The sequence below is a fragment of the Physcomitrium patens genome, chromosome 9, assembly GCF_059467195.1.
Source record: "Physcomitrium patens ecotype Gransden chromosome 9, ASM5946719v1, whole genome shotgun sequence".
Classification (NCBI taxonomy): domain Eukaryota; kingdom Viridiplantae; phylum Streptophyta; class Bryopsida; order Funariales; family Funariaceae; genus Physcomitrium; species Physcomitrium patens.
In genome coordinates, this window is record NC_143418.1 from 17,995,626 (window position 1) to 18,067,714 (window position 72,089).

The 72,089-nt window shown below is 34.3% G+C and overlaps 4 protein-coding genes across 4 annotated transcripts; 2 read left to right on the forward strand and 2 right to left on the reverse strand.

Moving 5' to 3' along the window:
* Positions 1-237: 237 nt before the first annotated feature.
* LOC112286644 (H/ACA ribonucleoprotein complex subunit 2-like protein) lies at positions 238-2,017 on the reverse strand. Its single transcript, XM_024528726.3, has 4 exons — positions 1,801-2,017; positions 1,394-1,463; positions 1,093-1,198; positions 238-785 (listed from the first exon to the last, which is right to left on the reverse strand). The coding sequence occupies exons 1-4, from the start codon at positions 1,931-1,933 to the stop codon at positions 621-623; spliced, it is 474 nt and encodes a 157-aa protein (XP_024384494.1). The 5' UTR covers positions 1,934-2,017; the 3' UTR covers positions 238-620.
* A 935-nt stretch (positions 2,018-2,952) lies between these two features.
* On the reverse strand, positions 2,953-9,270 carry LOC112286643 (putative aconitate hydratase, cytoplasmic). Its single transcript, XM_024528725.3, has 19 exons — positions 9,226-9,270; positions 8,941-9,045; positions 8,529-8,689; positions 8,181-8,273; positions 7,489-7,674; positions 7,210-7,371; positions 6,902-7,046; positions 6,620-6,762; positions 6,401-6,457; positions 6,131-6,204; positions 5,881-5,956; positions 5,583-5,768; positions 5,329-5,396; positions 4,968-5,086; positions 4,605-4,726; positions 4,375-4,473; positions 3,744-4,223; positions 3,541-3,639; positions 2,953-3,383 (listed from the first exon to the last, which is right to left on the reverse strand). Exons 1-19 carry the CDS (start codon positions 9,239-9,241, stop codon positions 3,078-3,080), a joined length of 2,697 nt encoding a protein of 898 aa, XP_024384493.1. The 5' UTR covers positions 9,242-9,270; the 3' UTR covers positions 2,953-3,077.
* A 50,073-nt stretch (positions 9,271-59,343) lies between these two features.
* Positions 59,344-63,591, forward strand: LOC112286756 (uncharacterized). The gene is made up of 5 exons (XM_024528993.3): positions 59,344-59,762; positions 60,004-60,162; positions 60,410-60,503; positions 60,599-60,670; positions 60,851-63,591. Exons 1-5 carry the CDS (start codon positions 59,677-59,679, stop codon positions 60,980-60,982), a joined length of 543 nt encoding a protein of 180 aa, XP_024384761.1. The 5' UTR covers positions 59,344-59,676; the 3' UTR covers positions 60,983-63,591.
* Positions 62,665-63,591, forward strand: LOC112286755 (photosystem II repair protein PSB27-H1, chloroplastic). The gene has a single exon (XM_024528992.3). The coding sequence runs from the start codon at positions 62,665-62,667 to the stop codon at positions 63,226-63,228; it is 564 nt and encodes a 187-aa protein (XP_024384760.1). The 3' UTR covers positions 63,229-63,591.
* Positions 63,592-72,089: the final 8,498 nt, after the last annotated feature.

Here is a 72,089-nt window from a genome sequence, read left to right on the forward strand (position 1 = left end):
ACACGTTACACATTTTCTCATAGATTCCAAACATTGGCCCATGCAAGGCGAACTACATGCTTTACGAACCACTTCATCACGAATTAATATGAGCAAAGGTAACTTATGTTTGTAGTTTGACTGCCGTTGCATAGTTTCCAACAAACAGAAAAACACAGCACAAATTTATAAGGATAAATAAGTTCCTTAATTTCGGGAAGACGTACATCTAGAAATGCACAAATTAGTACACGGCAATTGAGGCATTACTGTAAAGTATCAATTTGGATTGAAAGTACAACCATGCGCAGCATTGAGAGCACCACGGCATATCATGTCAGTCTTTGTTTCTAATGAGGCCTTCTACCTGCTCACACTACTTACCAGTAGGGTCATTAACTAAGCACTGAAAATATCAACGTGAGAGTGTATAAAAAAGGAAAATGGCCAAAAAAAAAACTCTTAGTATGAAGGATGCTGCAGGATCAAAACTAAATACAACACCTTAACTTAAATGTACACAACCCACGAAAATAAGAGATTTCTGTTTGACAGTTCATCGGGCCAACCAAGAAGAATCTCTCTGGACAGCCACCTCTGATCAAGAAAGAGACAAATTGGCTACCTAATCTTCACCGCAATCATGCATAAATTGCCTGTGACAAAACTTTCACTTCCTTCACCACTTCATCAAGGCTGACCTTAAACTTCGCACTTTCTTCTTCACTCACTCCACCTCTGGGTGGGGCTGGTAGCACTAGCAGGCAACTGGTAGGCCTTTTCGTAGAACCTGCACCACCTAAATCCTGCAGGAGAAATGCTAGTAACGTGAACAACGTCCCAGAAAATTGAAGAAACAGAGAGGCACCAAAAAGATCATTGAGCAATATTGGTACACAAACAGACTCATCCGCATGAAGCAGCTAATGACAGTTCACAATCATTGACATGACGAATAAAAACTTTAACACTGAGACATGTATACTTCCACGAATGTTGGAAATAATCGTATGATGGTTGATTTTATCTTTGGTTTCCAGGCCTAGACTTATGATCCATAAACAACTACTTGAAAACAAAAATGCAAAATGTAAGGGTACAACAGACTCTCACCTCCTTGGAAGGAACATATATATAAGGGATGTTGGCATCCTCGCACAAAATGGGCACGTGAGTTATCACGTCAATGGGTGAGATGTCACCAGCAATGATGACCAGACTGCAAAAGAAATGTGGTCAGGATGTCGGAATTGATCAGCATTCAATTAATGCCAATAAAATTTTAAAAACATAGAAATAAAAGTTAAAGTACGCATTGAGAAAAAAATTAACACCAACCTCACGACCAGCATTCGAAGGCCATTTCTAATTAGGACAAAAAATTGGGCCCACACAGGCATGGGGAAGTGAGTACCCTTTCTGCCCTTTTCTGATTGCCTTAACAACCTCCTTGACTCCCCGTTTCAACTGTTTAGACGATGCAGCTGCACGGAACACGCACCAAACATCCCCGAATCATCAGTGGGCAGACATAATGACGTGCAGTGACAACGAGGAGGCCAGGTTCGCATTTCTAAGCAAGCAGTCAAACCCACTGAGAGTTTTCGAGCGAGCTTCCCGAAGGCAGACGAACATATCACGGAGCCGACACACTGACCCAGTCCTCAACTTTTAAAAAGCAATTTCCTCCAAACCGTTCGGACCACGCTACATCACTCCGGTGTGGAAGAGAGGGCAGAGCATTGCGCAGCGAAAAACCCACCTAGAAAAACACGAGCAGTGAAATACAAAGGAGTGAGAGGGAGAAGAGAACGAGAATACCTTTCTTGACAACCTTGAGGGTCTTCTTGGTGAGCTTCTTGCCGGCGAGGGGTTTAGCGATAGGGGACACAGCGAGACGTTTCCGCTGATCCTTCTCTCTCTGGATGCGGTCGTCTTCGCCATCACTAGCCATGGGGGTAGAAATGTGGGAGGAGAGGTGGAGAGTGAAGGTTTAGGGTTTCAGAAAAGGAAGGCACAAGCATGCGCGCTGCAGTCAGAGCAAGGGCATCACCTACAATCAGCCCCGCCTGGGTTTTTATATCCCCTCCCCTCAACTTCCCCCATGCTCACGGCCCCCCTCCTTCCTGCCTCCTCTTCCACGGCCACACGCTCCGCTCCTCTTCTCCTAACCCTAACTGCTGCGTCGCCGTCGTCGTTTCTGCCCTTACCACCGCGCTCTGCTGGGTCCAGCACGGGTCGGCTGTTTTCACCCGGCCCCTTGTATCCGAGAACGGGTTTGAAGGCCCCGCCCAGCTTAAATCATCCTTAGGATGAATCAAATTAAAAAAATACAATATGCACCCATTTATATGAAAAAAATTAACTCTATGAAAAAATTACACCTTGTACATGCATATTTTCTCTATGTAATTCATCATGCACACAACCCATGCATGATTATCTATACCCACTTCTTGACAACACACACCATTTCCACTGAAAACTTCGTGCAACAATCGCATTTGTGAATTGTCTTGGCCAATTCATAAAAACTTCATGTGCAAAGCTTGCTACAAACCCAAATTGTTTATCAAACCAAATTTATCACAACGTACTGTTTCTTGATAGAACAAATGACTTGACTGAATTGTTGTGTTCGTAGACGTAAACTCTTGAAATCACGCTAGAAAGTAGAATTTGTACACTTAAAATAACTGAAGTGAAACTCTATAATTGCCAGCGCAAGTTTTTGCATTTATTAGTACAATTTCAATCAAATTCGCATCCATAATTTTATTACATCAATGCATCGAATTTTCTCCACTGTGCAGCTTTTAGAACGTATTATTGATTTACTCAACAGAATCCTGTATTTCGAAGATCACAACGATTGCGGCAACAAAATTATTTCTTGGTTGAAAGCAACTTCAGACAATATCAAAATAAAATTCAATGTGCAACAAATCTACACTAAACGACGCAAGCAAATGCTTATTGGAAAATAGTCTTTACTTGTTTAAATGTGCAAAACAGCTGATTCAGACTGAAAACCCTTGTAGTGAAAGGCTTTTCCTACAAGATGAGAAGCCTATTAAATTCTACATCTAGATATTCATTTAATTATTTAGCAGCTGGCGCAACACATACTGCAGGATTCCCCCATGTTCAAAGTAGGTCAGCTCAACTTGGGTATCGAAGCGCAGCACACAAGTAAATTCTCTGTCGTCAGCCCTTACGGTAATGTCCATGCCAGGTTTGACATCCTTCAAATCAGGCATATCTATGGTGTACCTCTCAAAACCAGTCAAACCCAGAGAATCAGCATCCTCGCCGTTCCGGAAGCATAGAGGAATCAGCCCCATACCAACCAAGTTGCTACGATGAATGCGCTCAAAACTCTTCGCAATTACGGCTTTGACACCCTGCAAGTAAGAAAGCAAAAAGTGAACATTTATTTCATTCCGAAAGAATAAAAAAAGAGGGAGAAAATACGTAATGAACAATTAAGCCGTGAGCAAATTTATTTTCCTATCCTGACCAATGACACGATACACACTGCTGACATTCTTTATGCCTCACCTGCAGATAGGGACCCTTCGCAGCCCAGTCTCGAGAACTACCACTGCCGTACTCCGCTCCTGCGAGGATGATTGTATCGTGACCCTCTGCCTTGTATTTCTGCAATGCCGAATTTCCCACATTACCCGTCTTGTCCTCTGTCCATATAACGTATCGAAAATGAACACAACCGGGTGCACACAGGAGCACAGTTAGTCTCTTACCTGCGCAGCATCGTAAATGAACATTTTCTCCTGTGTTGGAACATGCAGAGTCTTTGGCCCAACTTCGCCTTTCAGGAATTTGTTGACAATCCGAATGTTGGCAAATGTCCCTCTACCCATTATTTCATCATTGCCACGTCTACTTCCATAAGAGTTAAAATCCCTTCGATCAACTCCACGTTCCATGAGGTACCTCGCAGCAGGACTGTCTTTGTTGATGTTACCAGCTGGAGAAATATGATCCGTGGTGATACTATCTCCGAAATTCAGAAGGCAGTATGCATCCTTGACACTCCGACCACCAGGTGGATCCTTCGTCATGGTCTTGAAAAATGGAGGATCGTGCACGTAAGTCGATTTTGGGTCCCATGCGTATTGAGATCCTGCAGGAGCCTCCAACTTGTTCCACATCGTATTGCCTTCTGTAATAGCTTTGTACGTTGATCGAAACATGTCCGGTAAGACGGCATTTGCGACAACCTGACCAGATGTTCGAATGTCAGTCCATGACAATATCGTAACACTACCAAAAATATTCAAAAGTGCAATCGAGATCCATGCACCAGATCCTATACGTAAAATAATCCTGATTGCAAAAACAACAGGATCGAGAAATTGTCTGTCAATTTACCTCCGCAACCTCATCGCTAGAGGGCCAGATATCTCTCAAAAAGACATTCTTCCCGTCCTTGCCCAATCCAATAGGCTCCGTTTCGAAATCAATGTTCACCTACAAGCCGAAACCCAACGACGAAAAAATAAATTTCCTTGATAACTTACCCAACGTTTCTGAAGTCTTTGATATATATAAATTGAGCTCTACTCAAAACCCAGCCAACAACACAGATTCTAAGCTCATACCGTTCCAGCAAATGCATAGGCCACAACCAAAGGTGGCGAGGCGAGGTAGTTGGCACGAGTCAAGGGATGAACACGCCCCTCAAAATTTCGGTTACCAGACAGCACAGCAGCAGCAACCACATCTGTACAACATACAGCACATCGTATCAACAATTACAACATCACGTAACTGAACATATATCCTTCAACTAGAAGAGGAATAATATTACCTTTCGTGACTTTCGAGTTCAACTAGAAGAGGAATAATATTGCTAGACTGAAACATAGGTATTTAAAACTAAGAACTTTGTTGATAGGTTACACAACTTACAGCGACAACTAGAAATAATCCCACAACAAAAGTGCGACAAATCAAAAGCATACCATTAGCTGCAATGGCTTCAGAAACATCTTCATGAAGATCGCCAGAGTTGCCAATGCAAGTCGTGCAACCATAACCCACCACACTAAAACCTTGCTGATCGAGATACTTGTTCAAGCCGCTGCCAGGTGACATAAAGACGAAATACACTGATCAGAGAAATAATGTGATGGCAGGTAATCGTAAACATGCGAGAGCAGTAGCACAAACCCACTCAAAACTAAAGACAAGGACAATGACAATGAAATGACACACAATAGCAACACGCACACACAAACACTAGATGATTCTAGTATATGTAACGAATTTTAGAAAACCTTGACGAGTCATTTATAACACGATATAAGCCTGGACTACTATTACCTTTCGTGAAGGTACTTCGTAACTACCCCCGAACCTGGTGCCAGACTGGTCTTAACCCATGGCTTGACCTGTCAAAAGGCAAACATAGAAGGGTCAGCCAATGAAACCATCTTGCAGCATGTAGACAGATTCTCTGAAAAAACATTTCAGAACCAACTAAGAATAATTAAAACCGCACAAGCCAAAGCAATCAGGCCAATTTGAAAACAGAATATGCTCTCACATTCATGAGAAAAATCAACGCAGCCACTGACCTCTAGTCCAAGTTCAGTCGCTTTCTTTGCAACGAGACCAGCACCAAGCATAACACTGGGGTTGGATGTATTGGTACAACTTGTGATGGCGGCAATGACCACGCTGCCGTGCCTCAACTCCGCAGGCTTCCCTTCATACGTGAATTTTACCACCTTGTCTTGTTGTTCTTTGGGAATAGCAAATCCCTTAACACAAAGAACGGACATGCTGAATCAGCTACTACTTACAAATTTTCCCCAAAGGATGTTGCTAGACTTACGGGTGTTAGCAAATTTAGACAAAGCATATGATATTTACCTTGAATCCAACCTTGTTGTCCAGACAGGCTTGCCAATCCTGTTTCATATCCTTCAGAGTGACGCGATCGTGCGGCCTGCAACACGAAACGGAATGATGGATTCCTTAATGATCATCATAGAAGCGTATACAATGAAGATAAACATGTTCCAGGTAGTACATGTTATAGAAGACAATGCAACCAGTTATTGATATAACATCATGTCAAAAGTAATCGTAACAAGAACACCCACAAATAGTTATCACACACCTTTTTGGGCCAGAAATACATGGCTCGACAGTGTCAAGATCTAACTCCAAGTGGCCTGAGTATGTGTTGTCTTTCTGAGGATGCGATGAGAAAAGAAGAAAGACGAGAGCAGTCAGCACCAAGTATGAGATTTAAAACAATATCGTTTTAGCATCGTTTTACGTAAACAGAGTAAATGCCATAGACAAAATTCCAGCTTACTTGTAGACTACAAACCCACACCATTATAAACCATACTAGTAAAAATATCATAAATTGAACAAAGCTGACCTTCTCATGGTCAACGAACAAGTTGTTCGCCCGCAGATAAGCTTCAATCTCTTCGACCTGGTGAATCAAATCGCGAGAAAACACACATGTGAGCTTACCCTTCGCTTCACAACAGCAAGAAATTGCACTGAAGATGAAAACAGATATTGTAATTAAGTCCATTTGTCCTTCCAGTAAGCTCAAATACACGTGGAATCGAACTTAAAGAAAATTTCTCACCCTCTCCTCATCTCGTCCGGTCATTCTTAAATAATCGAGTGTAACACGATCAACTGGAAAGAAACCCATGGTGGCACCGTACTCCGGAGACATGTTTGCGATCGTTGCCCTATCGGCCAGGGTTAGCTCTGACATCCCCTTCCCTAACCAAGCAGAAAAACAAACCTCAACATGTTGCACAAAATTCACGACCCAGATCATAAACTAAGAGGAGGGATAAAGCAAACCCGCAAACCAAGAAAATCTACAACGACGACCACGACGACGGCAGCAGATACATACCATAAAACTCCACAAACTTCCCAACCACGCCAAATTTCCTCAGCATTTGAGTTACAGTCAACACAAGATCGGTGGCTGTCACTCCAGTGCGTAGCTTGCCGTTCAGCTTGAATCCCACAACACCAGGCAGAACCATGCTCATGGGCTGCATCAGACGCACATTGCTTTAGTCAAATCCATCCCACATCATCCTTGCAAGCCGTTTCATCTCCCCACCGCTACTGCGATAAATCAATCCTCATAATAGCAGTCGCTATATACCCCAACTAGGCTTGGAAACCAACATGCCGGGCGTAGAACTCTCTAACCTGACCAAGCATGGCTGCTTCGGCTTCGATTCCCCCAACTCCCCAACCCGCTACACCGAGACCATCAATCATAGTGGTGTGCGAATCTGTCCCCACAAGAGTGTCGGGATAGAGGATGCCGTTGCTGTTAAATACAACTCGGGCCAGATACTCCAGGTTGACCTGTAAAACCCAAAACATTCGTCAAGTAAGCCTCACACACCACAGCACACGTTGCAGTCTTAAAACTTCTCAGGCTAGCAATATACAAACTTACAGACCTACAACTGACATACGAACCTGGTGCACGATCCCAGAGCCTGGAGGAACCACAAGCATGTTCTTGAAAGCTGTAGCTCCCCACTTCAGAAAACCAAACCGTTCCTTGTTGCGACTGAACTCCAACTCCATGTTAGCCTGAAGGGCGTTGGGAGAACGGGCAACATCAACCTGCACTGAATGATCGATGACAAGATCCACAGGTACCTGGTCCGATAAAGGGCACACCCAACTAATTACTTTATTGCAGATGATTGTGTTCGCGCCCATATACGTCCACTTTTTTATTTAAGGCAGCATGAGCTATACCCGACTTCCAAACAAGAACTCGATCAAGTAAACAATAAACACGACGACGCGCAGCAATGTAACACAAAAAACATGTAGCGTGAGTAAAGCACAGTAACTCTTGCACGCTAAAAGGTTATGACCCGACTTCCTAGTCGCTGCATCAAGCATAAGAAATATTTTCAAATCATTCTAAATTCATTTAACCACGCATTAAGAGAGGAAAAGACAAATATTACGTCGCCCTAATTACGTTCGAACGTATCTTTATGCGGGCGTCCAGAAGTGTAAATGAAAGAATGTGATACCACTTAGGAGAGAGAGAGAGAGAGAGAGAGAGAGAGAGAGATAAGAAATAACAAAAGTAAACAAATAAATAAATAAAATAGAGATACAGCTACTTAGACTAGAAAGTACGTATTTACCAGAGGATTGATCTTGTCAGGATCGCCACCTAAGCGCTCAATAGCATCACGCATAGCTGCAAGATCAACTACGGCGGGTACTCCAGTGAAGTCCTGAAATGAGGAATAAATCAGTCAATAGTGATCGTAGCACCAACTCTGTTGTTGTGATTAACTGGTTCATAAAATCCTACGAGCAAGAGAAGAAACCCGAGCCAAAAATCAAATCAAACTTAATAAAAGGCAAATAAACAAACAAACAAACAAACAAACAAACAAACAGAAAGCACTTTCAATACTCATTTCGGCGAATAAGTGAACGAGCAATGCGACGAAAAAGAAGCAGGTAAATATAGTGATTTGAGGAACCTGGAGAATAACTCGTGCAGGCTTGAACGGAATTTCGACTTGCTTAGGAGCAGTCACCTTCCAGTCCAAAATCTTCTCAACATCAGCTTCCAGAACCTGGAAATTATCGCAGTTGCGAATCGCCGATTCCAACAAATATCTAATAGAGTACGGCAGTTCATCTGCGCATACCGTGCAGGGTGAAGATTAGAGGTTTCGCGGTTTTATTTTAAGTCTTGCCCATTTTTAAAGCAATGCCTACGTGAAGCGACAAACTACCACCTCCCTGTAGAGTGAACTGTCTGCAGAAAATCCAGTCGAAATTAAGAGCGTGCTGCAGCAACCTCGCCCAATCCAATCCCATCCAATCAAAATCCCAGTCCTGCAGACTACGAGACTGAAGCCAGAGACCTGAATGGCGGATTACTCTTACCAACTCTAGGATCGTTCAGTTTAACAAGGCTGTAGTACTGGCCATAACTGCCTCCGGATGCCTTAGGCAGATCCGTCACCAGGTTCGAAAATGGGTTCTTGGATGCTGCATCAAAACAGAAAAATCAAAACGAAACAAAAATATCTAGTTAGATATTATGTATACTATGTACAGGAGAAAAAATAAATAAAAAGTACAGAGCGAATCGGTTCGGTAGGAGGCAAGAGAGAACCCATGAAGAGAGAGAGAGAGAAGGCGATGCAAGGGGAAGGGAGGAGGATGCACCTGGGGAGGAAGCCATGGTGGAGGGGAAGGGGAGAGGAGAGGGGGGGGGGGGAGAGAGAAGCAGAATGAGAATGGTGACGGAATGGAAGGAGGCAGGGCATAAGAATTTGAGTGAGGAGAGGAAATGCGGTAGGGACCGCGGTGGTGCATGCGAGGAAAGCGGGGGGGCAAAACGGCGTGGATGAGAGCCAGAATGGAGTAGCGGCAGCATAGGTAGGGCACCCTACTACCCCTACGCTCCCAGTGCAGACCATACCATACCCTACCAGACTCTACCCTAGCTTTGCCCTCTCGTGCCGTGCCCAGCACAGGCGAGATACATATGCGAGGCTGACTTGGCGGGCAACTACGTGATGCGAAGCACGCAATAGCATCGTCACAGAAGCAAAGCCCCAGAAGGCGACAACTCAGGCGGCCGATGGAGCTGCTGCATCAGAAGTCGAGGTGGACGAGGTGGGCTGCATCGCCCCCCATCCACCAACAGGCAGTGCAGTCCAGTGCAATGCCTCCATTGGTTGCTTGTCCCCCCCCCCCCCACGGACTCTCACTCTTTCCCTCCCTACCCCTTTGTCTTTCCTTCCTTCCTTCCTTCCTCCTCTCTTTCTCTTCTTCTTCACACAACCAGGCTAGCCTCGTCATCTTGATTGGGATAGAAATTGAACTTGACCAATTCCCATGTACATCTTGCGGTGGTAACCCTGCTGATAATGCTTCTTCTGCATCCCAACTGACTCCCTTTCTTTATTAAATATGTAAATTATATTGATCATATATATATATATATATATATACATATACACTTTTGTTACATCAATGCATCAATTATGTGCCCATCTCTTGCATAAAACAGCTTAAGGGATAAACTAAAGGATACAAAAAAACCATCTCTAGTTGGTTGCATATTTCATTGTTTTTTTCAAAAGTAAAGCTAAAGTGAAGCAATAACTCAACTTTTGATCAAAATCTATTTATTGTTGCTGCAAATTGCCAAGAGCAATACTATAAGATCATTAGTCATGTAATTATTTTGCAAATTAAACTTTTATACCTTTTTTGTAGCCATTAACATGGATTTCAATTAGTTTGTTATATATTAGCAAAAATATGTGTCATCTATTATATAAAATAGTTTAAACATAAGATAAAGAAATCAAAAAGTATTCCTATTAAATGAATAAGGGAATGGATAGATAATAATGTTGAAGATTGTGGTATCTAACAATAAGGATTTTTTCTATCTTTTTAAAAAATAACTCTTATTAATTTTGATTGATCTTTTAATTTGGAGCTTGATGTCACTCATAAATATGGAGATGATTCATTTTTTTTTATTTATATTCTCCCATTTTAAATATGTATATGTATATATAAATAAGTAGATTAATAAAAAAAATTAAAAGTTAATCAAAATAAAGGCTATTTATGATTTTTTTCTTATTATATCTTTAGACTTTATATGTTAGATTAAACTTTTATCTATAATCATATAAATATAGATACATAAAAATTAGTATTACTTTTTTATTTATTAAAAGTTTTTATTTCAAACTTATATCATTAACAATCTTCTTATTTTTTAATTTAAATTTTGGTTAATTTATTCTTTAAATTGTATAAAATGATTAATTACTAAAACTTATAGTTTGAAAAAAAATAGATAAATAGATTTCTTTAAATACTAATTTCTTACTTTTCTTATAAAAAAATATTACATAATCAATACAAAAAATTATTTGGAATGCATATGTTAAATATGAATAAATTTAAATTATGAATTTAAATTACAAGTCCATATCAAAACAAAAAGATATATATTACCTTATACAAGATTCTTTTGATGAATACAAGGTCTAAAATACTTCATCTAAAATATTGAGATAAGAAAATATACAAATTTTGGTGTAATATTATAAAATATATTTGTATTTAAAATTAATTAATTAATTAAAAACATATTTTTGTATGAACTATCAAAAAAGATGACACTATAGAAATAAATTATCTAAGAATTTTTTATAGGTCATAAAAGATTATCTATTCATAGAAGAATTTATCATCATCTATATATATATGAAAGATGTGAATTTTAAAGAAATGTAAGATAATCTTATGTCACTCAAAAAAAATTAAATAGTCACTCCAAGTTTATATAACATTAAATTAGAATTGCTATTGCAAAAAATAAAAAGATTGAAAAGTCTTGAAACAAGACTAAGGATTGAAAAGGTGTTAATATGAATGAAGAAGGCTTCATTCTCACCTCCATATATATTATGTAACTAAAAATTATATAGTGACATTTTGTAGGACCTCCTATACATGTCCAAATTATAAGACATATGTCTTAACTTACAAGGCAAGTTTTCTATGTATGTACCATGTTGCTAGCTTATTCTACAAGTTATCAATATGTGTGATGTGTGGCTAATTTTTTGACCAAGTTTCTAATCTATAAACAAGTATAAAGTCAAAGTTACATCTAGAAGCTTATCTAGAAGTTATTATAAAATTAATTTATTTTTTTAGCTATTTCTACTTTATCATATAGATACTTACTAGAATAAATATGTATATCTATAATATTATCTCCACTTCTAGAAATGAATTCCATGAAGAACACTCATCATATATTGAAAAAATCTAAGATGCTTCAAATTGTATTTATTACATACTTTAATATTTCTTCTATTTGAAGATGGTTGATAAGTTCTCTCAGCTATCGATAGTATCTCACATGAAGGCTAGAAGATCATCCTATTATATGATTATTGTTGATGCCTTCATAACACCTTTCAAATAAAACATTTGGAACATGGTTAGGAGTCATTTCTACCTTTAATAAAATCACCAAACATCAAGAGTTTCTTCCAAAGTTGTGATACCAAATACATTGTATCTTGCCATTTATTCCAAGAAGTACATGTCATTCTTAAGGATATTCATTTCAATTACATCGTCTTAAAGATTGTGGCAATCATAGTATCTTATCTAATAAGTCAACAAATAAAAGCTCTTAAATTAAATGTGTTAGTTATTAATTTTTTTTTTTTTTTTTTTTTTTTTTTCCTTCTTAGCACTACAAATACACAAAAATTAATAAGAAGGATAGGAGTTAGAATGCTATCTTTCATAGATCTTATTTCTTTTATAGCAAAAATTTACTATTATTCATCTTGATTTTGATAGATGTAGTTGATGAAAAGTGTTAATCTTCTTTACTATATTTATAAGATTCTTTAATGGCTTCTATATGCATTCACTAATATCATATCCACACCAATGAATAAGATATTATAATTTATTTCCACGTCTCTTAGAATCTAAGACTTCTTCCACTTCAAACTATTGATTATTATCCATTTCGATAAGTAGTAGTAATATTTGTCTTCTTCTTGAGATAGCTACTGTCTTATATAGCTTAGGAAGAGTCATGTCGAATACAAGATGGATCTTCTTAGACTCTAATAGATGTAATCTATAAGCAATAAGTTTGACTTGTTTACAAATAAAAAATGGTCCAAGCGTACAATAATCTAACTTATTACAAGAGCAACTAGACCTATTAATATGACAAAGTAGCCATATCTTGTTGCTAACATGGAATTGAGGTTGCTTCTTACGATAGACATCTGTGTTGGTATTTTGTTATTTTTGATCATCTTTTAATTATACCATCATTGTTGTATATAACTTAAATAAATGATTCATCAAATCTTCTACCGTAGGATTATTAAGTTTAAAAAAATTAAAATTATGAAATCATGGATGATAACCACAATTAATAAAAAAAGGTCTTTATTGCATAGAATAATGTATAATATTATTATAAGCAAATTTTATCAATGGCAATAAAGTTGTTCAATCATCTTATTAATAATTGATGGTACACCTTAAATACTGCTCAAAAATTTGATTTCATGCCTTGTTTGTCTATTAATTTGAGGATAAAATATAAAATAGTTCTATATCTATCTTTAGAATCTTAAAAGAAGTTTTTAAAATCTTGATACGAATTAAATTCTTTTATTTAATATAATATCTTTGAATAATCCATGATCACAATAAATGTGTCACGAACATACTCATATAAGCTAGTAGTTACATATACAAATAGGTGGAAGTAAGTAAAAGTAGGTAAAAGTAAGTTAATTCTATAGTATTTAATATAGAAGCTTCCTAGAAGCTTCATAGACGCTGCTTTGACTTCATAGGTGTCATTAATTGACTTTTTGGATTAGAAACGTGGTCAACAAGTTGGCCATGTACCACACATGTTGTTAGCTTGAAGATCAAGCTAACTATGTGGCCTACATATAGAAAAACTTGCCTTGTAAGTCAAGGCATGTGTCCTACAAAGTCAACACATATTGGAGGTTCTATAGAACATCGCCACGTAGCCCATAGTTAGATAATATATATAGAGACAAGAGTGAAGCCCTCTTCACTCTTGTCAACTCCTTTCTTGCTTCTAGTCTAGTTTCAAGGGTTTCTAGTTTTCTTGTCTTTTGGCAATAGCCATTCCAATTTCTCTTTCAATATACATACTTGTTTATTTATATTTTGTTAACTTTCTTTGAGTGAAGGCTCACTTGTCTGAATTTCTTTTTTATCAAATTCTTGTCCTTGACAGATTGACAAGAGTACACCTACAATATCAGAGCTTTGTCTAATCTTGATTAAGAGTGGATTTCTCCTTTTTCTTCATAAGATATAAGCATATTAGAAGTTGCGGATTACCCTCTTCTAAACTGATATTGTCCTTAGTATTTTCTTTGTTCTCAAGTCCTCTCTTCTATTTGTCTTGAGCGATATTAGACACCTTCTCTTTTCTAAGTGATATCATGGCAAAACTTGTTGAAATGAAGAGTGCAATGGCACAAATGTAAGAGCAATTGAGAGAGTTAATGCTTGTGATGGATCAACTCAATTTACCACCACAAAGAGTAACAAGATTGGCAGGAAGTGAAGATATAGAAATAGTTGGAGCTGCTTCAACATCTACACCAAATCATGTCCTTTCTCCTATGGTAGAACGCCCTTCCAGTGTTAGAGAACCAAGAATTATCCTACCCGAGAAGTTTGATGGCACCAGATTCAAGTTTTGAAGATTTATCAATCAAGTGCAACTTGTGATTGAATTTCAACCCCAAAGCTATCAAACTCTAGGATCGCAAGTTAGATCCATTGGTACGTTTCTTTTAGGTTCAGCACTATCATGGCTTTTATCTTTTCTTGAACGACGAGATTCAATATTAGATAATCTAGAGGCTTTTTTGGCAGAGTTTTGATCCATCTATGGAGAACATGATGCAATTTGTGTTGCAACCAATAAGATCCGTATTTTACGGCAAGGCAATCGATCAGTAACGTTGTACGCTTCACAATTTTGACAACTTGCAATTGATATCAAGTGGAATGATGCTGCACTTATTAGCCAATTTTTCTACGGATTACAATATGAGGTAAAAAAAATTAATGCTCAACTTATCTGATCCTCAAATATTGAGCCAAGTAATTGATTTTGCTGTGAAGTGCGATTATCGCCTTTTTGAATTCTGATATGAGAACCGTACAAGTGAACCTCAACGTTACTATAATTCAATGGCAACACCAACACCTCTTCAATACATACATTCGGAAGTAGAGGATATGCAAATTGATGCAGTACGTTTCAAACTTCTTACTAAGTAAGAAAAGACTCGTCATCGTCAAGAAGGATTATATTTATATTGTAGAGAACCAAAGCACAATGCTCAACATTGTCCAAAGAAATGACGCAACCACAAAATGAGGAGTATGGCTGTGAAAAAAGACAATATGTTGAAAAACGAGTTTGTCCAGCTACAATAGGGACCGTGCGGTTGAAACCTTGCACAACATCTAGTAAAGGTCCTATTCTCTCCTCAGAGCCGTCTCCTTGTTTTACATTAAATGTTATTTTAGGACCTAAATATTACAAAGCCTCTGTCTTGTTAGATTCAAGAGCCTCAGCGTGTTTCTTAGATGAAGAATTTATTAAAAGATATAGCATATCTTTAGTAAAGAAAACTAAACATATTCATGTAGAAGTCATAGATGGTCGTCCATTGTCTTCTGAAGATATTACTCACGAAACCCTTCCTATAGAAGTAATAATCAATGGTCATAATAGCTTTGTAGTATTTAATATCATTAGATCTCTCTCTAATCCAATCATTTTAGGTTTATCGTGGTTAGAAAAATACAACCCTCAAATAGATTGGATTTCCCGAACTCTTACTTTCCCTAAAAGTATAACTAACAGTGTAGTTAATCAAGTAGAGAGTCATAAGTCCAGTTCAATTAAATCCGTATTTATAGGTGCAAAAGCTTTCTTGCATGCTGCTATGAAAGAATCACCATATATTATTTATGCCACACCTGTTTCTACTGGTGGAAAGACTTCAAGTGGCATTCTAAGCTAATATCAAGAATTTCAAGATGTATTTGAAAAAAAGAATGCGGATACACTCCCGGAACATCGTCCCTATGATTGCTCAATTGACCTTCAAAAAAGAGCACAACCACCATTCGGACCAATCTACAGTTTATCACAAAACGAGTTGATTAAACTCAAGGAGTATATTGAAGAAAATCTAGCCAAGAATTTCATACGCTATTCTAAATCTCCGGTAGGAGCTCCAATTCTATTTGTGAAGAAAAAAGATAGATCATTGCGGATGTGTGTTGATTATCGAGGACTCAACAAGATTACTATCAAGAACAAGTATCCACTACCTTTAATATCTAGACTTCTTGATCAACTGAATCAAGCTAAGATCTATACAAAAATAGATCTTCGGGAGCATACAATCTAGGAGGCATCAAAAAAAGAGATGAATAGAAGACTGCATTTCGAACTAAGTATGGACATTTTGAATACAATATCATGCCATTTGGACTTACAAATGCACCAACAGCTTTTCAACATCTAATGAATGATGTTTTTCAAAAGTTTTTGGACGATTTTGTGGTCTATTATCTAGACGACATCTTGATCTATTCTAAGAATCTAGAAGAACATGAACTTCATGTTTGTCGTGTGTTACAAAAATTAAGAGACGTAGGACTCTATGCCAAGATAGAAAAGTGTGTATTCCATACTACTCAAGTCGATTTCTTAGGTTACATCATTTCAAATGATGGACTTATGATGGATCTTAAGAAAGTTTTAACTATTATAGATTGGAAGATCCCAAAAATAGTAAGAGATGTCCAATATTTTTTGGGATTTGCCAACTACTATCTAATCTTCATTAAGGACTTCTCTCGAGTTATAACTCTACTTACATGTTTGACTTATAAAGACAAACTCCAATGGAATCAAAAAGCGGAAGTTGCTTTTGAATCTTTGAAGACAATGTTTGTTTCTGCACCAATCTTGTATTGTGTTGATTTTTCCAAAGCATTCTTTATGGAAACACATGCATCAGACTTTGCTTTGGGTGCAATTTTATCACAAATGGGAACAGATGACTAACATCATCCAGTAGCCTTTCATTCAAGAAAATTCTCAGCAGCAGAAATCAATTATGAGATCCATGATAAAGAACTTCTTGCAATTGTGGATTCTTTTCAAGAATGGCATCATTATCTAAAAGGTGCTTCTAGTCCAATCATCGTGTATATGGATGACAAGAACCTCGAGTATTTTATGTCAACACATGTATTAAATCGTCGTTAAGCTCGTTGAAGCATGTCTTTATCAAGATTCGAGTTTATTATCACTTATCGGTCAGGAAAACAACAAGGTTTATTCGATGCCTTGTCTAGACGTTCTTATCTTGCACCAAAAGAAGAAGATGTAGCTTTTGAGCAACGAAGAACGGTTCTCTTGAAGCCAGAGCAATTTCATCTTCGAGCAACAAAATCAACATTGACTGTTGATTTAACTTTTCTTAAGCAAGTACAGTGAAGTATGTCTTCAGACCCTCTTATTCATGATATCAAGAATAATTCTTCTAAATCTCATGATCCCTCTAAATTTAAATTCAAGAACAACCTACTCTATTTTGAAGGATGCCTATATGTTCTAGAAGGAAAAGCACGTTTATGTATTCTTCAAGCTCGTCACGACTTCCCAACAGTAGGACATTTTGGATATAATAAGACTTTGGAGCTGATATCTAGGGATTTTCGGTGGCTTCAAATGTAGAAAGTAGCCAAAGATTTTGTACAATCATGTGATGTTTGTTCAAGATCAAAAATGCCTCATCATCGACCTTTTGGACTTCTTCAACCATTATCCATTCTAGAACAACCATGGTCTTTTATTTCTATGGACTTCATCATGAATCTTCCAATCTCAAGTTCTTATGACTCTATATTCGTGATAATAGATTGTTTTACCAAGATGGCACATTTTATACCATGTACAAAATCTATCACAGGTGAAGAAATAGCTAAGCTCTTTCTTGACAATATCTATTACTATCATGGATTATCCAAAGATATTATATCAGATAGTGGAACTCAATTTGTATCAAGATTTTGGCGGACTCTTTTCAAGATTCTAAAAGTGGATATAAAACTATCTTCGACATTCCATACTCAAATTGATGGACAAATGGAGCATGTTAATGAAGTTTTGGAGCAATATTTAAGATATACCATTAATTATCAACAAGATGATTGGACAACTCTTTTGCCATTGACAGAGTTTGCTTACAATAATACGGTACATTCTTCTACAAAACAAATACCTTTCTTTGCTAATTATGGTTATCATCCACGACTTGATACTTTTGACTTTTCAAAAGTTGATTATCCTGCTGCAAAAGATTTGGCGTTTCATTTATCAAAGCTACATGCAACGATAAAGGCGCAGTTAAAAGAGGCTCAAGAATAACAAAAGGTCAATGCGGATGTCTATCAAAAGGAACAACCACCATTCCTCTTGGGTGATAAGGTATGGCTAATTTGTCGCAATATCAAGACCACTCGTCCTTGTGACAAGTTGGACTATCAAAGACTTGGACCATTTTCTATTTCTGCACAAATCAATCCAGTTGCATATCGTTTACATCTATCGAAATCAATGAAAATCCATCCAATATTCCACATGTCTCTTCTTGAACCATACAAGACAGTGGACATACCAAAAAGAAGTCAAGCTCCACCTCCTCCTATAGAAGTGGACAATAATGAAGAGTTTGAAGTAGAAGAAGTCTTAGATTCAAGGCGGCACCGAAATAAATTAAAATATCTTGTTCATTGGTGTAGATATAATATTAGTGAATGCACATGAGAGCCAATAAAGAATCTTGCAAATACAGCAAAGGCGATGGAGGCTTTTCATCAACGACATCCATCAAAATGAAGATGAAAACCTTCTTTATAAAAGAAACAACATCTAGGCAAGATAACATTCTACTTTCAATCCTTATTCGTAGCTTTTTTGTAGTTGTGACGCTCAGGAGATGGAGAACCAACAACCAGCAGATCCGACTCAAGAGCCTTCATTTGTCGACCTGTTGGATGAGACATTACGATTGTCACAACCTTCAAGATGACATAATCGAGATGAAGATCTTCAAGAATGACATGTTCTTCTTCAAATAGATGGCGAGATACAATGCGTTTAGTATCACGATTTGGAAAGAGACTCCCGATGTTTGGTGATTTTGCTAGAGGTAGGAACAACTCCTGATGGTGTTCCAAATATTCTATTCAAAAGAAGTTATGAAGGCCTCAACAATGATCAGATAACTAGGTGGTCTTCCTGCCCTGGTATGGAATACTACCGATGGTTGAGAGGCCCTATCAATCATCTTCGAAGAGAACAAAGATCAGAATATGTGGCGAATAAAATTCATCGCATCATAGATTTCCTCAACATATGATGACCGCTCCTCGTGGAACTCATCCCTAGAAGGGGAGGTAATGTCATAGACATACTCATGTAAGCTAGTAATTACATATACAAATAGGTAGAAGTAAGTAAAAGTAGGTAAAAGTAAGTTAATTCTATAGTATTTAATATAGAAGCTTCCAGATTGCTTCATAGACGTTGCTTTGACTTCATAGGTATGTTTAATTGACTTTTTGGATTAGAAACGTGGTCAACAAGTTGGCCATGTACCACACATGTTATTAGCTTGAAGATCAAGCTAATTATGTGGCCCACACATAGAAAAACTTACCTTGTAAGTGAAGGCATGTGTTCTACAAAGTCAACACATATTGGAGGTCCTATAGAACGTCGCCACGTAGCCCATAGTTAGATAGTATATATAGAGACAAGAGTAAAGCCCTCTTCACTCTTGTCAACTCCTTTCTTGCTTCTAGTCTAGTTTCAAGGGTTTCTAGTTTTCTTGTCTTTTGGCAATAGCGATTCCAGTTTCTCTTTCAATATATATACTTGTTTATTTATATTTTGTTATTTTTCTTTAAGTGAAGGCTCACTTGAGTGAATTTCTTTTTTATCGAGTTCTTGTCCTTGACAAAATATTGTCAAAAAAAAAGTTTAGTTGTTTATATACCTAAAATATATTTCTTACATGATACAAAGTATATCATTTTGATAAAATAATCTATTATCATAAATATAAAATAATAAAATTATAAGACTAGAAGATCCATAAAAAAATCCATAGAAATAAAAAAACCATGGTTGTTTCAAAATAGATAATGGTTGAAGAAGTCTTTAGGATCAAAGATGAAGAGTTTTTGATCTTGAATAGATGTTATATAATTGTATAAAGTCTTTAACTACCTTTTATATTTGAAGTTACTAAAAATCATTAAATATTAACTATAAAATCTTATAATGTCTAGAATATCTGATTGTTAAAAAGTTGTGATGAGCTTAAAAAATAAGTACATATGTTTTGCCTTTGAAAATGTATAATCATCTTTCAAAATGAAGTAGTTTATTTTTGAACTTAAACTTAAAAATATTATGAAACTTAAAAGAATTATTTTCAATATTATGAATAAGAGGATCAAAGTACATACTTGATTGAATTTGTTTGACAAAAGTTGAATCAATAATTAATGTTGATTTTATTTCTTAAAGATGAAAATACTCTGACTTCAAGATAATTATCCTTTATTAATTAAAAATTACATTTCTTTCTTTTGGTAGAAGATAAAAACGTATAGAAAAAGAGTTTAATAAATCTTTTTGATTTTTAGGTTGAAAAATAATCTTGAAATCAAATCTTAATAAAGACATGCTCCAATGAGCTTGACAACAATTCAAAACATATGTCGATATAAAATACTCAAGGTTCTTATAATCAATACATACAATGATTAAACTAAAAGCACTTTTAAAATAATAATACCACTTTTAAAATGTATATACAATTACAAGAAGTTCTTTATTGTACATATTGTAGTTAATTTTGGTTGCTTAAATTTTCTTAGAATAAAAAGCTATTAGATGGAGCTTATTATTTAAATTCATTTATAAGAAAAGTGCACCTATAGCAAAGTTTGATGTTTTTTTTTGTATGAAGAATGCCTTCGAGATGTCAATATGATACATGATTGGTGTAGAAATAAATATTATCTTTAAGGCTTCAAAAGATGTTTTAGTTTCTTTGCTCTACTATACTCTGTCCTTGTAAGTTAAAATTGTAAGAAGAGCCACAACTTGAAATTTTTTTTGATAAAGATTTGGTAATAATTGTCAAATCTTAAAAAACATTGCACATCTATAAAAAAATTTGAAATTTTTTAACTTATAATAATTTGAATCTTCTTAGAATCTATCATAAGATCTTTGTTAGAAATAATATATTCTACGAAGTCAACTTGAATAGTGTGGAATACACACTTTTTAATCTAGTCATATAATCTTACATCTCTTAGTTTTTGTAATACACATTAAACATAAAATTTATGCTCTTCTATAATCTTAGAGTAAATTAAAATATCATCTAAATAGCAAATGATAAAATCTTCAAGAAATTATGAAAAATATCATTCATAAGATATTGAAAAAAGTTTATTGCATTTCAAGTCTAAAAAGCATGATACTATATTTAAAATTTCCATACCTAATTTAAAAAATAATCTTCTATTCATATCTTTCTTTGATGTGGACCTAATTTAATGCTCTTTATAGATCTATTTTTATATAGATCTTTTCTTGATTGATTTGCTCAATAAGATCTAAAATCAAAAGTAAAAAATTTCTTTTTTTGATAGTGATCTTATTAAGTCCTCAATAATTTATACACATATGCAATGATCCATCTTTTTTCTTTACAAATAAGATAGAAGTTTTTATTAAAGATTTTAAATAGAATATGAAATTTTTAGTAAAATTCTTATTAATGTATTCTTTTATTGTAGTCAACACATTCTATGATAAGCTATAAATTGGTCCAAATGATAATTGAGTTCTTTCTTGAAGTTAAGTTGAAAAATCACATGGTTGATGTTTTAGAAGGATATTTATATTTTTCATTTAAAAAAAATCTTAAAAATCTTTATACTAATTAAGAATACCACATAATATCTTTTTATCATTAAAAATAGACATAATGTATATGGCAAAAGATGATCTTTTTTTTAGATGCATACATAAAAGCTCTTAGACCTACTAGTAAAGGTTTGAATATATTAGACTTATTTATTTCTACTGGACTAATAAAATTTTGGATTAAACTACAAAAAAAATTAAGATTATAAGAAATCCAATCTATTTAAGGATTATATTTTTTTGACTACAATAATCCTAAAATAATTGAATTAATAGAAGATCTTATCACATTAAATATTATTATGCTATTATGAACTTTAATTGTTACATCTAAAAAAATACTTTCATAGATAATATTTTCAGAGGACAACAAATAACTATCTATGACTTCTACATGTATGGATTTAATATTCTTGATTAAAGAGCTATATATATATATATATATATATATATATATATAGACAAAGTTTTTTTCTATTAAACAAGTTGAAGCTTTTAAATCTAATTATGTAAAGACTTTGTGATTTTTAGATTATAAATACACATCTATCATAAAATTAGTTGAGAGTTTTGAAGAAAGATTAAAATCTTTACTAGGTATTTTATATAATTTTAGCTACATGATTTCTATTGTAGTTGGAAAAAATCATTTTTCAACATATTATCTTCATTGGCAACCATGCTCCTCACTTTGCGATTGTGCTACTTCTTTGAATAATGTTGAATAGTGTGCTTAGCTTCTCTATTATATAAGCATAAATCCCCTTGATAATGTTGAGTCTATTTTTTTTGCTTTGTAAGAGATTTGAAATGTATTGTATGAATTTGCAACTAATGTTTGAGCTTTAGAAGGTACTTTCATTACTTGATTTATTATTCTCTAGCCAAATAAAATGGGACTAAATTCTTTGAAAGATCTAAAATCCTTCTAGTCTATAGCAACATAAATCTCATTACAAAATAAGACAAAATAAATCAAAACAAAATTGAACGGAACTAAAAAAATTAGAACATGAAGGATAAAAAAAAATAAAAGAAACTAAAATAAAATAAAATCAAATCAAACTTTATTTAAAAAAAAAAAAACCAAAGCTATACGTGACTAAATGTTCCAATTGGCTTCAATTAGTCTTATTTATACTTTGTTCAACTATCTTAGAGCTTTTTAGAATGTTCCTAATAGTGGATCCCACTAAGATAATTGCCCTCCTAGAAGGTTTTAGAGGTAGACCTCTACTAAGATAATTGTCTTCCTAAAAGGTTCTAAAGATGGGCCTTACTTAGATGACAATCTTTGGTTCTTTTAGAATGTCTCATAATAAGCCTTACATGGACTACAAATATGGTCCCAGTTCTAAATTACTTCTAGAAACTTCTCAAAAATAGCCCCAATTATCTATTTCTATATATCAATAATATAATTATCTTATCCATGATCCATTACAGTTAATTTTCTTCCACTAATACAAAACATTCTTGTTTTGCTTCCAATAGTACTTCTAGATTATTTCTTAATAGTTGATAAGATTTTATACAAGTTCTTACATTGCATCATATATGGAATAACCTTTTTAGAGGACCTTATATTGAAGTTGCGGAGGCCTATTGCAATAACAAAGGTAGTAATGCTCCAAAATGCTACCTACTTCATATTCTTGTTGGTCAACAATCACAATTAGTAGTGGTGGTGGTTGATATCAGTCCAAAAAACTCCTTGATTTAGTATGAAACTCCTTTAGCTATGAAATATGAAAGACTACATAGATTCAAATATGTTGAAGAAGCTCAAGATAGTATGCAACATCAAAAATTATTGTAGAAATGCGGAAAGATCTAAGCCACTAAGGTGCTAGCTTACAGGCTTGGATTGGTGTAGTAAATGGAAAGTTGGAGTTGAAAAGTAATATCTAATCACCATCTAGAAGATCTCATATTATTGGTAGTTATTTGCATATTACTTTTATTGATTTTGTACAATAAGAAGGTTGTGCCATGCTTTGTACAAGATAGTTGTAAGTTGTTGTATAAACTCTTCTATTGATAAGTTGATAGTGTTAATATGACAATAGAGAATTAGTGGTATAATCAAATGTTGACCAATATCAAAAAAAAATAGTGAATGATCAATATTTTTTTAAATACTATCATTGTAAGTAAACTCCAAAGGCATCAAATATTCATTCTAGTCATTATGATGAACCACCACAAATGCCTATAGCATATCCTCTAAAGTTCAATTTGTACATTCTATTTATTTACCTATTTGAGGATGAAAGACTATAGACATGGCAAGTCATAAGTCTAGTAGCTTGAACAAGTTGCATCCAAAATTATCTATAAAGTGTGGATCTCAATTTGATACAATGACATAAGATAATCCATAGTGACAAAAGACAATGTCAAAGAAGATGTGTACAAATACAAGAACATTAATATCAAATTACACTATAGTCAAGTGAAGTTGATTCAAGAGTTGATCCATAAAGACAATAAGCGTAGTGTAATTATGAAGTGTCTATGATAAACATGTAATAAGGTCCATGGTCACTTGCTCCCAACATATTGTAGGTAGTAGAATTAGCTGCAATAGCATAAGAAATGTTGCGTTGTGTGCTTTGTTACGTTGACATGATTTGCAAGAATACACAATAGCTCAAACATCATGGTCCAAACCTATCTAAAATCATATCTTTGAGATTTGTTTTAGAGTCTTCTCATACTCTAGATGTCTAGATATTAAAATGTCATATCTTTCTTGAAGTATGGATGTCTAGAATATAGCATCATTAAGTATATAAATTTTCTTCTTAAAATAGAGTAAGCTATCACTAAAATAGTAATCTTGATATTATACATTGTCCACCTTCAATTGATTACTAATTATCTTAAAATAGGCATCTCAATGCATAGCTTCTTTCTATTTTGCATCTTTGATTAGATTTGAAGTCACACTATTAATGGTAGCAATTTCTACCTTGTCTTTTGATTTGGCCTTCAATTTTGGTCTTTGCAATAATTTATCTAACAAAATATGTTGTCGCCGTTGCTTATATTTAAGCTAAATATCAAAAAGATATAATTTTTTTTTTAACAATGATGTTGTGATTTCATGTTTTTTAAATGCAAATTGTATAGTAGAAATTGATAGTTAATCCAAACAATGACAAGCTTTTCCAATAGATAGTATCGCCACACTTTTTTGGCATATAAAATCAATAATTGTTTTAGATCATATGTAGAGTAATTGCACTCTATCCTTCTGAACTTGCATGATTTATATGCTACAAGTTGGAGGCCCCTACCAAAGTCTTATTGAATGACTATTCTATAAGCAAAGTGAGAAGCATTAATGTCAAGTGTATAGAGAAGGTTGGGATCATATGTTTGCAATATTAGAGCATTGATGAGTGTTTCCTTCAACCTATCAAAGGTATTTTGTTGTTCCAATTTCTATTCAAATAGGGCATCCTTCTCTAATAGGCTTGTCAATAAGGCAACATTGTAAACAAATTGCTAAATAAAAAGATAATAATATTTAGTAAGGCTTAAAAATGAGGAAACTTCAAAAGTATCTTTAGAGGTTGTCTAATCTTCCACTACTTTTAGCTTATCTTGTTCCATGAGTACATCCTTGGAAGACACTACATGCCATAAAAAGATAACCTTTGACTTCCAAAGTTCATACTTTGATTGCTTGTAATATAAATAACTATCTTGTAGTCGGCACAATATTTTTTATAGGTATTACTCATGCTCTTTAAAGATTTTTCTATACACAAGGATATCATCAATGAAGATAATTACATATTTTTCCCAAAGGTCCCAAAATAATCAATTAATGTGAATTATAAAGGAGGCTGAAGCATTGGTGAGGCCAAATGGTAAAACAAGCCATTCAAAATATCTATAGCGCATACAAAATGTCATCTTCTTTATATCCTCTTTTGCAATAGGTCTCTGCTAATAGCCACTCTAAAGATCTAATTTATTAAAGATAATTGGATCTTGAAGTTAGTCAAGAAAAAAATGCATGTGTAAAAGTGGATATGCATTTTTGACAACCTGCTTATTGATGCCTCAATAATCAATGCAAAGCCAAAGTCCAACATTTTTTTAGATGCAAAGAATATAGGTGTTTTTTATAACAACGTGCTTTTTTGAATAAGGTCCTTTCGAAGAGCTCTTCTGATACTTTTTGTAGTTTTTCAAGTTTATTTGTTATAAGGCAATAAATTGGCCAATTTATTGATTTGATTTTAAGCAATAATTCTATTGAAAGGAGGTACCTTGATCACGTGGCATGCCACTAGATAAGTTAGTTTAAAAAACATCTTAATATTCATATTATCATAATACTTATTATCTTATTTAAAAATATATTAGGCACTTAGCTATGGAAGGTGAAGTTATATTTTATAAATGTCTAAGGAATCTTAATAGATTTCATCTATATAAAAAGAATACAATTCAAATTTTAATTCAAAAGTGCTTAAAGCCAATACAAAGTACTCAAAAATACTCTTTTTAGAAACTTTAACTATATATAAACTCCAATTGCCTTACTACTTTTATAATTAGATAATTTTGATTTTTCTTTGCAAGCCCTAATCTTATTGAGGGATTTTTGTCAAGTTGTGATTCCTAATTTAATTGTCTACTTGGTACAAAATATTTCACAAAAATGCCAATATAAGTCTTTTAATTGATCAAAAAAATTCAACCTAATCCAAATTATAGATTGTGAGAAAAAGGCCAAAAATTGCACTAATGTCACTTGGTTGCTAACTTGAAAGTTGATATAAATGTTCTAGTAGTGATTTTTCTTTCTATAACTATTAACTTCTATTAAAAATAGATATGTAGCTTGACATTTAAGTCTTCCACAACCATGCCAAATTTCACCTTAATCTAACTAATAGATCTTTAAATATCATAAAAATCCTATCCAACTCCAAATTGATAATTTTTAATATCCTTTTGTACAAAAACCTATATATCTCTCAATTGCACCATTATATTGATACAAAATTTTATTCATACTTAGCACATTTAATTAACAAAGTACTATCAAATTTTGAACTATAGATGTGATTCTAATTGCACAAATTAGTCAAGAGTGCTAGTCCTAATTATATTGCATAAATTCCAAATCATCTATACAAACCCTAATTTTGAACAACAATTGCAAAGGCATGCCAAGCCTTCTGAAAATAAGCCTTATACTTCTAGAATTAACTTAAAGCTAGCTCACCAATCCTAATTCTTGATCTTTAAATGCTTCCATACTTTACCTTAGGCTATCATTTTAGTAGCTAGAGGTTTGATTTTCACCATATCCTACAAATGGTCGACCCCAAGGTATCAATTTAATCTATCATAGGAGTTTTTTAATCCAATCCTATCTTCAACTTAATCTTAATATCAACCATGCTAATTATTTACTTCTTCTAATCTAGTTTTATTAATTTATGGCCTTTCTAAGGTAATAAAAGAGTTTCTACAATCTAGAAGGAAAAATTACTAACCAACCTTTAAACTTCTAGCTATTAAGACAAAAAAATAAACCAAGAGGCTTTTATAAAAGCTATATTTAAATATCTTAAATTATTATAGAACCAAGATGATTAGATATTAATTTAAAATATATTTTTGATTGTATTTTTACCATATAGTCATATTATAATATAAGAATATATGAGTTGCTTTGCATGTTTTATTTATTTGGCTGTCTTTCCACTACTAAGGTAAGATTTAGAATCACCATATATACTAATAGCTTATGTTATATTTTCTTCTTTATAAAGGTATTTCCTACAAGTAAGCTTTTAGCCGCAGTTTGTTTTATTACCTCACTCAATATAGAGGCATAAAGAATCACCTTGCATCCATCATCTTTGAAAAAGATCATACTTGTTAGTTAATCAAATTGCTTATTTTTTATCTCTAGCCATGGTATATCAAAGATAATATCATATTTGAGCTTTGTTACCTTAAACTTCTCTCTTAAGGCATAAATATTATTCAATATCAAGGTTTTTTTTTCACATGTTTCACTTAATATATTCTTTCGGTCATCAGCTACATATATACTTCTTCTTTTGATTACCTTGATTTTAATTCCAAATCGGTTAGCAATCTCAATCAAGATGCAATTTTTTGTAGAGCCACAATCTATAAGCATTCAACATGCTTATCTTCATAGTTGAGTTAATAGATTCATCAAACGATTTTTTTGATAGTTGTCATTGATTCTATTACTAAGGAGCCTTATTTCTATGCTCTACTTCTTTATCATCTTAGTAAGTCTTATGATTGTGAATCCACCTTGATTTCCTTATATCTAAATTTTGATGCTTCAAACAATCTTTGATCTGATGGCTTGATTCATGATAATAATAATAAAATCTCTTCTATATCAATATTTGTTGTCTTTGTGGTGAGAATGGTCCTTGCAAGGCATCAATCTCCATTGACATTGGTTATTGTGCCATAATATTGGATAGTAGCATAAGATTTTGATCTAAAATTTCCAAATTCTATAGCATCAATCCTCTCTACAATCCTAATTGCATCCTAAAATGTTTGTAAATCCTCTAATTCTACTTCTCACTAAACCTTTAAGTTTCAATCCTTGTATAAACTAATCTATTATCTTTGCCTTAAAAACATTGTCAATTTGAAGACATAAGAACTTGAATCAAGAGACATAATCTTGCACTGACCTAGATTATATAAGATTAGTCAATTGATTGCATGTTAACTTCTCTACATTGATGAATCAAAAATGTTTCTTAAGTTTAGTCTTAAACTGCTTTCAGTTACAAAATCCATCTTAAGCTCCATAGTTAGGAACTCAATGTTGCTACCTAATAGCTGTTGCATCGCTCAAATAGCTAGCTGCATACAAAATTCTTGATGTGGTGCTTATCCTAGATAATTAGAGATATTACTGCATGTTGAAGAGTCATTGGCATACATCTTCTTTCTTTGAATTCTAGATTATGTTTTGAGCTTGTTTAATTTCAGCCTAGTAGATGTCAACTCCCTTAATTTAGAAGATTCTATTTGATCTTGTAGAGTAGCTATCTATTTTAGGAGGTATTACACCTAAGCCTTTATTGAGGATGGCTCTACCATATCTTCTATAGTATAATTTTCTTACAAAATTTTTCTATTATAACACCTTCTACCTTTTTAATTAGCTTCTCGTCAAGAACATGAACTAAAAGAAGATGCATAAACTTAAGAAATTTGTATCAAAAGAAAAATAAAGAAATAAGTATATTAAAAATAAATAAGAATAGTTATTTCCAAAAGACAAAGAAACTAGAGACTCTTGAAACTAAACAAGAAACAAGAAAAGAATTGACAAAAATGAAGGTTTCATTCTTGTCTCTATATATACTATCTACTTAGGATCTATGTGGTGACATTCTATAGGACCTCCAAAAATGTGTTGACTATGCATGATATGTATCTTGACATGCAAGGCAAGTTTTTTATATGGATGCTACATAATTAGCTTGTTTTATAAGCTATCAACACATGTGGCACATGAGTAACTTGTTGACCAAGTTTCTAACCTATCAATCAACTACAAACATATGTAAAGTCAAAACAGTATTTAAAAAGCTTTTAGAAAGCTTCTTTAGAAGGTATTATGAAATTAATATATTTTTATTTAATTCTATTTATTCATATTACATAGATAATAATTATATTAGATATATATCCGTGATCTTATCTCCTCTTCTAATAACAATTTTCACAAGGAGTGGTGATCATATATTAAAGAAGTCTAAAATGTGGCAAATTATATTTGCCATTTACTTTGATTTTTCTTTTCTTTGAAAGTAGTTGATAGGTCCTCTCAAGCATTTGTAATATTCTATTCTAGGACAAAAAGACCACCTTGTAATTTGATCATTGTTGAAACCTTTGTAACTTACTTCAAACAAAATATTCATAATACCATTAAGATTCATGTCTAGCTCCAATAAAATCACTAAACATCAAAAGTCTTTTCTTAGGTGGTGATATCAAATTCATTATATCTTGCTATCTATGCTAAGAAGAATATATCATTCTTATAAGTCTTCATTCCTATTACATCACCTTGAAAGCCGTGATAATTGTAATGTCTCATCCAATAAGTCAACAAGTGATGGCTCTTGAGTTGAATCCACCGACTCTTGGTTTTCCATCTTTTTAACGTAACAATTACACAAAAATCACAAACAAGGATAGAAAGTAGAATGCAATCTTTTTTTGGACCTTGTTTCTTTAATAGTAAAGACTTATTATTCTTCATCTTAGTTTTGATGGATGTTGTCAATAAAAAGCCTTTAGCACCTATATTGCATTTACAAGATTCTATACTAGTTTCTACATACATTCACTAATGCCATATCTGTGCCAATGGACAAGATATTCTAACTTACTTTAGTGCCATCTTATCTTTAGAACTTCTTCTACTTCATATTCTTCATTATTATCTACTTCTTTAGGAAGAAGTGGAACTTTTCTTCTTTTTCTTGGTATATTCATAGTCTTATATGGTTCAAAAAGAGGCACATGGAATACATGATGGTGTCAACGACAAAAACTTGATAAAGAAAAATAAATAAGTAAGACTTCTCTCAAAAAAAGATGACAAAATAGAAATAAATCAATATGTATATTAAGAAAGAAATTGGAATGGATATAACAAAAAGATAAGAAAACTAGAGATCCTTCAAACTAGACTATAAGCAAGAAAGGAGTTGACAAGACTGAAGAGGGCTTCACTTTTGTTTCTATATATAATATCTAACTAGGGGCTACGTGGTGATGTTCTATAGGACCTCTGATATGTGTTGACTTTATAGGATACATGCTTTGACTTATAAGGCAAGTTTTTCTATGTGTGGGCTACATGATTAGCTTGGTCTTTAAACTAACAACATGAGTGGTACATGGCCAACTTATTGACTATGTTTCTAACCCAAAAAGTTAATTACAAACACCTATAAAGTCAAAGCAGCATCTATGAAGCTTCTAAGAAGCATCTATAGAAGATATTATAGAATTAAATCACTTTTATTTATTTTTACTTATTTCTACCTATTTATACAGGTAATAATTAACTTACATGCATATGTTCATGACATTATTCCCCATTCTAGAGACAAGTTCCACAAGGAGCGGCCATCATATGTTGAGAAAATCTATGATATAACAAATTGACTTTGCCACATACTCTGATCTTTGTTCTCTTTGAAGAAGGTTGATAGGACCTCTCAACCATCAATAGTGTCTCATACCAAGGCGAGAAGACCACCCTATTATCTAATCATTATTGAGGCCTTTATAACTTCCTTCAAATAAAATATTTAGAACATTGTTAAGAATTGTTTTTACCTCTAATAAAATTACCAAACATCGAGAGTCTCTTCCAAGGTCGTGATACCAAATGCGTTGTATCTTGCCATGTATTCAAGAAAAAATATATCGTTCTTGAGGATCTTCATCTAAATTGTGTCGTCTTGAAGGTTGTGATAATTGTAATGTCTCGTCCGATAAGTCAATAAATGAAGGCTCTTGAGTAGAATCCGCTGGTTGTTGGTTCTCCATCTCCTTAGTGTCACAACTACAAAGAAGCTATAAACAAGGATTGAAAATAGAATGTTATCTTACATAGATCTTGTTTCTTTTATAAGTAAGATTTTCATCTTAATTTTAATGGATGTCGTCGATGAAAAGCATCTTTTGCCTTTGCTGCATTTGCAAGATTATTTATTGGCTTCGATGTGTATTCATTAATATCATTTTCGTACCAATAGACAAGATATTCCAATTTATTTTGGCACCGCCTTGAATCTAAGACTTCTTCTACTTTGAACTCTTCATTATTATCCACTTCTATAGGAGGAAGTGGAGCTTATCTTCTTCTTCATATGTCTACTGTCTTGTACGGTTCAAGAAGAAAGACATGGAATACTGGATGGATTTTCATTGACTCCGGTAGGTATAAACGATATGCAATTGGATTGATTTGTTCAAAAATAAAAAATTGTCCAAGCCTTCGATAGTCCAACTTGTCACAAGGACGAGTGGTCTTGATATTGCGACAAAATAACCATACCTTGTCACCCATGTGGAATGGTGGTTGTTCCTTTCGATAGACATCCACATTGATCTTGTGTTATTCTTGAGCTTCTTTTAACTATGCCTTTATCGTTGCATGTAACTCTAACAAATGAATTTTTAAATCTTTTACCATAGGATTATCAACTTTTGAAAAGTCAAAAGTATTAAGTCATGGATGATAACCATAATTAGCAAAAAAAAGTGTTTGTTTTATAAAAGAATATACCATCTTATTATAAGCATATTTTGTCAATGGCAAAAGAGTTATCTAATCATTTAGTTGGTAGTTGATGGTACATCTTAAATATTGCTCCAAAACTTGATTAACACATTCTATTTATTTATTAGTTTGAGGATGGAATGCCAAAGATAGTTTTATACCTATTTTTAGAATCTTAAAAAGAGTCTACTAAAATCTTGATATGAATTGAGTTCCTCTATTTGATATAATATCTTTAGGTAATCCAAAATAGCGATAGATCTTGTCAAGAAAGAGCTTAGCTGTTTTTTTACTTGTGATGGATTTTTTACATGGTATAAAATGTGCCATCTTGGTAAAACAATCTACTATCATGAATATAAAGGCATAAGAACCTAAGATTAGAAGATCTATGATAAAATCCATAGAAACAGAAGACCATGGTTGTTCTAGAATGGGTAATGGCTGAAGAAGTCCATGAGATTGATGACAAGGAGTTTTTGATCTTTAGCAAACATCACAAGATTGTACAAAATCTTTGATTGATTTTTACATTTGTGGCTACCAAAAGTCCCTCAATATTAGTTCCAAAGTTTTATTGTATCTAAAATTTTCTACTGCTAGAAAGTCATGACGCACTTGAAAAATACATAATTGAGCTTCGCCTTCTGGAATACATAGGCATTCCTCGAAATATAGTAGATTGTTCTTGAATTCAAACTTGGAAGTATCATGAGACTTTGAAAGATTTTTCTTAATATTATGAATAAGAGGATCAGAAGACATATTTGACTGAATTTGCTTAATAAAAGTTGAATCAACAGTTAGTAATGATTTCATTACTCAAAGATGAAGATACTCTGGCTTCAAGAAAATTGTCCATTGTTATTCGAAAGTATCATCACCTTCTTTTAGTACAAGGTAAGATTGTCTACAGAGTGCATTTGACAAACCTTGCTGTTTTCGTGGTCGATAAGTGATCTTGAATTCGAATCTTCACAAAGATATACTCCAATGGGCTTGACGACAATTCAAAACACGTGTTGACATAAAATATTCAAGGTTCTTGTGATCCGTGTACACGGTGACTGGACTAGAAGCACTTCTTTAATAATGGTATCATTTTTGAAACAAATCTACAATTGTAAGAAGTTCTTTATCGTGGATCTCGTAGTTGATCTTGACTGCTGAAAATTTTGTGGAATGAAAAGCTACTGGGTGAAGTTTATTATCTATTTCGATTTGTGACAATACAACACCCAAAGCAAAGTCAGATGCATCTCTTTCCATAAAAAATGGCTTAAAAAAATCAATGCAATACAAGATTGGTGCAGAAACAAAGGTTGTCTTCAAAGCTTCAAATACTACTTCTGCTTCTTGATTCCATTAAAATTTGCTTTTTAAGTCAAATGTGTAAGTGGAGCTACAACTTGAGAGAAGTCTTTGATGAAGATCCGATAATAGTTAGTAAATTCCAAAAAGCATTGGACATCTCTTAGCATTTTTGAGATCTTCCAATCTATAATAGTTTGAATTTTCTTAAAATCAATCATAAGTCTATCATTTGAAATTATGTATCCTAAGAAGTCAACTTGAGCAATGTGAAATACACACTTTTCTATCTTGGCATAGAGTCCCGCATCTCTTAGTTTTTGTAACACATGACAAATATGAAGTTCATGGTCTTTTATGATCTTAGAATAGATTAAGATGTTGTCTAGGTTATAGACAGCAAAATCATCTAAAAACTTTCAAAAGACATCATTCATTAGATGTTGGAATGCTACTGGTGCATTTATAAGTCCAAAAGGCATAGCATTATATTCGAAATATCTATATCTTGTTCAAAATACAATCTTCCATTCATCTCTTTCTTTGATGCGTACCAAATTATATGCTCATCAAAGATCTATTTTTGTATAGATCTTAGCTTGATTTAACTGTTCAAGTAGTCTAGATATCAAAGGTAGTTGATACTTGTTCTTGATGGTGATTTTTTTGAGTCCTCAATAATCGACATACATCCGCAATGATCCAACTTTTTTCTTCACAAATAAAAATTAGAGCTCTTGTTGGAATTTTGGAATGTCGTATAAAGTTCTTGGCTAGATTCTCTTCAATATACTCCTTGAGTTCAGCAACTCATTTTGTGATAAATTGTAGATTGGTCCAAATAGCGATTGTACTCCTTCTTAAAGATCAATTAAACAGTCATAGGAATGATGTTCTAGAAGAGTATCTATATTTTTCTTCTCAAATACATCTTGAAAATCTTAATATTGGCTTGGAATGCCACTTGAAGTCTATGACTATGAGAAGTCCAATCTATTTTAGGGTTATATTTTTCTAGCCATGGTAAATCTAAAATGACTAGATTAGAGGGAGATCTAATAATATTAAATATTACAAAGCTACTATGACCATTAATTGCTATTTCTATAGGAAGGGTTTTATGAGTAACATTATCTGAAGACAATGGACGACCATCTATGACTTCTACATGAAAAGGTTTAGTATTCTTCACTAAAAGTATGCTACTTCTTTTAGCAAATTCTTCATCTAAGAAACATGTTGAGGCTCCTGAATCTAGCAAGGCAGAGGCTTTGTGATGTTTAGGTTCTAGAATAACATTTATCGTAAAACAAGGAGAGGGTTTTGAGGAGAGAATAAGACCTTCATTGGACATTGTACAAGGTTCCAACTGCACGGTCCCTATTGTAGCTGAACAAACTCATTTTTTGACATACTATCTTTTTTTATAGCCATACTGGTCATTTTATGGTTGCATCGCTTTTTTGAGTAATGTTGAGCAATGTGCTTAGGTTCTCCACAATATAAGCACAATATTTCTTGACGACGACGAGTCTTTTCTTGCTCAGTAAGAAGTTTGAAATGTATCACATGAATTTGCATATCCTCTACTTCCAAATATATGTATTGAACAAATATTGGTACTGCCATTGAATTATAGTAATGTTGAGATCTACTTGTATGATTCTTAAATCAAAATTCAAAAAGGCGATTGTCACACTTCACATCAAAGTTAATTACTTGATTCAATGTTTGAGGATTGGATAAGTTAAGTATTAATTATTTTACCTCATATTGTAATGTGTAGAAAAATTTGCTAACAAGTGCAACATCATCCTACTTGATATCAGTTACAAGTTATCGAAACTATGAAGCATACAACGTTACTGATCAATTGCCTTATCGCAAAATATGGATCTTGTTAGTTGCAATACAAATTACATCATGTTCTCCATATATGGATCAAAAATCTATCAAAAAAGCCTCTTGATTATCTAATATTGGATCTTGTCATTCAAAAAAAGATGAAAACCATGATGATGCTGAATCTAAAAGAAGTATACCAATGAATTTAACTTACGATCCTGGAATTGGATAGCTTTGGAGTTGAAGTTCAATCACAGATTATACTTGATTAATAAATCCTCTAAACTTTGATCTGGTGCCATCAAACTTCTCTTATAGGATAATTCTAGGTTCTCTAATACTCGAAGGACATTCTACCATAGGAGAAGGGACATGATTTGGTGCAGATATTGACGGAGCTCCAATCATTTCTATATCTTCACTTCCTACTAATCTTATTGCTCTTTGTAGTGTTAAATTGAATTGATACATTGCAAGCATTAATTCCCTCAATTGCTCTTGCATTTGTGCCATTGTACTCTTTATTTCAAGAAGTTCTGCCATGATAACACTTAGAAAAGAAAAGGTGTCTAATATCGCTCAAGATAAATAGAAGAAAGGACTTGAGAACAAAGAAAATACTAAGGACAATATCAATTTAGAAGAGGGTAATTTGCAACATCTTATGCACTTATTTCTTATCAAAAGAAAGGATTAATCCATTCTTTATCAAGATTAGACAAAGCTGTGATATTATAAGTATACTCTTGTGAATCTGTCAAAGACAAGAACTTAATAAAGACAAATAAACAAGTGAGATTTCTCTCAAAGAAAGATGACAAAATAGAAATAACTCAATATGTATATTAAAAAAGAAATTGGAATGAGTATTACCAAAAGACAAGAAAACTATAGACCCTTGAAACTAGATAAGAAGCAAGAAAGGAGTTGACAAGAGTGAAGAGGGCTTCACTCTTGTCTCTATATATACTATCTAACTAAGGGCTACGTGGCAATCTCATATAGGACCTCTAATATGTATTGACTTTGTAAGACACATGCCTTGAATTACAAGGCAAGTTTTTCTATGTGTGAATCATATAGTTAACTTGGTCTTCAAGCTAACAACATGTGTGGCACATGGTCAACTTATTGATCACATTTCTAATCCAAAAAGTCAATTAAAGATACTTGTAAAGTCAAAGCTACCTCTATTAAGCTTCTAACAAGCTTCCATAGTAAATATTATAGAATTAACTTACTTTTATCTACTTTTATTTACTTCTACGTATTTATATATTTAATTATTGGCCTATGGCATGTGTTCATGACAGATGGATCTCATTGACTCTGATAGATGTAATTAATAAGCAACTAAATTAATTTGTCCACAAATAGGAAAATGTCAAAGTCTGGGATAGTCCAATTTATTACAAAGACAAAAGTCTTGATATTACAATAAAATAACCATATCTTATCACCTACATTGAATTATAGTTGTTTCTTTTAGTAGGCATTCATATTAATTCTTTGTCATTCTTGAGCTTTCTTTATTGCTCCTTTGTTATTGCATGTTGTTCTAACAAAAAAAATTACCAAATCTTTTGTCACAAGATTATCAACTTTTCAAAAGTCAAAAATATCAAGTTGTAGATGATAACCATAATTGGTAAAGAAAGGTATTTATTGCATAGAAAAATATATTATATTATTATAAGCAAACTCTAACAATGGCAAGAGGGTTGTCCAATCGTCTTGTTGATAATTGATAATACACCTTAGGTATTGCTCTAAAATTTGATTTATACACTTTATTTTTCCATCAGTTTGAGGATAAAAGAACAAAAAAATCTTTATGTCCATCTTTAGAATCTTAAAAAGAATATTCTAAAATCTTTATACAAATTGAGTCTCCTTATCCAATATAATATCTTTTGACAATCCACGATATTGATAGATATTGTCAAGAAAAATCTTAGCAGTTTTTTCACTTGTGATAGATTTTGTACCTAGTATAAAACGTACCATTTTGATAAAATGATCTACTATTACAAATATAAAATAGCACAAACTTGAGATTAGAAGATCCATAATAAAATCCATAGAAACAAAAAAACCATGGTTGTTTTGGAATAAGTAATGGCTGAAGAAGTTTATAAGATTAATGACAAGGAGTTTTTAACCTTGAACAAATGTTGCATGATTGAAAAAAGTCTTTTACAGCCTTCCATATTTGCTGGCACCAAAAATCTTTAGAAATTAATTCCAAAGCCTTATTATATCCAAAATGTCATGTTGCTAGAAAGTTGTGACATACTTGAAAAACATGTAAATGTGTTTTTTTTTTTTTAGAATATGTAGGTGCCCTTTGAAATAAAATACATTATTTTTAAACTCCAACTTGAAAATATCACAAGACTTAAAAGAAGTATTTTCGATATGATGAATAAGAGAATCAAAGAACATATTTGATTGAATTTGCTTAACAAAAGTTGAATTAATAGTTAATGTTGATTTTGTTGCTCAAAGATGAAATTTTTCTAGCTTCAATAAAATTATTTTTTATTCATCAAAAATTACATTTTCTTCTCTTGATATAAGATAACATCTAAAAAGGCCATCAAAAAAATCTTATTATTTTTTTGGCCAATAAGTGATATTGAACTTGAAACTTCAAAAAGACATGCTCCAACAAGCTTAGCAATAATTCAAAACATATGTTGACATAAAATATTCAAGGTTCTTGTGATTTGTATACATGGTGATTAGTCTAGAAGCACCTACTACATAATGATATCATTCTTTAAAAGAATCTATGATTACAAGAAGTTCTTCATTGTGGATTTTATAGTTAATCTTAACTGTTAAGAATTTCTTAGAATAAAAAGCTATTGTGAGGAGCTTATCATCTTTTCCTATTTGTCACAAAACAATAGCCATAACCAAATCTGATGCATTTGTTTCAACAAAAAAATTCCTTTAAAAAGTCAATACAATATAAGTTTGGTGTAGAAATAAATGTTGACTCAAAGCTTCAAAAGATGCTTCAGCTTCTTTACTCTAATCAAGTTTATCTTTGCATATAAGTCATATAAGAAGAGCTACAATTTGAGAACTTTTTTTTAATATAGATCTAATAATAATTAACAAAGCCCAAAAAGTATTGCACATCTCTTATTGTTCTTAGAATCTTTCAATTTATAATAGTTTGAAACTTCTTCGGATCCATCATAAGTCCTTTGTTGGAAATGATATATCTCAAGAAGTCAACTTGAATAGTGTGGCATATATACTTTTTCAACTTGGCATATAATCTCGCATCTCTAAGTTTTTATAATACATAACGAACATGAACTTCATGTTCTTCAATGCTCTTAGAATAAATTAAGATGTCATTTAAATAACAGACAACAAAATCATCTAGATAGGAGCTCCAATAGGGAATTTCAAATGGCGTATGAAATTCTTGGCTAATTTCTTGTCAATATATTATTTGACTTCAACCAATTCATTTTGTGATAAATTGTAGATTGGATCAAATTGTGGTTAACTTCCATCTTTAAGGTTGATCAAGCAATCATATAGGCAATGCTCTAGAAAAATATTTTCATTCTTTTTTTAAAAAATAGCTTGAAAAGCTTAATATTAACTTGGAATGTCACTTGAAATCTTTTTATCATTAAAAATGGATGTGGTATACAAAAGGCGATTCTTCTTTTGCACTATACAAAAAAGCTTTTACACTTACAAATATGGATTTGGCTACACTAGACTCATGGCTTTCTACAAAACTTTTAATAATATTGTGAAAAAAGTCTAATTTATAAGAAAGCCAATCTATCAAAAGAATATACTTTTGTAGCCATAATAAATCTAAAATAACTAAATTATAGAAAGACCTAATTATATTAAAAATTATGCAACTATTATATCCATTTATTGCTACATCTATAAGTATTTTATGAGTAGTATCTGTAGAAGATAACTAAAGATACTACTCATAAAACACTTTGTAACTAGATAAATTTGTTTTCTGATATTTTCTCATCTTTGATAGTTATACTCCTCATTTTGTCATGGACATACTCATATAAGCCAGTAATTACATATATAAATAAGTAGAAGTAAGTAAAAATAGATAAAAGTAAGTTAATTCTATAGTATTTGGTATGAAAGCTTCTTAGAAGCTTCATAGACGTTGCTTTGACTTTATATGTATCTTTAATTGACTTTTTGGATTAGAAACATGGTCAACAAGTTGGCCATGTGCCACACATGTTATTAGCTTGAAGACCAAGCTAACAATGTGGCTCACACGTAGAAAAACTTGCCTTGTAAGTCAAGGCATGTATCCTACAAAGTCAACACATATTGGAGGTCCTATAGAATGTCACCACGTAGCCCCTAGTTAGATAGTATATATAGAGACAAGAGTGAAGCCTTCTTCATTCTTATCAACTCCTTTCTTGTTTCTAGTCTAGTTTCAAGAGTCTTCATATTTTCTAGTCTTTGGCAATAGCCATTCCAATTTTTCTTTCAATATACATACTTATTTATTTATATTTTGTTACCTTTCTTTGAGTGAAGGTTCACTTGTCTGAATTACTTTTTCATCGAGTTCTTGTCCTTGACACATTTTATAATTGCATCATTTCTTTGGACAATGTTGAGCATTGTGCTTAGCTTCTCTACAATATAAACATAGTCCTTCTTCAGAATGATGAGTCTTTTATTGTTCAATAAGAGGTTTAAAACATATTGCATCAATTTTTATGTCTTCTACTTTCAAATGTTTAGATTGAAAAGTTGTTGGTATTTTCATTGAATTGTAAAAATGTGGAAGTTTTCTTATGCAATTCTTAGATTGAAACTCAAAAAGTTAATTGTCACACTTCATAGCAAAGTGAATTGTTTGACTCAATGTCTGAGGATCAAGTAAGTTTAGCATCAATTTCTTTACATCATATTATAATCCATAGAAAAATTGGTAAATAAGGGTAGCATCATCTTATTTGATATCAATAGCTAGTTATTGAAATTGTAAAGCATATGATATCATTGATTAATTGTCTTATAAAAAAATACATATCTTATTAGATGCAACATGAATTACATCATGTTCTCTATACGTAGATCAAAACTTTGTCAAAAAAGCCTCTAGATTAACTAATATTCAATCTCGTCATTCAAAAAAAGATGAAAACTATAATAATGTTGAACCTAAAAGAAGTACATTAATGAATCTAACTTGTGATCTTGACTTTGAATAACTTTGAAGTTGAAGTTCAATCACAAGTTGTACTTGGTTGATAAATCCTCTAAGCTTTTTTGGATCATAAGCCATCAAACTTCTTGGATAATATAACTTTGGATTTTTTAACATTGGAAAGATGTTCTATTATAAGAAAAGAGATGTGATTTAGTATAGATATTGAAGCAACTCCAATCATGTCTATATCTTCACTTTCTGTCATTTTTGTTGCTACTAGTGGCGATAAATTGAATTAATGCATTACAAGCATCAATTCTCTTAATTGCTCTTACATTTGTACCATTATACTCTTTATTTTAAGAAGCTTTTTCATGATAATACTTTTAAAAAAAGTCTAGTATTGCTCAAGACAAGTAAAAGAGAGGACTTGAGAATAAAAAAATACTAAGAACAACATTAGTTTAAAAGAGGGTAATCAGCAACTTCTAAAATACTTATGTTTTATCAAGAAAAAATGATAATCTATTCTTAATCAAGAAAAGACAAAGTTCCAATATTGTAAGTATATTCTTATCAATTTATCAAAGACATGAACTAAAAAAAGATGTACAAATCTAAAAAAAAAATTCAAAAGAAAAGTGACAAAAATATAAATAAAAAAATATATATATAAAAAAAACTAGAATGGCTATTACTAAAAGACAAAAAAACTAGAGACTCTTGAAAGTAGACTAGAAACAAGAAAGAAATTAACAAGACTCAAGAAAGCTTCATTCTTACGTTTATACATATTATCAACCTAGGATCTATTTGGCGACATTCTATAGGACCTCCAAAAACGTGTTGATTATACATGACACGTATTTTAACTTGCAAGGTAAGTTTTCTATATAGACGCCACATAGCTACTTTGTTTTGCAAGCTACCAATACATGTGACACATGGATAGCTTGTTGACCAAGTTTTTAATCTACAAATCAACTATAAATATATATAAAGTCAAAATAATGTCTAAAAAGCTTTTAAGAAGCTTCTTTAGAAGATATTATGAAATTAACGTACTTTTATCTAATTCTACTTGTTCATATTATTTAGATAATAATTACTATATATATATATATATATATATATATATCATTTCTTAAGAATAGCTATATATATATATATATATATATATCATTTCTTAAGAATAGCTTGTGGTAGCTCCAAAACAATAAATAGTGTGACCACAATAACTAATCTCTAACTAGACAATGGCTTTTAACACATTACTAAAGAACAGACTAATACTCGCTCTAATATCAATGAAACAAGACTGAATTCTCTTAAAGATTTAAAATCTTTTTAGTCTATAACAACATGAATTTTATTAAAAAATAAGTCAAAACATACCAAAAAAAAACTAAATAGAATTAAACAGAATAGAACATGAAAAATAAAATAGAGAAAAAAGAAATAAAACAAAACAAAATAGAAATTACAAATCTAATTTTATTGAGAGAAAGAGGTCAAAGTCACTTTTAATTGAATGCTCCAAATGGCCTTGGTTATTTCTATTTATACTTTATCTAGCAATCTTGGAACTTTCTAGAATGCCCCTAATGATAGATCATACTAAGATGATTATCCTTCTAGAAGTTTGTAGAGGTAGATCCTACCTATATAATTGCCTTTAATTCTTTTAGGATATTCTATAGTGGATCTTATATAAACCACTAATTTAGCTCTAATTCTAAAAAAAAAAAATAGAAACTTTTCAAAAATAATTTCAATTATCTATCTCTATGTGTCAATAATATAATTATCAAATAATACTATTTCATCACATGTTTGTTCTTAATACCTTTCAAATAGTTGATTATCACATGCAATGGCTTGAGCAATAAATTATTCTTATTATTAATAATATTCCAAAGACTTTATTTTTGGCATCATTAATAACAAATTTTTAATATTATCCTTCAAACCATATCAAAATTGATTGATAAGGGCTTTGTCATTTCAATCCATGTTATAAGCAAAGTTTTGGTATTGAATAGTATGTATGGTGGTTGATTGTGATCCTTATTATAAAGATATGTATTTCATCTTTGCCACTCTTAGGAATGAATTTTAATAATAAAAGAGTTGTGAATCTTTTTTCTATCAAACATTGTCATATAAGGTGCTTTCCTGCTCGAGAATGCGCCGAGCGTCTGGCTGTAGAAGGTAGTATGGAGATTCGCCGATAGTCAAGCAGTCTATCAGTTTTGACTGCTGGAATATAAACGACTGCAACAATGTACCGTAAATCTATACGGATGCTCTTCAACTGCTTGTCGAAGTCCTTTTTGCCCCAGCCGGTAGGTCTCTAGACGTTTACAGAGAACCCCGAACAACCCAAACTGTTAATCTTCAATACCGCTTTGCACTTACGATCTTGTATCCACTCACTGTCTTGTTAGATTAACCCAATAAATTTCATTCACTCCGCATACTCAATCCTATAGACATCCTTTTAATCCTTCAATCACAGATGTAACTCGATTTCACAAAACAGTCAAGAGTATTCAAACCCACTTCATTAAAAATCCCGATTCACCATTACAATACTGACTTCAGCAGCGATTGCCTCAGTCTTCCCAATACTCTACGAAGAAGAAAAATCCAAATTCTATGTCTTTCCTTCCCCGACCCGAAGCATGAAGCTCCTCTTCTCTAATCCCCTTGATCTTCAAAAACCTCCAATGAAAACCGAACTAGTAACCTTGCAAAAGCTTGAAAACTAGCTCCCCCCGATTCCTAGAGAAAAAAAAAAAAATCCCCCCTTCAAAACTATATCCCCACCTAACCTTATCCTCTGAATTTCTTCAATCTTTCGTCTTAGATCCAGAATTGGCTCCCACCGTCAAGCTTGGATCCGAAATTGGCTCTCGCCATCAGAGCTTTCTCCTCCGTTTTTACCTTTAAGAAATCCATTAACCGAAAACAACGTTCCCTGAAACGGCACAGAGAACAGGACAGCCCGAAACAGAATCGAAACCGCGTAATCGGGACCACATTGAGTCGCCCGACCAATTCAGGTCTCATATTGGATAAGAGTCCAGTAGTAATCTGGATGTTCCCATAATTGGGTGAAATTGGTCCTCGCGTCGGATTCGCTAAGACCCGTAGTAAGACCTGGATTTCCCGTAATTGGGTTGACCGGCCAATTCAGGTCTCATATTGGATAAGAGGACCCAGATTGGATTCTCAAAATTGGATCCAATTGGCTCTTCAAACTTGTCGTGTGAATTGGTCCTTCTCTTCCTGCTGACTCCCGTTATTGGAATCGAATGGAGCATTTCAGTATGCCCCGGCTGACTGTAACGGAGTGACTGAATCTGACCACTCAGTATTTGCACTGGAGTTGGTCGATGCTCCCAATATTTGAGGTAACTGAATATTAATAAAATTCCCCTTTCTTTTTATTTTCACTGTATACTCGTGTTACAACACGACATCTACCCCCTCTGAACCTGTGCATCCTCCGGTATGCACCAATTTATCCAATTGCTGTTTGATTCAGAATATATCCTCTACGTCTTTGTCTAGTTCATCTTCGTCACCTTCATTATCCAAATCACTTTCATCTTCTTGCTGCGGAATCTCTATACCTTCATTAAGGTCTTTCATATTCATCTCTGCATGTCTTCGTTTAAATATTTTTACTCACTTCCCTGCAATTGGTATTTTCAATTTTGTACCATCTAACTCCCGTAATGAGTAAGTCGCATTATCATAAACAGTCGTTACCACATATGGTCCAAACCAACGTTTTGAGAATTTCCGCAAAGTACTATGTTGATTATCCAGACTATTGTCATAAACAAGTACCCAGTCACCTTCCTCGATTGCTTTTGGTCTCAATCGATGTTGCTTATCGAATCACGCCTTGTTTTATAACCTTGCTCTTTTTAACCTTCCCAATGCTATCTGAACATCTTCCGTTCTTTGCTCCAATTGTCGAATCCTAATAGCCAAAAGTTCGTCTCTTGTCAATCCATCTTCCCATGGTAGCATACTCCAAGTAAGTACCTTTTCTTCAATCGGCATAATTGGTTTTTGACCTGTCATAAGTTCTACTGGCATATATCCTGTCACCGAGCTATGTATTGTTCGATCAGCCCATAATGCAAATGACAAAAGTCGTGGCCACTCTTTAACTTTCCCATTACAAGCTTTAACCAATGCTTTCACAATCAGTGGGTGACCACGTTCGCTTTTTGCATTCCCTTCTGGATTATAAGCAGTAGTCAGTGATAGTTTAACTCCACATCTTTCAAAGAACTTACGAGCTTCTTGTGCATTTAATTCTCCACGATCTGCAGTGATTTTTCCTACGCACCCGTAACGGCAAATGACATCTTCAAGCAAAAACCTACGAATCTCCTCTGTAGATTTTGTCCTCAATGCTCTTCTTTCTACTTGATTTGATAAATCTTCACGAGCTAAAATCAAATATCTCATCTGCCATAATCCAACCGGCATAATAACCAAATCAACAACCCATTTAAAATGAATAGCCAGAGGATACGTAGGATGAAGACCATCTCGATGTCGGATATTAGAATACGATTGACAGATTTCACATGACTCTACAAATGAGAGCACATCTCGATACATATTTTTCCACCAATATCGTTCCTTGACTTTAGCAAAAGTAGCCCAGATTCCTCTATGCCCTGCCCATAAACTATCATGGAACTCCTTTAATAATTTTAGTTTTTCTTCCCTTTTGCCTATCACTCGTTGTGGCATCCCAATTCCTTTCTTCGGTCTCTTCCATAAGAATCCATCTCAAAGTAAAAATCCATATGCTTTTATTCTTATTTGATTGAATTTTTCTGTAGACCAATTTCCCTACTTACTCAAGGTATTCAAATAATGACCAATATCCAATAATTCTCCTTCATAAGATTCTTCAAGAAATAGCTTGTCTTCTCTGTTGAGATTTGATATTGAATAGAATTTCAATCCGACGTCATCAATGTCTTCAACCATTTCGTCCTCCCTCTCGTATCTTGCTCGAGATAGCATGTCTGCTACTAAATTGTCTTTCCTAGTGATATGCTTAAATTTTGGATTTAGTGACTTAATATAAGCAATCCATCTCAACATTGCAATATCTGGCATTGAACAGTTAATAATCATTCCAAGCAATGGCAAGCAATCTGTTTCAATTACTACTACTGCCCCAATCAAATAGTCCTTTTCAGCTTTCATAGCCGAAACGACTCCCCAAAGTTCTCTTTTGACTTGCGAATATGCACGCTGACGAATACTTAAAACTTTAGCTCCAAATCAAACTGCAAATCTACTCCCATTTGAATCATCTTGACCCACAGCCCATCCAATGGCAATTGGACTAGCGTCCACAGTAAGAATCACTGGTCTATTGCACTTATAATCAACCTTCCTCAATATTGGAGGTGACATCAATAATTTCTTCAACCTTTGCATTGCCTGAATATGCCTTTCTTCCCATTTAAATCGGTAACCCTTGCGTAACAGTTCATATAATGGATCCGCTATGTGAGCAAAATGAAGGATCCAGATTCGATAAAATACACATGCACCTAAGAACTTGCAAACCTCTGTTAAAGAATCACAATCTTCTTTCATCCTTCCAATTGCATCAACTTTAGTCGGATCTGGTTTTCTTCCGTAAGATCCACATAAATGTCCAACAATTACAACCTCTCGTACTCCAAATACGGACTTCATATCCGATAATGTAAGATGAACTTCTCCAAGCCGAGTTAAAATCTTTTCACAATCGTGTATATGATCAACAACATATTTGCGACACCCCCTCGTATCTAAAGTTTCATCCTTGTCTCCTTCTCTGCACCCTTTTATAGGAACATCATCCAGAAAAGGCATAGTCTTTTCTGGAATAAAATCTCTCAATACCTTATTCATCCCATTCATCATATGCGCAACTGAGTTTGTCGCGCCTTGAGGAAGAGTGCACATTCTAACCAATCCAAGCGGTGTCCTCATTGTTGTCATATCTCTACTTCCTTCGGTAAGTTGAAATTGATCATAACCTGAATACAAATCACCCATTAAATAGATCGCCCTTCCAGCAAACACCTCAGCAAATTCATCCACAATAGGTCCAATTCCTGCATTCCTGACAGAACTGCATTCACCGGTTGCATATCTTGAATAAACCGTAGTGACCCATTCTTCTTAGGTACCGTAAACCATCGACTAGAATACGGCGCAAATGAAGGTTCTAATATTTTTATCTTTATCTTTTCTTTTAATAGGTCCACCAATTTAGGTAAATGTGCCCTCGATACTAGAATCGGTCTTAGATTCCAAGGTACATGCGGTACAGTGAAGCTAACCATAGGTGTTATAATATTTGGATCCACACACCCAATTTCATGAGATTCAAAGGCAAACGATCTACCTTGTTTAGCCAACATCTTTTTGAAGCAAGTAATTTCCTCCGGCAATAAAGAACCATTAGAACCAATCTTCAATTCTTCAAAAGTCTCTTCAATAAACTGATGTCCAATACTCATTGGATCTCTTAAACTTGCTTCTTTTGATGCTTCTCCCATTTGTTCTTTAGAATCCTCTGGTAATGGTCCGGCAACAGGCTTTATCTTCTTATCTGCCGTTTTATATCTCGTCTCTACTGTGACTTCTGGTGCTTGAAAAGATTCAAGCATGGTATAAACCTCTCTCAAATGAATCTCAACAATCTTATCATTATCCCCTAACCCAATAGATGTAATCAATTCCAATGAATCTTCCAGTCCATTTTCTTCATAAACACCCAAAATCCTCTCATCATCTTGCAATGTACCTATCTTGCGTAATTGTCCTTCAATATTATATAATCTTTTTCTTTCTTTTCTTTTAAAATCATCAACTTTCTTATACATAATATTTCCATTCTCCAATATACCAATAAAACTCGCATCAAAGGCACCTTCATCTCGCGAGAGTACCTCCTCTTTTGTACCTCCATAATCTCGCTTCACAGTGGTATCTCCCCAAAATCCTTAAATCCTTCAACAATCTTTGGCAATGGTTTCTCCCTCAACCTATCTCGATTCCGTTCATGGTTAGGAGGTACTGTTAGAAATTGTACAGCTTTCCTCCCATCCTCGCTACATATCCTTGCATAAGCTGAACCATCGTCAAGTACTTTTGTTTCCATCCGTGTTGCCATGATATAAGGTTGTCCTAAAATCAACGGATAAGACGTTGTATCTTGAACGAAGAAATGTTGCTCGGTCGCAACATCCCCAATCCGAATTTTGACATCTGGACAAGCTCCATATAATTCGCCCCGTGTGTTACTAGCTGCTCCAATTGCCCATCCATGTTCCATATCAATTGGCCATTTTTGCTTCTTATAAAGATCTTTAGACATGAGATTTATTTCAGAACCATGGTCGACCAAAGTAACTATTGGTTCTTCTATATCTCCTACCTTCACCAATACCTCAGTAGTTGCCTTTGCCCAATGCTTTCGAGTATAATGGCTCAAAGTTTCCATTTCCTTGTCACTAGAATTTTCGAAACGTACTCGCTGATTATACCCATTCTTTTCATTTGTTGGTTGCTTGTAACCAATATCAACCTCTTCTTCATCTCTACATATTCTTGCATCAATAGCATGACTCATTCCAGTTTCACCCATTAATTGCCTCTTTCGCTTAATGCTGTCAATGATAACATCATGAAACTCCTTCTTTGCAATTCCCAAGACTTCTTTCAATGTGAATTCCACCTTACCATTTAATATACGTTCTTCCAACACCCCTTTCAAATTTGTTGCCGCTTCAATGTCAGAAAGTAGTTTATAAGCAATTGATTTGCCCTTATCTTTTGTCTCCGTTGTTTTTTCTCCCAATGATACTGAGGTATCCTTTACAAGCAATTCTTGTGAAGCTGCCTCCTGAGCCTTATCTCCTCGAGTTTACCTCTTAAAAGAATTTCCTTCTCTAGTATCATCAAAATTTCCTCGTCTTTTTTCTTCCATCAAAGCTTCATGTTGGCTCTTAGCAATATATGCATGAACTGAAAGAGACTCAACAGGATCCTCCCAACCTGTTCTACCTCGTATTGTAGCTGCAGTTCTTAATAACGCTTCTCGAGGTAATTTCCCTTCTTGCATTGTAGAAACGGCAGAAGCCCAAAACTCACTAGTTTTCGTACTTCCACCAATTTCATCATCTACTCTAGCACCATAACTTGCACTTTCTCGTGCTACTGTTTCATGCTCCTTTAAGTAATCTTGAACCAATGCTCTCATTCATCCCTTGCCAAAATTGGTTTGAAGAAGATCCTCCCTATCTTTCAATGCTATCTTCCCATCTTTCCAGCAAATAATTCCCTGCCGTATCATATTATTAAATTCATTGCAATCTTTTCTAGTGTGTGAAGCATCATCACACCAAATGCATCTTTGTACATATCCTTGTTTTGAAACATTCTTCGAAGTATTCTCTTCAAGTCTTGCCAATTTGATTTGAAGATCTCACATTCCTCGTATAATTTCTTCCATACCCATATCTGCTTTCTTTGACAAGGATGTCGAAGGTTGAACTGTAGGCATTGTTGGTGGTGTTGTACGTACTGGAGCTTTGGGTGCTTGTACTGTTTTCGGAATATTACTCCTATCCTTCCTCCTTTCTTTTTTTGTAAGCAACCCCACCGCATCTTCAACGTTCTTCCACTTCGTTGTCAATCCTCCATCTTCTTCTTTGTCTTCAAGAAAAGGTTCTAATTTCTCTTGCAATTCTCCATCAGCAGCTTGAAGAAATAGATCAACTTTGTTCGGCTCCAGTGTCAATTTTTCTACCTTCGATAATTGAGAGTACAACCTCTCAAATTCCCTTAGTAGCTCTGTTGCTTGCAAATTCTTATTGGGCCGTTCAATCCATCCCAGAAACAGCTTCTTAGTAACGCGATCAGCATCTTCCAAGAAATATTCGTCTTTCAATGCATGTAAAAAATCCTCCCATGAATTCCCATAACGATCCGTAATCGATGTAATGTGGTCTCTTATCTCTGATATCGTGGCAAGTCCAAATAGTGCAACCATTTTCTTCTCAGAAACCCGATTTAATTCCATTTCACGAACATAACATCTTAAATACCTTGAAATATTCCTCCCATCAAATTGATCAATTTTATTGACCACTGCTTGCAATGCTTTGGTTGCCAAAGCTTTCTTTCGATCATTGCTTTGTTGTTGCTGCATAAACAATGAGAAGGCTTGAAACAAACTAGCAATAGACGGATCCATGTGCATACCTTGTCCTTTAAAAGACTCCCCACTAAAAACTCTTCTCAAAAATCCTTCAAAATTTTTATTTTCGTTTTCCATAAAAATAAAGATAAAATCAAACAAAATCCAATACCGTCCATCTCAAGCTTTCACGTCGGGTTCACCACTTTTTGTCGTATTACGTGCTTTCCTGCTCGAGAACGTGCCAGGCGTCTGGCTGTAGAAGGTAGTATGGAGATTTATCGATAGTCAACCAGTCTATCAGTTTTGACTACTGGAATATAAACGACTGCAACAATGTATCGTAAATCTATACGGATGCTCTTCGACTACTTGTCGAAGTCCTTTTTGCCCCAGCCGGTAGGTCTCTAGACGTTTACAGAGAACCCCGAACAACCTAAACTGTTAATCTTCAATACCGCTTTGCACTTACGATCTTGTATCCACTCACTGTCTTGTTAGATTAACCCAATAAATTTCATTCACTCCGCATACTCAATCCTATAGACATCCTTTTAATCCTTCAATCACAGACGTAACTCGATTTCACAAAACAGTCAAGAGTATTCAAACCCACTTCATTAAAAATCCCGATTCACCATTACAATACTGACTTCAGCAGCGATTGCCTCAGTCTTCCCAATACTCTACGAAGAAGAAAAATCCAAATTCTATGTCTTTCCTTCCCCGACCCGAAGCATGAAGCTCCTCTTCTCTAATCCCCTTGATCTTCAAAAACCTCCAATGAAAACCGAACTAGTAACCTTGCAAAAGCTTGAAAACTAGCTCCCCCCGATTCCCAGAGAAAAAAAAAAACCCCCCCTTCAAAACTATATCCCTCCCTAACCTTATCCTCTGAATTTCTTCAATCTTCCATCTTAGATCCGGAATTGGCTCCCACCGTCAAGCTTGGATCCAAAATTGGCTCTCGTTGTCAGAGCTTTCTCCTCCGTTTTTACCTTTAAGAAATCCATTTACCAAAAACAACGTTCCCTGAAACGGCACAGAGAACAGGACAGCCCGAAACAGAATCGAAACCCCGTAATCGGAACCACATTGAGTCGCCCGACCAATTCAGGTCTCATATTGGATAAGAGTCTAGTAGTAACCTAGATGTTCCCGTAATTGGGTGAAATTGGTCCTCGCGTCAGATTGGCTAAGACCCGTAGTAAGACCTGGATTTCCCGTAATTAAATGGACCGGCCAATTCAGGTCTCATATTGGATAAGAGAACCCGGATTGGATTCTCGAAATTGGATCCAATTGGCTCTTCGAATCCGTCGTGTGAATTGGTCCTTCTCTTCCTGCTGACTCCCGTTATTGGAATCAAATGGAGCATTTCAGTATGCCCCGGCTGACTGTAACGGAGTGACTGAACCTGACCACTCAGTATTTGCATTGGAGTTGGTCGATGCTCCCAATATTCGAGGTAACTGAATATTAATAAAATTCCCCTTTCTTTTTATTTTCACTGTATACTCATGTTACAACACGACAACGTATAAACTAAGAGAGAGTACTTCCAAATAAGAAAGCATCTATATATCGAACTTCAAAAAATCCATCAAGGTATTGGAAAGGATGCAACCTTAAATAGAGCTTAATTTGTTGCTAAAATCTTTGAAATTTTGATCTTCTCCATCAAACTTCTTAGGCATATTAATCTTTGCCTTCCTTGTGCTTATAGAAGCAAGAAGTTTTTAAATTTGGTTGTGAGGCTAATCTACTTACTTTCTTCAATTGTACGACTTCTTAGTATAGACTATAGATTTAGAAATAGTACTTTTGTGGTTGGTTTTCGTGATGCATGAAATTTCCATCTTAAGAGTATTAATACGCTCATGAAGATCTGTAATAGTTACAAATTTATTTTTAATTTTGTTAAGTATAGCATCTATGATTTTTTTTTTATTTGCAAACAACTTAATAAAATTCAGAAGTCAAATTTGAAGAAGGTAATTTACAACCTTTAATGTCAAATGAAAATTTCTATAAAGATGGAAGATTTGGTTTCTATAAGAAAAAAATTGGTCTTAGAAAACTAAACTATTTGTTTAAAGGTGGATAGTCTGTGTAGAATAGATATTAATTCGTTTTTGAAAGATATTGGTAAAATATATTAATAGTCTATATAATAGGAAATTCAGGAGGACGGATGAGTGATTTAGTTATTAAAAGTGGTTAATTACAGAATTACGGTTAGAATCTGGAGAATCAAGGGAAAGTATATAGGAGTTATAGAAGTTAATTAAGGTGCCATCGCTGTGATAGTGTGAGCCGGGATAAGCTTGGTGCTACCTCTTTTCTTTTGTTTGTTATTTTCTTTGAATAAAAGGATTGAGAGTTTCTGAATATTGTGAAGTGAATTATGGAATAGAAATGTGATTGGTATTATTTGAGAAGAAGAAAGATTGAATGCTGAAATTTGATTGTAGTTCAGCAGAGAGAATAAATTTGTGTTTGTATGAAACACTGTAATGTGAATGGCAGTTCTGTGTGAAGAATTCCAGTGATTGGAACGAGGATAATTGTGTGCTAAAAGCTATGAGGGTGCTGTATTACAGATGGAAATTATGAGGGTGAATATATTGGTGGAAATAACAGTTATTGGTATGACTGAATTGCTATAAGGAAGAGACCGATAAGGTGAAGGAGGAGATTATAGTTTCTTTGTGTGTTCAGATATTGAAAATAGAGACGATACATTCAGGAGGTAATTGATTGTGTGACCCTAACGTGAACGCTTAAGCAACTAGTCATTCCCCATATTCAAATCTCCCTATATGGGTTTATTTTGGGAGGTTTCTTCCAGAATAAGTAAAACAAGCAATCACATTTTGGCGCCGCTGTCGGGAACTTGCTTAGAGAGGAGCAAGAATGTAATCTTAAAAAGAAGCATTGATAGAATTGGATTAAACCATGGTTACAAGCTGTCGGTGCAGCCGAACATATTAAGAACCAGACAGACTGTTAATTCTGCAGTCGTATGTACCATTAGAAAAATTGCCAAGAACACTCGCAGGAAATTTTGTTAAGATTCCAGTAGAAATCTTAAGGCCGTTAACTGAAAGAAAATGAAGCATAGCAGAATTTGGTACTCCATTGGGTATTTTTTCAGTAGGTGGTACTGCTAAAATGAGCAATAGGGGCTCTTCAGATTGGCACAAATTGGTTGCCAATAAAGATAACTATATTATATTTTAAAATCTGACGTTTTCACCTACAATTCTACCAATAAAACTATTTGCAAAAAATAACAATAAATCGAGGAGCACTAAGAGCTTGGAAATTAGAATAAGAGAAAGTAGAGATTATTTGAAAACGGAGTTTAGCGGAACAAGAAATTCAATGGCGTTAGGAGGACCAACCGTTCCGATTGCAGTACAAATGGATGCAGTAGGCAATCGTACGACTAGTGTTGTGCTATTATCTATTTTTCAGAGTTTGCGAGGTGTAGATCCAGATCAACATTTGTCTGAATTCTTAACGGCATGTGTAGCCAATAATGGAAGAACAGAAGACATTTGGCTGAGATGGCCACCAGCGACATTGAAAGACACAGCGTTTGAGTGGTATAACTGCCAATCCGTGGGACAATTTATTAATTGGGAGGCATTGAAAAATGTATTTTTAGCCCATTTTTGACCAATTGGTTTTGAAGAATGTCTTAGAGAAAAATTAATGAACAGCAGAATGGTACTAAGGGAAGCGATACAGTCATATTATGGTTATGTAGCAGATATACTTCAAAAATGGCCAAATAACCAAATGCCAAAATCATTTGTGTTGTCCATATTGGTTAATGGACTACACCCACCAGAATTGAAGATGTTTGTAAAGGAGGCAACAGCCACCATTGCATCATCTCTTGAGTGAGCAAAAGTATGGGAGGAATGTCACAATGACCAAAACTTAACAGTTGGAGCCACAATGATTCCATCTCAAGGACATTATCAAATGACAAATTGGAATGACGCATTGGAAAGTTATCTGGGAAGGAATGATTATGATACAATTCCATAGGGAATAGTGGATGTCGTTCCATTGCAAGCTGTACCACCATCATCATCATACCCATATGCGCGTTATTCCACATATCAAAAACCAATACCTACGAAGAAATTGCCAAATACATTGATATCAAAGAATCCCAATGAGTCATTACTGTTAATATTGATGAAAAAAATGGATGAATTGGCTGTGAATCTAGCCAAGGATAAAGAAAAAAGGCATAAACCAACCAATATGCATCCCAATGTCTGGTGCAGCAATTGTAAGGGGCAAAGTCATTTAGTAACAAAATGTCTTTCACCTCCCCAAATAACTATACAATGTACCTTTTCCGGGGGCAAGCATATTACCACCAACTGTTGGAATTTACGGAAGCAACAACAACTCAGTAACCAGATAATGACTCAACCAACTTCGTGGGATGTCAATCGTGTACATACGAATAATAGGTTTGGCTAGAATGAAAATCGAGCGAATAAACAAAATAGAAATTATTCCAATTTTCTAAATTCTAAATTTCACCAAGAAGATGTATCCAATACTCATGAATTAGCGATGAATCAACCAGGATACCATCAATATCCACCCATGACGAAGCCAATGCCAGACTCTACAGTAACAATGGGTCAACTAGAATCCTTTACTCATCCGACATGGAACAGACCTAGCCGTTATATACTAGTAGAGACACCCATTATCCTTGAAGGAGTTGGCAAGAGACCACTTCGTTGCTATCATTGCAGACAAATCGGATATTATGCAAGTGAATGTCCTAATCCAAGGGCTAATGATGACTATGCTCCAATATGTGGAAATTGTAAGCAGTCTGGTCACACTTATCAGCAGTGTAATGTGCCCTTTAATTATAATAACCGGGACTAGCAAATGTAAACAAGCCAACCGACGAAGGACAAAGGCCCTGTTCAACGAGACTCACCAGTACATCGTGTCGAGGTGGTGAACACAGTGTTTACCAGAGGCCAACAAAAAGACAAGAATCCAATTCAGGACCTGGATGAACCAATCGCAGGAGAGCAAGTAGCATCGTCCATGGGGCTAAACAAACCAATATCAGTATTGAGATGTATTCCAATATTGAAACCTCAATAGACTGAGGAACCCAATTTGGTCTCACGTGCCAATTTGCCAGGACCATCAAGATCGATTCCAACTAACCAAGTACCAATACCTGTACAGCCCAACAAAAGATCTTACGCATTAAAGAAACCTTTAGTGGTAGAAAAGTTAGTAAAGTTATCAACGGCAATCCCAATCGCCAGGAAGGAATTGCTGCCAAACGGAGTAAAATCGAAACCAATGAAACGCAAAAGAGCATTGGAAATTACTCTCAATATGGAACCCTACGACATTCTGAAGGATTTAGATGTTATTCAACCTTCAATTATAATGAAGCAACTTTTGGCTATAGCACCGGAATGTTGATCTACATTGAATTCAGAGTTAATATGATGAAGATCCCGCACTAAAGAAATTCATGAAGTTAGCTTAAACCAATAATCGATGTATCAATCGATGGCGTTTTAATTCCAGGGATAGAAGTCGATGGTGGCTCCAGTGTGAATTTAATGAACGTAGATACAATAGAGGACTTGGATCTAAAGCAATTGCTACCTACGACATTGGTCTTGGGAATAGTAGATTATAGTCGAGTAAAGCGATTAGGAATCTTACGTAATATTGCCATTGTAATCGTGGGATTGACATACAAAATCGATTATACTATATTCCAATTATAGAGTTCTACGTTATCATATCCTATTTTATTGGGCAGACCTTGACTTTATCAAGCAAAAGCTAAGAACGATTGGGGCCGAGGCACATTGATAATTGAAAAAGGTCGAGACTAGATTGTTCTACAGATGTACCCGGTACAATATCATGGAGAATCTCAATTGTCAGAATCAGAATTTACATCGGACACTGAGAGTCAATCGATTGAGGTAGATGACAATTCTATAGGTTCATTGTAATTTGGGGTAGGACAAAACACTTCAACAGCAAAGGCAGGAGTCTACCAATGTGGAAGTCCCGGTAAATATTTACTGCATCAGGAGGATGCGACTAATTCGGATCATGCTATTGCCAAATGGATGAACAATTCCGCAGCCAATAGAGTCAGCACATTGGAACCAGATTTGGGTGGTTCCCATATGTCGGATAATACAAGATATTTAGATCAGGAGAAGATAATTAAATCAGAGGTTGTTGAAGATCCTATGTGTCAATCTGTTAACCTGGGCACCAACGAAATGCCACAGCTAATTAAAATATATGCCGGTATTATAGGTATAGAATTGGATGCTTGGGAACAGTTTTTTATCCATCACAGATCTACCTTTGCATGGTTGTATGCGGATTTGAAAGAAATTCCAGTTGACGTGTGTGAACACCAGATTATTCTGAGGAGGGTGTTATACCAGTTCGTCAAAGTCAACACCGGCTTAACCCAAAATATTCTCTTTTAGTAAAAGAGGAATTGGATAAACTTCTTGACATGGATTTTATTTATCCTGTTTTGCATAGTACATAGGTATCCCCAATCGTGATGGTATAGAAGAAGAATGGAAAAATCAGGATATGTGAAGATTTTCGAAAGTTAAATGTGGCCACTAAAAAAGATTACCTTCCATTACCTTTCATGAACAGTATGGATAACATGTTATTATCACCAAGTAATAAAAGAATAGGAGTGGGGCACCAGTTAAAGTCATTCTGTGGTGTTGTTTTGGGTTGGCTGGAGTGCCATTTTCTTGTATTTCTTGTATTTTCAAGAGTAGTAGTTTTAGTTAAGATATAACAGTGAGGAGCCGGTCACAAGTGTCGATTGAAGATATTCTAGAATGGATGAGTCAGCAGCAACAATTGGAACTTCGGAATGTCCAGATCTTGAAACTGGAGGCTCAAGTCCGTGTACTGGGTGAGTACAATGAAGACCTTTCAGCTCAGTTGAGGTAGGAGCCGATGGAAGGATTGGAGGAAGAAGAAGAAGATTTGCAATTGGAATCAAAATCGATGGAACCAATAATAGATACTACGACAATTGATTAATTAGATAGGCTAGAGGGATCGCAATTTTTGTAGAGTTTTGTTAGATAATTTTTAGACAGGTATCAATTGAGTGTTTGCGAGGACGTTGCACAGATAGGAGTGGGGCTAGATAGAATAGATATAAATTCATTTTTGAAAGATATTGGTAAAATATATTAATAGTCTATATAATAGGAAATTCAGGAGGACGGATGAGTGATTTAGTTATTAAAAGTGGTTAATTACAGAATTACGGTTAGAATCTGGAGAATCAAGGGAAAGTATATAGGAGTTATAGAAGTTAATTAAGGTGCCATCGCTGTGATAGTGTGAGCCGGGATAAGCTTGGTGCTACCTCTTTTCTTTTGTTTGTTATTTTCTTTGAATAAAAGGATTGAGAGTTTCTGAATATTGTGAAGTGAATTATGGAATAGAAATGTGATTGGTATTATTTGAGAAGAAGAAAGATTGAATGCTGAAATTTGATTGTAGTTCAGCAGAGAGAATAAATCTGTGTTTGTATGAAACACTGTAATGTGAATGGCAGTTCTGTGTGAAGAATTCCAGTGATTGGAACGAGGATAATTGTGTGCTAAAAGCTATGAGGGTGCTGTATTACAGATGGAAATTATGAGGGTGAATATATTGGTGGAAATAACAGTTATTGGTATGACTGAATTGCTATAAGGAAGAGACCGATAAGGTGAAGGAGGAGATTATAGTTTCTTTGTGTGTTCAGATATTGAAAATAGAGACGATACATTCAGGAGGTAATTGATTGTGTGACCCTAACGTGAACGCTTAAGCAACTAGTCATTCCCCATATTCAAATCTCCCTATATGGGTTTATTTTGGGAGGTTTCTTCCAGAATAAGTAAAACGAGCAATCATAATCTGCAACCTTCAAAATACAATAATAGAAGTAAGATAATCCACTCACTTCTAAAACAAGACAAGAACAATAAGTTATCACTCTTGTCAAATTGTCAAGGACCAGAATCTCTAAAAATTGAAAGATTAGGATATTCTTTTGTCACTTGAAAAGAATAGATAGCCACTCAAAGATGGTATAATATTAAATTAGAATGACTATTGTTAAAGACAAGACAAGAAAGTCTTATAATAAGACTAAAGACTAGAAAAGAATAAACAATGTTTTACTCTTACTTCCATATATACTATCTAATTAGGAGTTAAAAAGTAACATTTTCTTGGACTTCCTATACATGTCCAAATTACAAGACACATGTCTTAACTTGCAAGGCAATTTTTCTTTATATACGCCACATAGTTAGCTTATTCTATAAGCTATCAATACTTATGACATGTGACTAACTTATTGACCAAGTTTCTAATCTATAAACAAGTATAAAGTCAAAGTCACATCTATAAAGCTTTTAAGAAGTTTCTTTAGAAGATATTATGAAATTAATCTATTTTTACCTACTTCTACTTAATCATATTGGTAATTATTAGAATAAATATGTATATCTTTGATAATATAAAATTGAGCAGTATACCTCTTTATAAAACATCAAAAAATTCTATTGATTAGAATAATAGGTGTCATTAATTACAAAGGTATATTATTATTATTTGTTTCATATATACACCTCTAATATTTTTTGAATCTAAATTTATTAGATATCATTTAAAATATGAAATTTTTATATGTATATTTTTATACATAAATTTTAAAATTTTAATTTTAATTTATTTATGATTTTTTTGGATTTAAAAGATATGTATAAAAAAACTAAAAAATCATGTTAGAATTTATCATAGCTTGTAACTATCAATACACATATATTGAAGAAAATTAAAAGAATAATTTACATAAAATTTATATATATATATATATATATATATATATATATTAAATTTAAAAATTTGCAATTCATTTGAAATTTTGTTTTGATATTTTATATTATTAAAAAATTATATTTTTACATATTATAATTTTTTTTTTATTAAAAAATTCTAAACTTTATAAATAAAAAGTTAGAAAGATATCAAAAATTTAAAATTATAATTATTGATATTTTTTTTAGTAAGAATATTAGTCAAAAGTATTAATAAAATTAAATTTTAAAACCAAATTTATCTAGATTAATATTAGATAGAGTTTTTAAAACTATCTTATATAATTCTAAATCAAAATTTTAGAAATATGATATTTTATATGTATAATTTTTTGTACTATTTTATTAATATAAAAGACATAAGATTGATCTCTTATATAAAATAGCTTAGGAAAATAAAACAACATGATTATCCAAAAGAGATAGAAACCATCTTTGATTGGCTGCATATCTCATTGTTTTCATCAAAAGTGAAACAATAATGAAGCAATAACTCAACTTTTCATCAATCACGTATCAAAATTTGCATATTGTTGATGAAAATTGCATGGATTTCTACTATTAAGATGTAAATTTATATGTTTATGGTTTTGGGTATGTGAATTTTGTTGGTATTAGAGTGGCCTCACATTGGTGGCATGAAATGAAAAATGTATGTTTATGTGCTTAGTTAGGCTTATGGTGAGGAGGATGTGGGCATGGGGGAGAGATGTGGGAGGAACACATCAAACAGAGTGCTAGGTGAGGTTTAAGAGAGAGAGAGAGAGAGGTGGCCTCTCTCGCCCTCGCCTCAACGGAAGGGGCAGAGGGGGGTCAACCCCCGCTCCCCCTGCCTGCCTAAGCCCCCACCTCGTTCTGCAACTACACTCATCCGCCTGTGTCTCAGTTTTTGATACTGGTGTGCTTGTGTGAGAGAGAGAGTGCGCTTGTGTGCGTGGAAGGGGACTCTGCTCCTGCGCTGGGTCTATTACATTCAAACATTGTGCAGGAGAGCCTCTTATCTCCTGCACACTGCTTCTCATCCTGCCTGGTGCCCTCCCTTCTTCTGGTTCCTTCGCCCTCTTATTAGTCCATCTCCAATCTCTCTCTCTAACCTCACTTCCCATGGGAGAATCCCTCCTCTCCTCCCTCTGGTTACTCACCAAACGCGTCTGCGCCGGAGCTGTGGTCGGCATCACTCTGTCTGACAGGTTTTGCCCTAATCTCTGCTCTATTATTTCATCATTTGTTCCAATTTTTATTTCTTTTGATTGAGATGTTGTTCTTCCTGGTCTGGAAGAAAAGTGGCAGCAGTTCAGCAATCGCTAGCTAGCGTGATGAGGTTAGAAGTCTCTTCTTCTTCTTCTTCTTCTTCTTCTTCTTCTTTTTTTTTTTTTTTTTTTTTTTTTTTGTGTGGAAGGGATATCATCTCTAAATGGTGCGTGTTTTCAGGATTGGCAGCGTGGCTACCATGCATGGGCGATCCATGCAGCCCACTCTAAATCCAGCTGAAGATGATCCGTGGGGTTACCTGAATGCGGATTTGCTCTTCTTGGAGAAGCTTTCCCTGCGAACCTACAACTTCTCTCGTGGGGATGTTGTCGTCTTCAGGTGCAATTATTTTTCTGTTCTCTCCCGGACATGTGATCTTTGGCTAAAATCATGTTAAGGTCGCATTATACGTCTTCCTTTCGTCACGAAATTGATCTGTTAGTAATCAGGCTTGAATTTGAACGCAGTATTAAAAATAGCTACGTCATCAAATTGTTGTGATTCAGGTTACATGTCAAGGCGCTGGTATTTCCAGCATCATCTGGTCTTTTGAAATCGATGTGTATTGCATGTTTTGCTTAAGCAGGTCCCCGTTGGAACCAAAAATGTGGTTGGTGAAGAGGTTAATTGCTTTGCAAGGTGACTGGGTGACTGTGCCGGGAACATATGATATCCTTCAGGTGAATAAATGCGTACACCTCTCTTACGAAATACTCGACACTGGTATGGTCCACCCACCATCTATCTAACCGAGGTCAGTCAACTGCTGCTACAGGTGCCCAAAGGACATTGCTGGGTTGAAGGTGACAATGCAGAGATCAGTTTGGATTCAAAGTCGTTTGGCCCAGTGCGTACTCTCACGAATACTCCATTTGTCGAATTGTCTTTTCTGTGCTTTTGTTTGTGCTGGCAACGAGATCATGGCTCGTTCATAGATCTGGCTGGAAATGGATATTCATCGTCAGTATTACCTCGTAGTCACTGCATTTGGTTGTTGATAAGGGATCCATCTCTGTTCATTTTGCAGATTCCATTAGGGTTGATGAAAGGAAAAGTGACTCATGTGGTGTGGCCACCTAGTAGATTTGGCCCTGTGGCGAGTCACCTTCCAGAAGGGCGTGTTCTCTCACAGAAAGCGGGCACCAGAACTTATCCGTAGGTGTTCCTTTTTTTGGTGAAGAGAGCAAAATTTAGAGCTGCTGACATGCGTTGTCGGTCAATTCTGGACTACTTAACTGTCCGATTGTCACCATCGATTCGGAATTCCTTGCCGGGCTTGCGGACCGAGCAACTGGGCATTTGGGAAGTAATTGCAGAGCAACGTTGTCGGATTTGAAATGCAGATACAGACGATCACGCAAGTTTGCATCAGGGAATCAACCCATTCACTGCTGCGAGTCTGCTTCCTTCTTGATTGCAGCAGGCTTTTCGTTTACTCCGCAGGACTTCGGAGACTGCACGCTCAATGTCGAGATAACTTTGCTTCCATGAAATTTGGTTCGAAGTGGTTACGTCGCATTGAGACAACTGCCAACAATATCAACTCACAATGATCTGATCGCCAACATTACCATAGAAAAAGTTTTCTCAGTCTGCCCAGTCTAGTAATGCATGCCCGAGCTGTGGAGATGAACTGTAGTAGTGTCCTGCCGAAATCTTCATTGGGACATTTTCGAATTTCCCAGTACCCCGCATTTTCTCTAGATTCCAGCCAGTTTACGGTTTTCAAACCAGCTTCGAGTCTGCTGACGAAAGACTCTCAAGTGGGATTAGTCTGATTATAGGAAGTTCAAGTTAGCAATTGATTAGGTTCATCCGTCAGCAGTATAACATTGTTGCACTTCCAGGTTTTAAATTCTCGAGGTGGTGCCTAGGGAGTAAGTCCTCGCATGGCCAAGAGATCAGTCGTCCCGGATCAGAATTGTTGCAGAATACAGGTGTTTTTTTTCTTTCATAAAATCACTTCAAGATCTCTTTTGTGATCATTCGTTCGGCCAATTTGATCCCAAGTGAAGTCGTGCTCAGTCTTGAAAGTGCAATTAAGTCGATATAGGGGAAACTAAGGAGATGTACTCAGTGCTTCTACAGCTCCACTGTGCACAGCTCTCTTCGAACTTGCCTCTAGCTGGTTTCTGTCCTCGCAGTGGCTTGAGCGATGGAACCCTACACCACACCTTCCCGAAACCCATAAGTGCATTGGACCGTGAATCAGGCGTGTCTCCAGAGTTGACTTTCCACAAGCAAGTGCCTGTTTTAAGAAAACAAGGACCACTACAAAGTTCGTTGATGTCATCCTACTAAAATGCTACTTTCATGTGGGAATTGAGGCACACACCCATAGCATTCGTTGCACCAAATTTTATTCTTGCACTCTCCTTTATGTTCCTTACATTCTGTTTATCGAGCCTTAAGTACTAACACGATTCTGCCGCATACTGCAGTATAAGCATCCAAAAATATTCGAGCTACGTAAAGCTTGCTCCTCGCCGCGGATACCAGGGAAGGAGGTGGAAGGAGGGGTAACGAGAGATGACGAACGAAGGACGAATAGCCGAACGGACGGAGAGACGGATGGGAGGAGGACGAGGGTGAGATCGTTGGTGGTGGCGTGGGGATAGGAGGAGGGGCTTTTTATCCACAGCGAGCTGCCAGTGATGCGCTGCCACTCGGGGCTGCTCTCCTCTCCTCTCCTTTCGCTCCTTCTGCTTCGTCATCTGCCTGCTTCATCCGTGCCTGCGTCTCCTGCTCCTCTGCAATTCATTTCCACACTCTTTGCATACCCCGTACTCTTTCATCTCCACCTCCCACCCTCTCTCCTCTCGTCGTCCGTCTTGTTCAGCCATGGCGTCCACATTGCAACTCCCCTCTGTCTTCCACTGCTCTTCCTCTTCTCTCACACCTCCCCACAACCTCCTCGCAAATTCATCCTCGTCGCGCACTGGGTCCTCATGCCCACTTCGGGCTGTATCCTGCTCTTCCACCCACTCCGATTCTTCCGACTCTTCTGCCCCTGTGTCTCGCCGTCAGCTCTCTGTTGGCACATTGCTTGTCTCCACATTTGGCGTCGTGGGTGGTGCTTTTGCCGATTTCGATGAGGATTACAAGTCCGAGACGCAAGATATGATCGGCCAGGTGCGATCAACATTGGCGATGGAGAAGACGGACCCTAACAAAGCAGCTGCGGTGGCGAAATTGCGCCAGTCCGGTAATGAATGGGTTGCCAAGTACCGCAAGGCCAAGAAGGTTGCAGGCAAACCCTCATTCAGCAACATGTACTCTGTCATCAATGCTATTAGTGGGCACTACGTCAGCTTCGGCGCTACCTATCCTATTCCCGCTAAGCGCAAGGACCGTATCTTGGACGAGGTGAAGGATGCGGAGAAAGCACTTAACCGCGGCCGATAGAGGGTCTGCCGTGAGCAGGGTGAAGTCTGCATAATTAGGTGAAGAGAGCTCGACAACAATCATTCTTAGCCCAGTGTGCATTGAAATGTAGCTTTGTTCCTTCAATTTTGACGGCAATGTGTCTCCGGCCATTGGCAATCAAAGTAAGTTTTGTAGCTCTGATCTGTGATGATAATGTTCTGGCCTGCGAGGCGTGTAGAGCTGGATCACAAAATTGGAGGCTCCATTACCCTCGAACTGTGTAATTCTGTGTGTTGTAAAGAGCGCAGCAGCTCCGTGTAATGGTCACGAGATCAGTGTATTAAGATCACGATGGTGGCAAGGACGTTTTGCCTTGCCCTGTGTAATCCATGGATTTTCCCACGCCCCTGTGAGCCTGCCTATTGGTACAGCCTTGTGCGATGAGTAGCAATGGTTGCATCAACACTAGTCACTATGTCTAATTCCATTGTCACCCAGAAGAGAAGTCAAACAGCATTCATTCTACCGACTGCCACATACAGCGCTATCTCACAAGCGAGACGGGGCTTCCCAGTGCGACTCTATGCCTCTGCACTTATCCTCCTCCACGAACTCGTTGCAATTTTAACCCTTTCATGAGTAGACACGAGTATGTCATTTTCCATGACTAGACCAGATGGAGTGAAGATGTGGACTTGAGATCGGGAGGTAAAAGAGATGCCCGGTGAGCAACCTATGCACCCTGGAGCACTGCAGGACCTGAAGCGTGTGGTGAGGGATGCAGTGCTGTGCGGTGCGACGCTACGCGATACGAGAACTGAGACAGCGAGACACCCACACTCTGTGAGGATGAGGAAGCTGTGTCATCTCGGTCCACCCTCTGTGTACTATTCGGGGTCTCTATGAATGGATGAACAGATTCCAGGGACGAAGATGGATGAGATTATTCTCGCATGCACACGAGCCATCTTTCGGAATAGTGGCGGCTACACCCTTGAGCATGCAATTCACCCAAGTACTTTAAATCTGAAATGTCACGTAGTAATGCAAGGCGGACTTTTTCCAAGAATTCCAGAATGTGTATTCTTGGCTATTTTCTGTATCTACTTGTTTGAAACTAATACTGAGTGGTAAACGTTTAGAAAGTATGTTTTAAGTTGCACCTCAGTAGAATGTTTAACTTCTTAAAGAAAGGTATATTCTTTGCTAGCATTGACGAAAATTTTAATTTTCTAAAAAAATAGGAATAAATTGCTTTCTATCGGTCGATGCATTTTAAATAAAGATTTGATAGAATTGAATTAATGAAGAGAATGAATTAATACATACACTTTATATATAGACATTAGTAAGAAAAGAAAAAATAATTAATATATATATATGTATTCTATGAATTAATAAATAGTGTTTGAAATACAAAGAGACAACCACTAGGAGATAACTTCAATGTGATAGAGAGTCTACATAAGTAAATCATTTATATGTCCAATTGTGTATAAACCATTTATATTGTTTTTTTTAGGCCATGATTAATTTTTTTTGTTCTTGCCAACAAAATTAAGGCATATAAAGTTTGAACAAAGAAAAATAGACTACTAAGTAGGAAATTAGGAATAATTTTAATTTAAATCATTAGTTTTAATTTTAAATTGTATATTTCTAGTTTGAAACCTACATCTCATATCAATTAATTTTAGGTATATTATAGAAATTTTATCTTTTAACAAAGAGTAACCTTGTCTTAGCAATTAGTCTAGACCATATTCTAATCAATTAGTACTACAAATTGGTCGCCAAGCTAATCAATTAGATAGTACAATTAATTTTAATATCTTTTTTTTTAAGTGTATAGAGTCTTTTCAAGTAGTTACTAAAGGTCAAATGGAATAATATTAACACTTGTGTCAAAGACATAATTGATTCTATTATATAAATTTTATTCTTTCAATTTCTAACAACAAATCACTTGGTTTATATCCAATCAAAACATAAATTACTTACAAATCACTCTAATTCATTCATACAAGCTTAATTATTTTTTATGCAATAAAATTAAGTTGTATCCTAATATTAATTGGATCTACTTTAATTTTTGTTTTAGAATAGGACTTGCTCACTTTTTGACAAACTTAACAATATATATTAATTCTAATTAATAACTCATCTTCAATATGAGGCTAATGGATAAATAATCACTTAAATATTACCACTCACTCTTGACTTAGTAATCTTGTTTTCTTTAGAATAAACATAATTGTTATCTTCTTTAAGGACACAAAAAAATTCGTCATAAATTTATTTTTTTGGATAATAATATAAATTTAAATAAATAAAAAGATATTATTTAAATACAAGATATATTTCATTTAAAAAAAATTCTAATCCTTCTTACTTGGTGATATTTTCATAATATAATGGATATATATATTAACATTAATAATTACCTAAATTAAAAGAGCTAAGTAGAAATAAATATAAGTAAATAATTTTGATAATATCTTATGGAAAAGCTTCTTAGAAGCTATATAGATGTAGATTTAACTTTCTAAATGTCGGTAAATAATTGGTCGGTTGAAAACTTGGCCAACAAGTTAGCCACATGTTGTACATGTTAACCACTTTCTTTACAAGTTGGCCATGTAGAGCACATATTGGAAACTTGCTTTGTAAATTAAATACATGTATTATAAGTTGAATACATGTTAGATGGCCTATAGAATGTTATCATATAGCCTCCTAATTAGATAGTATATTTGGAAGTAAGAATGAAGTCTTTTTCAATCCTAACAATGACTTTCTTGTTTTTAGCCCTATTTCAAGTACCTCTAGTCTTCTTGTATTTGACAATAGCTATTATAGTTTTTTTCTTATATTTTTATTTAATTTTTCTACTTTCTATCTTTAAATGTCACAAAATTATGTTTTTTTATGTTAAGATTTTTTTATGATTCATATCTTTGATACTTAATTGAAGTGTATTCTTTATTAAGAAAATTCTTACCATACAAGATGTTTAATTATAATGATGAATTATTTATTAACAACTCATTTAATAATAACTAATTTTTTTAGAAACCTATATATAATCAAATTAGAAACTTATCATCTAATTTAGATACTAAATATTAAAAAAATTAAAAATTTAAAAAATTTATAAAGCTATAGGATGTTTATAAGCTATCTATTTAGATCTTAATTTGCATCTTTTTTTCTTAATATGTGAGGTTTTAAACAATCCATTTTATTCTTCACCACTACATCTAAATTTGAGACAATGCAATCTTATCCTTAGCTTATAAGATCTCTTCAAATAGTATAGTATATTTTCTTAAGTTATATAAATTTAAAAATATTGTTGAATGAAAAATAGATATATAAGAAAGGTAAATAAAATCAATGGTTTTGAATTAAAAATTACTACATAAAAAAACTAAATTTAAATAATATATTTTATTTATTATTTACATAATTATAAGTAATATTTTGTTCAAAATAAGTTCTTATGTTTGAACTATTAATAATATTAAAATATAAATTAAATTACATAAGAAGTAAGTATAAGAACAAGAAAAAAATAAGTTTACAATTAATAAACAATGTAATTTATCCTACACATAAGAGGTCATGTTTAGACTTAAATTAATTAAAATACAACAAAAAACAATTGATTTTAAAAAAATATATCAAGACCAAAAGATAAGCAAAACTTTTTTAATATTCATTTATAACTATTTTGCTTCAACATATATCAATTTATTATATAAAATGATAGATTTTTTTTGTAATAATTTATGCCTCTAATTTATTTTAAAATGTATAATTTATATTATTATAAAAAGTTAAGTGATTGATTATGGTTTGTTTCTTCTTTATAAATTTCTTTAAGAATTTAATTGTTAAAGATATGAATCATTATAAGTTTTTTTAAAAAAAAATAATATGCTCTTATGACATTCAAAAAAAATAGACAAATCAAAGATGGATATAAGACAAAAACTTAAACAATTAAAAATTCTTGAATTAATATAATAATACAAGAAAAGCTTTGATAAGAAAGAAGGTCTCATTTTTGACTCCATATATATTATATGACTAAGTGTCAAGGACATGAACTACAACAATAAAATCTTCAAAATTCTATTGTATCATTTTAAAAAAGTATATATTTATTTAAAATAATATAATATTAAAAATAGAATAGCTATTGCCAAAAACAAGAAGAATAGAGATTCTTAAAACAAAATTAAAAACAAGAAAGGCATTGAAAAAAATGTAGAAAACTTCACTCCTACCTCTATACATATTATTTAATTAGAAGCTACATAGAGATATTTTATAGGACCTTCAAAATATATCTAACTTACAAGATAAGTTTCTTATCTATGCACCATATAGTTACCTTATACCATAAGTATAATAGGATAAAGATAAGATAATTGTATAGATAGTTAGAACCATGGAAGTTTCTAGAATTAGGATTAGGTTAGTGGACCAGGTCAGACCCACTATAGAACATTTTAAAAAGAGTTTAGTACAATTATTTAAGTGAGGCATACCATGGAACCTTCTTGAAAAGGCTTATGACAGTTATTTAGGTGGAATCCACTATCTAGGACATTCAAGAAAGTCCAGGGTAGTAGGACAAGGTATAAGTAGAATTAACCAAGGCCTTTTGAAGCATCTAACCAAGTATGGCTTTGGATTCATTCTCTTAGTAAAGTTTGGTTCTATATCTTTCTGTTCAGATCTGTTCTATTTTATTTCTGTTTGCTCAATTTTGTCTTTCATGTCCTATTTTGTTTAGATCCATCTAGTTTTCCTTTGGTCTATTTTGTCTTATTTTGTGATGAAGCTTTATGTTGCTATAGATTAGAAGGATCTTGGATTTTGAGGCTATCACAATCTACTCTTAAAAAGTCAATTGAAAAATAAAAAGACATTACAATAGTAGAGTCCAGTGAAAAAATTACAGTATGAGAGATATGATAAAGCAATCCAAGATGGAAGCTCAAATACAACACTTTTTAGGCCAGATAGCTACTTTGCAAGGACAAATAGAAGCGACAAGGACAAGAGAGTCGATATTTGTTAGGTTGAAATTGAGTAAGCTAAATACATACTCTAGAACTTCAAGACAAGAAGATATATGTCAATGATTCTTTAACTTATAACAATACCTCCAACTATTTGAGGCAAATACTATTGAAGGAATTATATATGCAACTATCTATTTGAGAGATGCAGCAACCATTTGGTGGCAATATTGAGTTCAAAGTTATGGAGCTCAAGGTGGATTTTGTGCTTGAGAGGAGTTTGAGACTGAGTTTAGGAATCAATTTTGATCCATCAATGCAAAGAAGATAGCATGCAATCAGTTAGCAAATCTTACACAAGCTACATCGGTGCAAGAATATGTCTCCTAATTTAAGTCCATATGTCTCTAAATTGGCAATATTTTGGAGGCGGAGATAATGGATTGATTCCTAGGAGGTTTGAAACCTGGAGTCTAATGAGAGATGGAGCTAAGGAATCTACAAACATTTGAAGAGGCAATTGAGATTATAGAGAAGATCGATGCTTTAGATTTTAGAAATCATGGAGCACAACCTATAGTATGAAGTCTTATGCTGCTATGTAATGTTATAGTACAACAACCAATGCCGATGGAGATTGATGCCTTACAAAGATCATTGACACCACAAAGATAACAAATATAAGTACAAAAAGGACTATATTTCTGTTTTTGAGAGCTAGACCATCAAATTGGAGGTTATCAAAATGTCAAAATTTAAGTATCAACAAGATAAGGCAAGTTCACAATCTCAAAATTTACCATCAATAATGAATCAAAGCAAAAAAAAATAGAGCTCTCTAGTAAAGGTACCAAGGGCTAGTATTGAAAATAGCTATTATCTCTTAGAGACAAATGGCATGGCCTTAAGTAACTATAAAAAGAGTCAATTAGTACATCTAATAGAACTACTAAGAGGATAATTATGTCGAATGCTTATAGATTATGGCTCTATAGAAAATTACATCTTAACTAAAATCACTGATCAACTTAAAATTAAAACTAAGAAAATCAAAGGAGCAAGTATATACCTTGGAGATGACTGAGAGAATATATTGAGTGAGATGTGTGAAGAAGAAACCTTAATATTGACAAACTTCTACATCTTAAGAAAGAGATTCAAGGTGACAAAGCTAAAGTATGATGTTATGCTTGATATGCCATGGCTAGAGATGGAAAATAAGCAAGTTGATTGGATAGCAAGGACAATTTCTTTTAAAGATGGAAGATACAAGGTCATTTTTTGCACCTCTACATCAAGTGAAGAAGACAAATAATTTGCAATCAAAGACTTACTCATAGGGATGACTTTTATGAAGAAACAACTATAACATGAGCAACCAATATATATAGTGGTTCCAAATCTTATGTCAGTAGTAGGAAAGACAATTGAAGAAATAAATTGGGCAGAAAAACTTATACAAGAATATCAAGATATCTTTCCAATAGACCTAACTAATAGCATACCTCTTGATTGAAGTGCCTACTTTCAAATAGAACTATTTCCTAGAGCTATACGAACAAGTCAATAAATTTATTACCCAGCACCAAAAGAACTTGAAGAATTACAAAAGACATTGGACGAACTCATGGAAAAAGGCCTCATTCAAGAAAACACATCACTATGGGAAGTACTTGTATTCTTTGCACAGAAAAAAAATGGTCGACTTTGCCTTTGCATTGACTATCGAGGTCTCAAAAAGTAGACTATTAAAAATACATATCGACTTTTATGTGTAGATGATCTTTTTGACTAATTTTGAAGTATGATCATCTTTAGTAAATTGGATCTTTGGAGTGGCTATTGGCAAATACCTATTGCAAGAGAGGATGTAAAAAAGATGGCATTTTGTATGTATTATGGATATTTTGAATGGCTAATTTTACTCTTTGGCCTCACCAATGTTTGAATCTCCTTCATGGATTAGTTGAACAAATTAATTTTATTAAAGAAACACAATAAGCAAGACACAAGTAAGTAAAAATCAACAAGTTTAGACACAAGAGAAGTGTGGAATGAGATACCTCTCACTTCCAACATCCTTTAGTTATAGGTAGAAGTTACATCCATTTTAGCTATTATTCATCTTACTTTCATGCAACTAAACCCTAGATTTCTCTTAACTTAGGTGCCACTTTAAATCCTAGCTGCCACCTATAATCTTAGTTGCCACTTAAAACCCTAGTTGCCACCTTGGTAACTTTCCTTCATCTTTTTGCTGCCCTTTGACTATTAGCAATTTATCTAAGATAATATCTTTTATCTTCTAACTTATCTTCTATTTACTTTAATACTTCCACTTTACTATTGGTCAAAGGCTAATAAATCTAATCTCTTTGTCAATTTATAATGTCTATCCTTCACCAATGCTTTTGTCAGTATATTAGCAAGCATGTCTTCCATTGCACAATATTTCATGTCAATTACTCTCATCTCAATCTTCTCCCATATAAAGTGATGTTGAATGTCAATGTGTTTTGTCCTTGAATGATGCTTTGGATTCTTGGAAAAAGCAAGGCATCCTTGATTGTCACACTTCATTGGAGTTGCTTCCAATTATACAAGTCTAATGTCTTCTAAAACTTGTCTTAGCCATATTGCCTCCATTGCACCATGACTTGCTGCCATGTATTTTGCCTCTATTATAGACCTTGCAATTGTTGGTTGTCTCTTACAATTCCATGAAATTTCTCCCATTCCAAGAAAGAATACATGTTCCATTGTTGACCTTCTATCATTTGCATCTCTAATCCAATCCGCATCATAATATCTATGCAATGTAATACTATCACCTCCAAGACAAAATTTGAAGTTCAAAGTGCCTTTTAAGTACGTCAAGATTTTCTTAATGGTTGTCCAATGAATTGGTCCAGCCTTTGACATGTGTTGACTCACAACACTCATCGCATATGCAAGATCCACCCTTGTATCAACCATTGCATACATAAGTGAGCCTACTACTGTCTTGTATGGAACATCTTTCATTTCTTCTTCAACTTCAGCAAATTCCTCATTTGTGAGCTTCATCAACTTCAAATTTGCCTCCAAAGGTGATCCAATGGACTTGCACTCCTCCATGTTGAACTATTTCAACACTTCTTCAATGTACTTCTTTTGGCTCAATGTAATGTTCTTCTTAGCTCGATCTCTCACAAATTCCACTCCTAAGCAATAGTAGAGCTCTCCCAAATCACTCATTTCAAATTCTTTTGCTAATTTTTCTAATCCATCTTTTTCAAAGAATTTATCAAAATGATCAAATCATCAACATAAAGAATAACAATCAACAAGAAGGCTTTTGATTGCATTACATACATGGAATGATCAGTCTCACTCCTCACAAATCTTTCATTCACAAAGTAGGTGTCGATACGTTGGTACTATGCCCTTGATGATTACTTAAGCCCATACAAGGATTTCTTCAACTTACACACAAGGTTTTGTTTGTTTTTTTTAATAAATCCTTAAGGTTGATCCATGTAGATGTCTTCTTCCAATTCTCCATTCAAAAAAGCCATCTTCACATCCATTTGGTACATTTCCAAGTTCATTGCTGCCTCAATTGTCACAATGATTTTAATGGTGGTGAATTTGGCCTCAGGAGCAAATGTCTCATTGAAATCAATACCAGCAACTTGTGATTAGCCTTTGGCAACCAATCTTGCCTTACACCTCACAATATTACCCATTGCATCGTTTTTGGTTCTTAACACCCACTTACAACCAATTGAAGCTCGATTTCGTGGAAGTTGACTCAATTTCCATGTTCCATTGTCTATGAGTGATTTGTATTCTTCTTCCATAGCATTCTCCCACTTCATAGCATCC

Excerpts from the sequence above, each read along its gene's own strand:
- LOC112286644 (XM_024528726.3), bottom strand. The coding sequence starts at position 1,933 with ATGGCTAGTGATGGCGAAGACGACCGCATCCAGAGAGAGAAGGATCAG. Across the intron at positions 1,464-1,800 it reads CCTCAAGGTTGTCAAGAAAG|CTGCATCGTCTAAACAGTTG; the intron begins GTATTCTCGTTC and ends TGTTCCGTGCAG. Across the intron at positions 786-1,092 it reads TATATGTTCCTTCCAAGGAG|GATTTAGGTGGTGCAGGTTC; the intron begins GTGAGAGTCTGT and ends TTTCTCCTGCAG.
- LOC112286643 (XM_024528725.3), bottom strand. Across the intron at positions 4,727-4,967 it reads TGAAGCCATTGCAGCTAATG|ATGTGGTTGCTGCTGCTGTG; the intron begins GTATGCTTTTGA and ends TATGTTGTACAG. Across the intron at positions 4,474-4,604 it reads CCTATGCATTTGCTGGAACG|GTGAACATTGATTTCGAAAC; the intron begins GTATGAGCTTAG and ends TTCGGCTTGTAG.
- LOC112286756 (XM_024528993.3), top strand. The coding sequence starts at position 59,677 with ATGGGAGAATCCCTCCTCTCCTCCCTCTGGTTACTCACCAAACGCGTC. Across the intron at positions 59,763-60,003 it reads GGCATCACTCTGTCTGACAG|GATTGGCAGCGTGGCTACCA; the intron begins GTTTTGCCCTAA and ends GCGTGTTTTCAG. Across the intron at positions 60,504-60,598 it reads GAACATATGATATCCTTCAG|GTGCCCAAAGGACATTGCTG; the intron begins GTGAATAAATGC and ends CTGCTGCTACAG.
- LOC112286755 (XM_024528992.3), top strand. The coding sequence starts at position 62,665 with ATGGCGTCCACATTGCAACTCCCCTCTGTCTTCCACTGCTCTTCCTCT.